This window comes from Silene latifolia, chromosome 10 (assembly GCF_048544455.1).
Source record: "Silene latifolia isolate original U9 population chromosome 10, ASM4854445v1, whole genome shotgun sequence".
Taxonomy (NCBI): Eukaryota; Viridiplantae; Streptophyta; class Magnoliopsida; order Caryophyllales; family Caryophyllaceae; genus Silene; species Silene latifolia.
In genome coordinates, this window is record NC_133535.1 from 4,077,930 (window position 1) to 4,142,569 (window position 64,640).

Sequence of the window (64,640 nt, forward strand, 5' to 3'; positions counted from 1 at the left end):
TTTCCCAAAATACCCTTAGCAGACTTTCCGTCATAACACCGTTAGTTTATCTCTTCTAAACCCTTTACCTTTTGCTTAAGTTGATTTTACCAATAACACACCTTCTAATCTAATCTTTAATCTTCATCTTCTTGCTTTACATCTTCAAGACTAATCTCACTCATCCCCTCTACCACCACCCCCAACACTACCACCACACCACCACCACCAGACTCCGACAACCACCACTCGTCATAAGCTATTTATGGATTATCCAAATTAACATTAACATGCAAGAATTTTTGTTCACAGATCTGCAACAGCTTAGGATCAGACTTAGGCAACCCAATTTGTCCCACAGTTAAACACCTAAAAAAATTACCCAACAAGGCAACTTCAGGAACATGTAATAACCATGACAAACTATCCAAGCAACAAGCCCACCTATTTCCGGAGAATTACAAAGACGCGTCGTCCGCATCGTCGCTAGATGTTGCGCCGTTGAGGAAACCCTAATTTCGATCCCCAGTGCAATTGTTCATTTGATTGAAAGAAAAGAAGTATAGTGTTGAACTTGCGATTGGGGAAGTTTCTATTATTCAGCTTCGTCATGGGGATAATATCGTTGCTTTTATGGCGCGCGTTTCGGATGAGTTGCAATGGCCGTTGGTTAAGGAGGAGACGATTGTGAAGGCCGATGATTCGCATTACTTTTTCTCGATTTCGGACCCGAGTTGTGCGGGGAAGGAAGTGAATGAGGATGATGGGTTGAAAGATGTGACCTTGAAATTGATTGTTTATGGGTTTGAAATTGTTCAATTCTTCTACCGCGAAATTAATTGCTTCTGGGATTCATTAAGGGGATTTTGTGGTGTGGGGATGTGACATAATAGTTAGGGCATACGAATCATCTGACTACACATGACTTTCACCTTATTTTTTTTAATTATATCCACAAGTAGTTGTTAGATAGTTGTTTGCAGGGAAGGAGGAAGAGAAATGGTGGTTAGGGTTCTGGGTAAATGTCAAGAAATTTGGGGTTTTTTTTTAGGAAGATGAAGATGAGGAGTGATTAGGATTAGAAGAGGTCAACTAACGGCGTTATAACGAAAGGTAGGTTAAGGGTATTTTGGGAAAGAAAATAGTAAACACATGGGTACCATATGCAGAAACTTAAAGTAAGGGGTACCATGTGTAATCTGTCAAAGTTCGAGGGTACCATGAGAAATTTCCGTTTTTTTATTATTTTGAGGCCCAAAGTTTGATTTCTCCCCGAAGTAAAATATTTAAGTTTTTCTTTTGTTTTTTTATTAACCCTCAATAAAAGTCAGTATTTTTTTCCTTTTTTTTTAAAACACTTATACTTCAAATAAGCAAAAGGGTTTTTCTAACCTATGCCCACTAGGCATAGGATAAGAAACCTTAAATGGAAAGAATTAAATGCTATTTTTATGGAAAATTGTAATATTCTATCACTTTTTACTAAACAATTAACATACATAGTCTCAAAAATCTACTTTATTTAGAGCAAGTACAATGGTAAGCTAGTTGATACTAGCTTAACTTTGTCATATCATATTTTAAGATACAACAAATATAAACTAATAAAGTACTTCAATTGTTTAGCTTGTTTTTTTTTTTTTTTTTGTAGCTGGAGAAGTAGAAAGAAAAAAAAATCAAGACTATTTTCCTATTGGTTGCTTCGATGTTGTGGGTCCACTTAAGCTAGTAGCTTAATGGAGCTACTAGCTTTGTTTAAACAAGTCTACCTAAACAATTCCAATGGTCAAATTACTAACTTGTAATTTTAAGAAATTGCAAATAAGTGTTCAAACTTAACCATTGAATTTGCTCTTATAGAATACTATTCGACCAGAAAACCATTATATCTGTAACACTCAATATTAAGGATCACACATTCACACCCAATTATAGGCACAAACCTATCTTCCTCTGTTAATCAAAGTTGCTAAAATCACTTATTGAAAATTCATTAATGCTTCATTGATCATTGTGATAAAAGCAACTGGGCAAGTTTCCCATGATGTTACATGTCAGAGCATCTACAATGTTACAACTAGCTTATCTTTGCCACAAAAGATTTTCAAGCTAAAATATTTGTAAGCTACAAACTAATACAATGGTAAGCTACTAGCTTAGTGTTGTGGCTTAAATGAACCCATATATCAACTACCTTTCACAATACTCTTTTAATTAATACATTTACTTATTTTACCTAGAAAATAAAAATTAAATATTCAAGTGTGTTGTTTTAGTTGGTAGATTTTTTTCTTGTAGGCCCATTTGAGCTATTAGCTTCATGAAGCTACTAGCTCAATTTAAGCTAGTACATGTAGAATGCTTCAATGGTTAAACAAGTAGCTTGAAAACGTTTTTATTTGCATGCAAGTCCTTTTACTTAACCATTGGAGATGCTCTCACTTTCAAATGGAAACAAACCTACTCGTTTATACTTCCTCCATTCAACTCCACTCTACCACTTTACTTTATCACGTTTGTCAACGCGTGTTTTACGCGGTAAATATCGTTAGCTACTTATTTGCAAAAATTATAAAAGTTAGATATTTTTAATGTACTCGTAAAGACGAATCAAACAAGATCCCGCATGCATATATTTTCACTTATATATTAAGAGAAAATTGAAATAGAATGTTTATTTGTGAATAGTGTAGAAAATTGAAAGCGATAGAGTGGAGTTAAACGGAGGAAGTGTAAGTTTGTTTATAATTACATCACTATAACATTGAGATACATCACATCAATAACAAACTCGATATTAAAAACCCACTTTTATAAGGGTTATTTAATGGGAATACTATGAACTATGGGTACCCTTCTCAAAATACTATGACCTATTAATTAACTACGATTACTAGCAACTATTAACTCCCTATTCTCCTATTACACTAGGTAACCTACTACCTGTTTAGCAAGTAAAGTCTTCTTACTTTCTATACAAACCCACTCATAAACCCACCCTACCTTTATCATCAGATTCATCACCACATTACCTACACCATCCGCAACATCACACCGCACCATCAGCCACTAGCCCAACACCACCAACCGCCAAATGTCGATCCATCACTACTACAACCTTCAGCTACCCATCCCAATTTTACATCCAGTTCATTTATTTTCTCCCTTCTGGATTTCATTTATAACTGGTTTTTAGTGTGGGTAAATGTAAATGGAGTGTTTTATTTGTGCAATTATCATGTGTAAATCTAGTACTTTTTTTTTTACTTATTTCTATTATTGCTGGGTTGTTTCTCCAATTGGCCTTTTGTAGATTTGGGTTCTTCTTCAATTGGGTGGTTGTTAAATTAATTGAAATTAGCAAAGGGTATGGCGGGATCAGGGGTAACAATGGAGCTTTCAAGTTGTTGAAGAATGATAAGAGGAGGGCTGGAATTTGATTTGTGTTGATAAAGATAACGGCGGTATGATAAGAGGAGAGTTGGGGATTTGATTTGTGAGAAACATAAAACAATGGAGCCTTACTCGTTGCCGCAATAACCGACATCGGTTCAAACCCATTTGATTCGTACCATTCCAACATCCACTAGTCACTATGGCTATATCCCAAATCTGCCACACTAATTGATGAGGGTTAGTAGGTGGGATGTGGAACGACATGGTCAAAACTGTTGAAAGAAATATCAGACTTGAATTGGTGTTGTCGATTACAAATTGAAGTGTAACTATGAGGAAGGAGGCGAGGGTTATGTGGTTTTATGGGCAGAAGATGGAGACGAGTTGCGGCTGACCACAGTGGTTGGGAGGGTGTTGTAGTGGTGGTGTTAAAGGAAAAAAGTGGGTCCCTTATAATTTTTAACCTGCTCCATCCGGTCAAAAAATGACCTATTCTGTTCTATGAAAGGGAGTGCAATAGTTGCTAGTAATCGTAGTTAATTAATAGGTCGTAGTATTTTGAGAAGGGCACCCATAGTTCATAGTATTTCCATTAAATAACCCCTTTTATAATGGTATAAAAGTTATAACAATATTATGAAGTTGCCATTGACTCTTTATTATCACGATAACAATTATACGAGTAAAAATTCTCTTCATTTCCTAAAAAGAAATGGAGAGTTTATTTCCGATCAACGGAAGAGATTGAATTCTATCAACATCGAACGGTTCACGATTTATGTATAGAAATAAATGATTAATAGAGTATGAAGAAGAAAATATTATTAAATGAGTTTGTGAGAGGAAATGGAGAGAAAGAAAATGGAGAGGATCATAATTACAATTATACATGTATGATAAAGAATGGGTACAGAATGAAGTATTTGTAATTTGTAGTATATTGCTAATTCCCGTTTCTCTGCTACGGAACATATTAGGAATAATTTAACTATTTAAGTATATGAATATTTTATTTTGCTTTTTATGTGAGGATTTACTAACCAACTAGTTTAGATCCCGCGCAATGAATGCGCGGTATTTATAGAGTTTTTACTTTTATATTACTTAATAATGCTAAATTAATATCTCATTAATTTTTCATATTTCATGTTATTATATTTTGATATGAGAAAAAAAATTGAACTGTAAAATTATTCAAGAAAACCGAGTAAAATTGAACTGCAAATCATTTTCTCATTATTGTATATTTTTCCGAGAAAAAAAATTAAAACTGAAAATTAGTCAAAGAGAATTGAGTAACGTACTGAAATGTATTTTTTAAAAATTATTTTTTATACCACAAAGCTAATGATTCCAATTTATTAATTCTCTCATTTGTTTTTGTCATGAAAGTAATCAAAACGATTTATTGTTTTGTTTATATATAGTATGAGTCAAGTCATGTTCAAATAATAACATCAATAAAAGATTTAATAAAGTAGTTTATAACTTTATATTATTTATATTTTAATTAAAATACTACAGTTTAGTGTTTAGTGAAAATTATAAAAGTTGATGAAAAAGTTAATATTTAATGAAAAAAATTATATAATGAAATACATTATAATTATTAGTTACCTTATTTAGTGAATACAATTAAATTAGCAATAGTTTCCTTATTTATAAAGATGCTTTTTGGAGGGAAAATTTTGGAGTTCACCTATTCATTTAGTAAATAGGGGATGAGAAATTATTAACTAAAACAATTGGGCTTTTGAATCGCACCGTACTTGTTGACCTTGTATAAATAGACTAGTGTAGAGCCCGTGTAAATGCACGGTATTTTAGATTGACATGTGTAGAGAACTTAACAATTAGAGCTAATAATAATATATAAATGAACTTTGAATTTTATTTTTAATTGTCTACAATTGTTAATGTGCAAAAATACTAAGAATAAAAATAGAGCGAATCTTTCATTTTTACTCGGAAAAAGTTTATGATTAAAAAAATAAGATTGTTAGTTTAATTACAAAAACATATGCTTATTTTTACGCATTTAAAGCATATAATTATTTTTTTTAAACAAAGTAAAAAATATAATGAAATCTAGATATGTAATATACTACGGAGTATATGCCAAAAATCTTATTTAATGAAATCTTATTGTGTAATATACTAGATACACCAAAATCTTATTTAATAAAATTTTACCGTGTAATACAATCTCTAATAGATTACGACAATCTAGGCATGCAATGAATTCATTATTTACCGTGATATATAATACTCCGTCTATTATTTACCCTAGACTACATATTTGCATCACCAAAGACAATAGAGATGGAGAAAGATTCATCATCATCTTCATCAAAAACAAAGAATGAAGGAACAAGATGTGGTGTGAGTTCCAAAATCAAGGCTCCAATTAAAAGTATGCTAAGCAAGAGCAAAAGCTTTAACAACAACTGTAAAAACAGCAGTGCAGTAGCAGTAAATATGTGTGTTACCCACCCAAAGAAGTCAAAAGTTGACGGTAATTTTGGGTATGACCCTTCAAGTTATGCCCAAAATTTTGATGATGGTATTAGTGCATGTCATGACCAACAAGATTATGCCCATCTTTTTACATCTAGATTTGCTGCTCGTCCAGGTTCTACATCCAAGGATCATAGTTCATCTAAGTAGTTATTGGGTACGACGGTTATATTGTGCCGCCGATAAAAAGTAATTACTTTATATTAAAAATTTCTACGTTGTTCCTCTTTTTCTTTCTGTCCAATTTCATTGTTGTTCACTCTTTCCTTTTTTGGACAAGTTTGTGTGGTCAAAAATCAACTATAATTTCGCTGCACAATATAACCACACAAACTTGTCCAATAAATATAAGAAATTGAATAAATCTAGGGTACCACGTAGAATTCGAAAAAACACAAGGACTACATAGAAAAATCCATAATAAAATGTAATTATTTTTTGGGTGAGTCTACCATACAACGGTCTTATAATATAATTTGTGTAGTTCATCAAGTAGATCAATAATTCCACTTAATACAACCTTTCTATATACAAAAACCATGTATTATGTAAAGTATTATCAATTATAACGCCGGTAAGTAAATTTATGAGCGGATACGGAAAAATTTACAAACGGTTTCCTACTTAAAAATCTATAAATCATGTCCTCAATCTCTCATTCTCTCTATGTACAAGTATGTGTCTATGTCATGTATATATGCATGAAAAAAAAAAAGGTAATATGACCTTATGCACCAATTCAAAATACATAGAACGAGTTTGAATCCTTGATGCGTAACGAGGAATCAAACTCGTCACAAGACAAATCTCTCGAACCAAATTCCAATTCAAAATAAAAAAACCGCAAAAATATATGAAGCTTGAAATAATTGAATTGATTTAAGAAGGTACTTAAGTACAGACACAAATTAATTAAAGGATACATCGAAATAATACTCACAAAATAAAATAAGGATTCCAGAGTCTCCGAAATGAGATCCATATAAATTAAACTAACCAACTTGTTACGATTCTATTCCTATATACTCCCTTTATTTCTTCGCGCATCCTCCTCATATTTCAAAATTCCCGTCACATATTACGAAAAATGAGAAGAACACGGTGAAATAAAAGTCGGTATTATATAAATAAGTTCAAACCCGCTATTGAAACACAGGACAATTATCAACAACAATACCCTTAGCAGTAGGGCAGATAGCTAGTCCACAGTATTCCTCTCCTGCACCACCCCACCAATTAAGGGTCTTACCTCCAATAGCCAAGTACAGAAGCACACTCATGAATGCCACTCCACCGTCCAAGGCGGCCGAGAGTACATAATTGTACTTCTGCCACCACTTCTTCCTATAGCGCAACACGAAGAAATTGAAGATAATCCCAACAAATATCCATGAGTTGTAGTTAAGAGACGAAGCAGGTGGAATCCACCCGGCTGCACCAAACATAACAGGCAAATTTATCAGCGCAATCCAACGCTGTCTCGGGAATGCTTTGTGTAAGAGCCATACTATGAAAGGACCCACAATGCCTACGAGGAAAAACCAGTTTAAGCTTCCGTAGTTGCCTTCTGATCCAAACATCCTTTTTGGTCCTAGTAAGCCCCATATCACTGATGCATCAAAGAATACTCGGTCATTCGGACATGTCCAGTCGCTGCCTGCCGGTAGGAGGTCCTTATGACAGATGTTTTTGACGGAATTTAGTAGCCACCATGCTGTAATTAAGTTGGTTGTTCCTGCTATTATAGTTCCAATGAACTATTGTTCATTTCAACAGACAAACTTTAGATATACAACAAATACTTAGTACTCACTAAAATGTAATGCTGAATTTGATCTAGTCATGCTTTTACCTAGACTTGGCAAACAGGTCAATGGGTCAGGTTCTGGTTGGGCCAATTCGGGTCGGGTCAGTTCGGGTCTCTCACTGATTTCGAGTTAATTCATTTCGGGGCGGGTCGAGTTATTTCGGATCGGGTCATTTTCGGGTTTATGAATAATAAAGAAATAACCATTTCAAGTCTTTTCGGTTCAGTTAAAGTTATATTTTGTTGGGCCATTTTCAGGCTTGGTGGTTTCGGATCGGGTCATTTTCGGGTCGGGTTATTTACGGTCAAGAAGCTCGAGTCATGTTCGGGTCGGGTCGGGTCGGGTCAATTCGGGTTACATTCGGGTGATGTTGATCGGGTCACTACGGGTCTCGGGTCAGTCGTTTCGGGTCGGGTTGATTTTCCCAGGTCTACTTTTACCCCCTTACATTAAGAAAAGGGTATTATAAGCATGTGACGACCATTTTATGATAAAATCTATTTGATAAAATAAGAATTTGTAGATGTTTTTATCATAAAATGGTCATATTTCCTACGTTAAAATTTGCGACCTGTCGCAAGGGAGACTTACTAGGGTAAATAATGAGGAAATTACCTGAACCAAGAACATGGAACGAGGAGGGATCTTCATGTAATGGCCGAGTTTGAAATCGTTGAGGAAGGAAACAGCCTGTGACATACTGATATAACCATATGTTTTGAAAACTACATTAGCGATTGGTCTCCCGGGTAAAATCAAACCCATCAAATACTCTGTGATGATATTTATTCCCGGTGTCTGCATTCATATAATATAACCAAAAAGTACAATCAGTTCTCAGTCATAAACAGCTGACACGGGTTTTGAACCCAGGTCATGAGTACCACTTCTTATGATTCTACCAACTAAACTAGGTGTCACGTTAATACATAGCAAAAATTCAAAGTGATTTAGTGAATAATCGATTTTACCAAATTCTTATTTGGCGACTGAAATCAGTCGCCCAAATTCCATTTGGCGACTAATGCCTGCGACTAGGTTTGGGCGACCATTTTCAGTCGCCCGAAACAGGAATTCTTGTAGTGATCAAAGTTAACATAGACAGTATATGTGTTTACCTGATTAGTTGTTGCAGTAATAATGCTGACAGGAAGAGTGAAGATGAAAGCGAGTCCAGAGGCAAAAATGAGACCCCACCACGGCATTTGGACTTCATCAACCATAAAGATACAGAGCAGCAAAGAAACAGCAAAAGATCCGACTAATAATGCTCCGAACCACCAAAATGGAACATCCTTGTATTTCTTCATCATTTTCGTGTGGATGTCCACTTTCCCTCTCGACGATGCTTTGTATTGCTGGTATATGTCCCTGTGCATTATTTCAACCCAGTTAGCATAATTTATTTATGTTTTCTAGTTTCTCTGTTTCATTTTATTTGTCGTTTTAGAAGATTTCACGGGAATTAAGGAATTATTGGAATTTGTAAAACGACAATAATAAAATGAAGGGATATTCTACGTGGTAATTCCGTATTTTTTTATTTTCTACATAGTAAGATAGTAACCTCATTTTTACAAAACAATGCCTTTGCCTTTGACTGACACCATGAGTTCCGAAAGCGACGACTTTTTTTTTCAAATCAAAGATATCATAAGAGCGGTCAATTTGAAAAAAAATGTCGCATTTGAAACACGCTGCAAAGAGTTACGGTCAGCAAAATTTAAAGTTTGACTGGCAGTAATTCTAGCCACGAGTTCAGAAACTGAAAGCTTTTTTTCCAGATCAAACATCTCGTAAACCCGGTCAATTTGAAAAAAAATCACCTCTTTCAGAATTTTTGAACGTGAGTTATGGCCAGTCAATCAAAGGCTAACAAAAACAAGGTTAGTAGAAAATAAAAAAACACGGGGTTACCACGTAGAATATACCTAAAATGAATGAGTGGTCATACCTGCCATTGAACAAGAGTACATGGGATAAAGTAGCGACGACAGCAGCAAAGCCAAGGCCGTAACTAAAAGCAAAAAACATGCTAAGATTAACGCGACCTTGCTTAGCATAAGCATCGACATCCAGTTGAAACTTGTTATTCACAATCGAAGTAATATCATATGACTGGCCACTAGGAGTGAAAAGGTCCGACGACAAGAAGGGAAAAGTCCTGGCATTAAAACTGTTCAACCCCCAGTACGCGATGGGTACTGCAACATACATCGTCAAAACATATCCAACCGCGACATTGACAATAGCAAAGAAAGGCGTAACTAATGGGCTTTGGAGGAACGCGGCTATAACGTTCCAGTTGAATGTAAATGATCCTATGCCTAAGCCTTGTAACCCGGATCCTATTATATGGTTTGTTACTGTTTTCGGGGCAAATAAGCATATTAGCGAAATGTTTCCGAGTGTTTGGAATAGGAAGCCGGGGAATATGTAATATGCAAAACTGCATATTAGTGCTATTATGAAGAACTTGCTCCTTGATATGCTCTTGTCTTTTGTTTTGTCTTCCTTTTCATGTAATGCCCTGTTTTCATGCACAAATTCACTCAGATTATTCCAATTTATAAAAACGCTTGTCCAAAGGGGTCAAGGATATACGATAAGAAGCTAATTATAGTATAATTCTTAAGAATTACCATCAGAAATTGATGTACAAGTAGGCAAGTAGCCTTGTAAATGTTTTAGTGATACATTTATACTCCCTCCGTTCGGGTCATTTATTGTCCTTTGGTTTTGGCACAAAGACCAATAAAAGGGGGAAGGGGCCAATTACTAAATGACAAGTGGAATAAATTGAGTGGGAATGATCAAATTACTCATCAAATTCATTCTTAAAATAGAAAGAACAACAAATGACTGAGACACCCCAAAATAGAAAAGGACAACAAATGACCGAGACAGAGGGAGTAATTATTAATAATTCTTAACAATTCTCCTATAGTACCGTCCTATAGCATAGAAATGGCTCAAAAGGAGAATAGCCCATAAATAACATGTAATTTTATGTATATTTGAACTTTATCTTGACAATTCGATATCTTATGATAAATATGCGACATATTCACTAATTTACTTGGACTTTGTGTTATTGGGCTGGTCTTATATATAAAATGGTCCTACACAACAACTTATGGTTAAGTTTTTGATAAAAAGGGAACGTGAGGGTGAGATATCACAAGTACTTTTTCGGCACAATAACGGTTAATATTTGTGTTAAATGAAAATAAAAATATACCTGAAAAGTGAAACTTGAACAAGACTGCTGGGCCACCACATTTCAGCTGGATCAACAACATACTTTCTCAGTATTCCAGCCCAACCATATCCAAGTACCTGCACAATTAGCCCATTACAATTTTACAACCTCGTCAATAATTAACTGAGTTGCACATAAACTAGCTCATGTTCGTCCATGATATTTTAGTAGACGTATTTGGTATGAGGTTCTTCCTCAAAACATTGTTTACGTTTCGAATTGTGATTTATATTCAATACTCTCCAAGAAAGGAAACACATTATGGTTCTCTAATCTCTATAATCTATAATTATCCGAGATTTACGTTACCGATTTACTTTATGACATATTTTTGATCTCCAATAGAAGTTAGAAAATAAATTAGAATTCTTAATTCTAAACTAATTAGAAAAAAATAATGAAATTAGCCAAATAATTGGAAATATAAGATTTATTAATTCTAAACTAATTATGAGAAAAATCATGAAATTAGGCAATTCTTAATCCTAAACTAATTAGAAAAAAATCATTAAATTCGGCAAATAATTGGAAATATAAGATTTATTAATTCTAAACTAATTAGGGGAAAATCATGAAAATAGGCCAATAATTGGAAATATAAGATTTATTAATTCTAAACTAATTAGGAGAAAAATCATGAAATTTTATTAGTTCTAAACTAATTAGGAGAAAGATTAAGAAATTAAGCGAATAATTGGAATTGTACAACAAGCCGTTTGTGACGGAAAATTATGTTTTTTTTTGTTCAAATTTAAGCCTCATAAGTTTCAAATTGCAAGGAGTGTCTTATTGACAGGTAGTATAGTGTTCGCTAAAAGTCACATTACTCGGAATAATTCTATGAGGCGTTTTACAATAAAAACATGCTTTCTAATACGACGGTATATATTATAAAATTTATAAAACGATTTTAAACAAGAATTTGTGAACGGACGTACCTGAGTCGTAATAATAAGGATAAAACTCGCAAAAAACGAGATCTTCCTAAAATAAAAAACCTTAATAATATCAACAATACCAACAGCATAAGCAGGACCACCACCAAACGAAGCACCAGCATTAGCAAACATAGATATCAACACATGTTCCTTAGTATTAAACGGACCGGAATTAAACGAAAACTCCCACGACCCAATTCGATAAACAGTCGTCGGAAGAACCCGTGCCATGAACCGGCCAATTGGCAATGTCGCCACTTGGACGGTAATCATGCTTATAATAAGCGGTTCAGACCGGTAATAAAAGAATGTATTTAAGAATGATAATAGTAAACATGACCCAATGCCTAGAAACCACATTCTAAACGTCCATACGGGTAATTTCGGATCATCGTCGTTTGAAACCGTTAAGCGTACTTGTTCTACGACGGATTCTTCTTGTTCGTCTTCGACTACGACTGCACCGTTGACGGGTTGAATTTCCGCCATGGTTTTATTATTAGGGTTTAATTTTATTTAATTTGTTTGGTTTGAAGTTGTTAGATTGTAATATTACTAAAATTTCAGAGAGACAGACTATATATATACATTGTATTATTTTAATATATATTAGGAGTAGGAGTTGTGTGTGAACAGGATTCTCACACAATGACACAATGTATGTTGATTCTTAATGGTACTAGGAATCTTTGTAAGACAAGAGATTCTAATTTTGAATAGGTAATTTATTATCCTAATTAATCACATTAATTTGGTAAAAAAAATTATTTTATTATGATTATGATACTATAAAAGAAAGGGAATATTATTACGTATGTGACATATATGGAAGTATTATGAATAATTATTTTCCATATCAGAATATTTCACATTAGAAAAACCGTAATTATTATTATAGGTATGATATATTATCATAATATTATCGAAATATCAAATTGCTCCTGGATTTTACAGCTCAACTACAGAGTAACAAACTGTGAAACTGTAAACTACCATAAGGAGCATGCTCCAGCATAAAATGATCCATATGATTTCCAGGAAATTAAATACTTCCTTCGACTCAACAAATTATTTATATTTTTATTATTTTATGAAAAGTATTTTAATTAAATATAAAGAACTAGTTTTAAACCCGTGCAAAATTGCACGGGTATGTATTTGGGCCAATATTAATGTTTTTGGATGTATATTTGTTTTTGCATTTCCATTGTACTTATCTAGTTGGTCTCAATCTACAATCTACATAAATTATGTTTAAATTTGTTACAAATACGTGTTCACATACACTGGTTTATAAGGAAATAACGTAATCTACTCTTGTAAATAAAAATTGCATACATAAAAAACTTTACATCCGGATAAAAGAAATATAATCTAATATAATCAACTTTAACATATGTATGTAATTCATTTGCGTTTTATGTTCGATCCCGTATATAAATGTTATTCCTTCTTGAAATTATGTAATTTTATTATTATGTAATTTTGTTTTAAAAATTATGTAATTCAATTTCATTTACTCGTATTTGTAATTCATTCTGCGTATATGTTACTAATTTTATTTACACGGAATGTATAAAAGTATTTCATAATATTAATTCATAGAATTTTTTCATAATATTATTTCATAGAATTTGTTGTAAGACGGAATTTATCGCATGTTTGAAAAGACGGAAATCTGAAGAAATAAATACATTGCACACTCACGGGTCCCACCATAACATGAATTTCCAAAAAAAAAAAAAACCTGCATTAATGACGTGGCGCGCTGAGGATTGAGTATTGTCTTTTGTATTAATATAGATAAGATTTGTTGAGTTGGAGAAGGTATGTAATATCCATAAAGTACAACATTTTAATTAAAATGTTATGGAATATGACAGTCGTACCGCACCACGTAAAACGGCTCTTTGATTGTTTAAACGTAACACCCATCTACAGAATTATCTATTATTATTAATATAAAAGAGATATTTAACTTCCAAAATAACTAGCTATTGGATGATGATTTTGTTTGTTTTTTTTGGTGAAGAAACTAGCTATTGGACGATCTTACCCTATCATTACTTCCTTTTTTTTTTTTGGTTCTGATGGGGCATATTCTGCACCCGCTGACCAAGTCAACATATTGAGCAAGGTCAAAGATACCCGCAGCAAGTCAACGGCTTAGACAGCCCTAACAAGACGAGGCCTGGCTCGGCTCTCTCTTGGTCCCGGCCGGGGCAACCAACCAGCCGGGGCACACATCCGCGAACTCATATCCAAGACCCCTCGGCGGCGAGTCAACAGGGCCCGCCGGCCTGCCATGGCCCCTCGGCCGAGGGTAGCTCAGTCTTTCCACCTGCTAAGCCACTTGGCCACTTGGCCACTACGTGACAAAAGGTGAAAGTCTATAAATACTCCTCAACTATCATTGAGGAAATGATCCACAATTTAACCTAAGAACCACTATTCATCTGGTAATATCTTCCTTATCTCTCTACAATATATACTTCGCCAAGCAACAACAACTTGCCTCTCCAAGTTACTGACTTGAGCGTCGGAGTGAGTTCGCTCGGCCCCAAGCCGAGCCCTCAGTTTGTTCACTGTTTCAGGAGACCGAAAGGAGAAGCCAAGCAAAGACGTCATTCTACAAGCGCGGGTGGTAACAAATAACTGCTCTGGAATTACACCCGGAACAATTGGCGCCGTCTGTGGGAGGCGAGTCTCTCCGGAGTTATGTGAAGAGGTTCGACGCCAAGGTTCAGCAGATTCGTGAGCTGAACAGTGAACTGGCGGCCTTCGCGCTAATGAAAGGCCTCCCGAGAGGAGACCTAAAAAACGAGCTCATCAAGTGCGGCGGCCTGAACTTAGACTCCGCCAGGAAGTTGGCCGATCAAGCCATAAAGGTGGAGGACTACCACAAAACCTGGGTGGGCCCCAGTGACGCCGAACACTCAGAGAGTAAGAGTCGCCGGGAGAATAACCCGGACGAAAGACGCCGTGACAATAATAGGTCACGGTCTGACAGATCCGCCAGGAAACAGGACTCGGCGGGCGCCGGGGGGAGTTCAGGACCGAACTACCAGAAACGTTTCAATGGCCATACCCCCTTGGTCGTATCTGCCGCCGAGGTCTTCGCCCTGAGCAAGAACGAGGGTCAGAAGTGGGAAAGGCCTCCCAGGCCGAGGAGTGACGGTGACACGAGCCAGTACTGCGAGTACCATGGCCACACCGGCCACTTGACTGACGACTGCCGGCATCTGAAGAATGCCATCGAAGAGCTGATCCGGAAGGGGAGCCTCGGCAAGTATGTCGCCAAAGGCCAAAAGATTGATGCCGGCGGCTCGAATAAAAAATCCGTCTTCGAACGGATAGGAGTGATCAATGTCGTCATCGGGGGCAACGAGAACGGTGGGTCCGCTCATGGGCACAAACGGCACCTGAACGAGCTGTATCAGGCCATCAACTTTGTGCCCAACACAGCGGCCACCGCTTCCAACATCCCCGATATAACTATTGGGAAGAAGGACTACGAGGGAGTCATCGCCCCTCACAGCGACCCACTTGTAATCCACTTGGACATATCCAACCACCTGGTCAAGAGGTGCCTGATTGACACAGGCGCCTACACAAACATTATGTTCAGGGAGTGCTTTCTGGGACTCGGCCTGAAGGTTGAGGACTTGAGCCCCTGCACCAATCCGCTGTACAGTTTCTCCGGGGCCGGCCTGGTACCCCTGGGGTCAATCAGATTGCCAGTGATGTTCGGCGAGGGGAACGCGGCTAGGAATGTCCTAGCTGAGTTCGTGGTCATTGACGGCTCGTCCTCCTACAACGTTCTCATAGGCAGAGTCACTCTGAGCGAGACCGACGCCGTGATGTCCGTCCGGGCCCTGACACTGATGTATGTCTCGGACCGGGGGGAAGCGTATAAGCTCGTCTTCAAGGACGAGAAGGACGAGGTGGTCAACGTCCAGGTAGCTGCCAGAGGATGCAACATGCAATCCCTCAAAGTGGCAAGGAAGTCAGAAAAGGGGAAGAGCTCATCCTTGCAACAGGGGGGCGACTTCATGGATTCAAATGTCGGCATGGTCGAGGGAGCCGAGACCGAAGAGGTGGAAATTGACCCAGGGCGCACCGTGACTATCGGTGTCAACCTGGAGCCAAAATTTAGGGCCGCCCTCCTAGACCTGCTAAGGGAGAACAAGGACGTCTTCGCCTACTCAGCGGCCGAGATGCCAGGCGTGAGCCGGGAGGTAATTGTTCACAAGCTGAACGTACTCCCCACCGCTCGCCCTGTCAAGCAAAGGATGAGGAACTCCTCAGCCGAAAAAGATGAAGCCATCAAAGCCGAGGTGGATAAATTACTGACGGCGGGCTTTATCATGCCCTGTACGTATCCTGAATGGTTAGCTAATGTTGTAATGGTGAAGAAGTCGTCGGGGGCGTGGAGGATGTGTGTAGATTTCACCAATCTTAATAAAGTGTGCCCCAAAGATTGCTATCCCTTGCCTCGGATAGATAGTCTAATCGACGCGACGGCAGGCTATACTATGTTGAGCTTGCTGGACGCCTTCTCAGGGTATCATCAGGTATTCATGGCCGAAGAAGACATGCCCAAATGCGCATTCATCACTGCTAACGGCACGTACATGTATAAAATGATGTCGTTTGGTCTAAAGAACGCCGGCGCAACTTACTCAAGACTGGTGGACAAAGTGTTCCAAAATAAAAAAGGGCGAAACATTGAGGCTTACGTCGACGATGCCATTGTAAAAAGCAAGTCCGACAGCGAGCACTTAGCCGATTTACACGAGACATTTTGTTCACAAAGAAAATACAAGATGAAGCTCAACCCGATGAAATGCAACTTCGGTGTCCGGGCAGTAAGTTCCTCGGCGTACTTGTCGGCGCCGGGGAATTGATGCCAATCCGGACAAAGTCCAAGCAATCCTGGATCTGCGCCGAGAGCCGAGGAATCGAAAAGAGGTTATGATGCTTGCGGGAGGATGGCGGCTCTAGCCCGTTTCATCTCTCGGTCGGCCGACAAGAGCACCCCATTCTTCAAAGTGTTGAAGGGGAATAAAGACTTTAGCTGGGGGAGGAACAGAGCACGGCTTTCAAGCAACTAAAAGCTCATCTCCGTACTCTCCCAACCCCGTCCCGGACCGATCTTTGGGGAGACGCTATATCTGTACATAGCGATTACCTCGGCCACGGTCGGTGTCGTGATCGTCGAGAGAAGAGGACAAACAAAGAAGACCCAATCTACTTTGTCGGCCATACGTTGTTGCCCGCCGAGAGAAACTACCCGCCGATTGAGAAAGCGACTTTTCTTTGTCGTCGTCGTTGCGCAAGGAAACCGAAACCCTACTTCGACGCACATCCCGTGACGGTCTTAACCGACCAACCATTGGAGAAAGCATTGGAAAAATTTGAGCAATCCGGCAGACTCATCAAATGGGCGATGAGTTATCCCGGCTTCCGGCATTCGGTACAAGCCGAGGCCCTCGATAAAGGAACAGACCTGGCGATTTCCTGGCCGAGTGCACATATCAAGAGGAGCAAAACCCCGGAGTATGGGAGGTATACACCGACGGGTCCTCCACGAAGAACAACTCGAGCCGATACTCATCATCGGCCCAAACGGGGACGAGTTTGAGTATGCCTTGAAATTTACCTTCTCGGCCTCAAACAACGAGTCCGAATACGAGGCGGTGATAACCGGAGTTGAGCTAGCTAGGGGCTGCCGGGGAGCACATCATTTTGAAAACATTCACTATTAGTGGCTAATCAAATCGAGGAGAGTACGAGACTCGGGACGACGGGATGATGAGATACCTGGAAAGGGTAAAAGCCGATACTTCGAAGTTGAAATCCTTCCGGATACAATGTATCTCCAGTCGTAGAACAACCGAGCCGACGCTCTCGAAAGCTTGCCGATTCAACCATCAAGAATATCGAATCGAACCGTCTTTGGTGGACATCGGAATGCCAAAAGCATTACTGAGACCGTCGGAATGGTGGGCGACATAGAGGCCGAGACGACGTGGAAGACTCCGATAATAAAGTACAAACTGATGAATGAGTTACCGGAGGACCGCAGTCTCTCACAGAAGCTAAAAAGGATCGCAGCAAGGTACTTGGTGTTTGAAGGAGAATTATACAGGAGGTCCGTGATGAGGCCACTCTTGAAGTGTGTCGGTCCGACCGACGCGGAGCTGATACTGACAGAAATTCACGAAGGCATCTGCGGCCATCACATGGGGACAAGAATACTAGCCCACAAAGCTCTCCGAGCCGGCTACTTCTGGCCCACCATGCTTGCGGATTCCAGAGCCAAGACCAAAAAGTGCAACAACTGCCAAATGCATGCTCCGGTGATACATGCGCCATCCCGAGACCTGCAGCCGGTACTTAGTCCCCTTCCTTTTGCACAGTGGGGGATGGATCTCCTAGGGCCATTTCCGACGGCATCCGGCGGAAGAAAGTTCTTGATTGTCGTCGTTGTGGACTACTTCACCAAATGGGTGGAAGCGGTAGCGATACTGCGAAGACGACGGCGGCCGTAAGAAAGGTAATCTGGGAAAATGTCATAACTCGTTTTGGGTTACCCAAGTCATGGTATTCGACCACGGCCGAGAGTTTTGGAGTGACACAATAATGAGCTGGGCCGGAGGAACTCGGTATCAAATTTGCATACTCCTCCGTCTGTCACCCACAGAGCAACGGACAAAGGAGGCGACCATAAAACAATCCTCAACGGTTTGAAGAAGACAGTTGAAGACCTAAAGGGAAGATGGGCCGATGAGCTACCCGGCGTCCTATGGTCCTTGCGAACCACGGAGAAAGAAGCAACGGGGTGCATCCATTCCACCTAGTCTATGGGTCCGGCGTCCTACCAATTGAAGCAACGGTGCCAACATACAGAACGGCCACCTTTAACCCAGTTGAAAATGAGGAAGGTTTAAGAACCTCCCTAGACCTGGTCGAAGAAAGCCGAAATACAGCACGCCTCAACTTGGCAGTATACCAGAGCCGAATGAAAAGAGCCTACAACCGAAGAGTCCACAAAAGGGACTTAAAAGTAGGAGACCTAGTCCTAAGAAAGTCGGCCGCCACCAACAAAGGAAACATCCATGGTAAACTTACGGCCAACTGGGAGGGCCCCTACAAAGTGGTTGAAGAAATGAGGCCAGGTACATACCGGCTGACCGACATGGAGGGTGTGCCTCTGATGAGCCATTGGAACACTGACAATCTCAGGAAATACTTTGTGTAGCGGCGGAGGTGTCCAAAACAATTGTTGGCACCCCAACGCATGTTTAAATCTAATGAAGAATCACCCAATTTTTCCATCAAAGTGTTCATCCCCTCCGCAGTCGCATCGAGGTAGACGCCACGGCCCAAGCCGTGCAGTCACCCCAAGAACGCTGTCGCGCCGTAACCCCTAGTCGCCTCGGTCCGCCGAAGGCCTGGCAGGGGACACAACGGTCGATACGCCAAAGAATGCTGTCGCGCCGTAACCCCTAGCCGCCTCGGTCCGCCGAAGGTCTGGAAGGGGACACAACGGTCGATACGCCAAAGAACGCTGTCGCGCCGTAACCCCTAGTCGCCTCGGTCACCCGAAGGCCCGGCAGGGGACACAACGGTCGACACGCTAACATGTTCACAACGGCGGTTGGGAAGCGCAAATCCGACGCCTCGGCTAGACCGAGAGTGAAAGAGGAAGCGACCAACACGCTAACATGTTCGAGAAAAAGACGTTAAACGCAGTTGAGATACGCATTCTAGCTGCCTCGGCTAAGCCGAAGGTAAAAATGAAAAAGCGCTCAATTAATAACGCAAGAAGACAAGAAAAGACCTTGGCCAAGCCAGAGGCAAAACAAGCAAACTTTCATTAATGACAACAGATTACAAACGAGAAGAATGCAGACGACGGCCGTCCCCATAAGGATAAGCCAAAACGCAACCTACCAAAGTTTTACATAAACAAGGAAAAGAAAAGCAAAAGGTTACAGACATGATCTCTGAAGCGCCAAAAGATGGCAGGGAGGAAAGGCTCAGTAGTTGGCCCCCGAACAGCTAAAGCTATCCGAGACGCCGGGTGAGTCTGGTGACGACCGCCCGTCTCCCTACGCTTGATGCTGCCCACCATCGGCAGCAGCAGTGTCAACTTCGTCGGCCGGCCCAGAGGAAAGCTTGTCATTTCCACATGCCTTCAGCCTTTCAGCCTCCTCTTCGGCCTCCTTCACCTTTGCATCATAGGCCGCCTTGGCCTCGGCTATCTGAGCCGCCTTCGCCGCCTCCTCCTTTTCCGCAACCGCTTTTTCCGCGGCATCAGCCATCTCATCCTGAAGCTGTTCAAATTTTTCCCACGGGAAGGAGTCTTCAGGAATGAGCCTCTTGATTGCCTCCCTGGTCGCTTCCTCGGCTTGATCCCGGAATTTAGCGCACAGGTCAGGGAGGATCTTATCTTGAAGCACCTCAATATCCTTCTCCCTTTGGGCAAGAACAGCCCTAGTGTCCGCGAGTGCCTCCGACTGAGCCTCATACATCCCCCTCCATTCTTCCCTTTTGGCGACAACGGCGTCGTAGCCACCCTTGTACCTGTCCCGCTCCTCCAGCAACTGGGCAGAGGTGGCATCAGCGGTCTCAACTTTGGCCCTCTCGGCCAGTAGCTGCTTCTCAGTTTCCTCCGCACGCTTCTGAGCAGCAAGGAGGTCAAGCTTAGCCTTCCCGGCTTCTCCCTTCGCAGCAGAAAGATCAAGCTTAAGCCGTTGGATCGGCGGCCTGCACAGGCCATAGCCTTCTTTGCTCCATAATGTAGGAGCCGGCCAGCTGAGTCCACTTCGCCAGCCTCTTGTGTATTCTTGTGCCCTCTGCCACAAGCTCGGCGGGAGAAACCTTCGGAATTACGGAGTCAACGGTGACATTCCCATCACCCGCCTTCTCAGGCTGCTTCTCTAATTGCCGCTCAGTAAGAACGGCGGCTGCCGACGACGGATCTACAAAAAATTTACACAGCGCATCCATGTCAACATTCATTGACACATCAGAGAGTCTGTCATCGGGAATGCATAACGAACCAGCTAAGTCTGAACCACAGGTTAAGTCCGTACCGATCCGGGCCCTCTTAGACGGAGAACCGGGTGAATCTTTCTTTTCACCGACAACGGTAGAAGCCGGCAGTGGCTTGTTTCTCTTCTTCGAAGGAGGAGGGCCCTTCGCAACGGTCACCACCTCCTCGAAGACATCGATGACCTCCACAGGCTCCTTCTGGGCCGACGGGGTTGAAGAAGGAAGTGGGACTGACGCCGTTGCCAACCTGGACGCCGCCTTTGGCTTTCTCTTCGGCACGCCTCCGAGAACCCGTGCTTGAGCCGCCGCCGGATCCAGTGCCTTCAGCTGCTTATCCATAAGTTCGTTGGGAGCAAGCCTACGATCACGTCCGTCAGCCTGAGGGTGCCGCTCAACGACGTTCCCGTCCTTATCAAGCCCTAACCTCTTCAAGGTCCCCTCAGACAGATCCTGGCCAAACCGGTCTGCAAGAAACCAGACAAGAGTTACATAAAAGAAGTAAAACAAAGCTCTAAAACAAGGAGCATAACAGACAAAGATGGGCCTCACACCGACCCTACTCACCCTGGTTGAGGGCCGGTATGAGGCCGACGCGGCAAAGCAGCTCATCCTGAAGAATAATCTGAGTCGGGGGCACCCATCCTTTCTCGATCAAACAACAGCACGCCCGCTCCTCATCCGCACAAAGAGGAACCTTACTGGCATCCATCTTAAGTTTACTCTGGGAGACCCATTTTTCACGCTCCCTCTTACTCTCGCACCGTAAGTTGACTTGGTGCTGGAAGGAACGGGGCAGCGGATAGTCACCCGGCACTTCGACATACACCCACCGCCCCTTCCAAATCCTTGCGGAAGAAAGCTTATCAACAGAGAGGACGCCGGCTCCATCTCGCACGCCGTACCACCCCACCTTAACGGGGGTCGATGCCCGAAGATGATGAAGCCGGCGGAATAAGTTAATCGTGGGTACCTCCCCTTAAAAAGACACAGCCACACGAAGCCAACTATCGTCCTAATGGCCAACGGATGCAGTTGAGCCACGGCGACGTTCATAGCTTTGATGATGGCCATGACGTGTTTATTCAAAGGAAACCGGAGCCCATACTCCAGGTGCCTGATATACACACCAATATGACCCGGAGGAGGGCAACAGACCGCCTGACCCTCCCCAGGGATAAAAATTTTGTACCCCTCACCGAAGTAGAAATGACCCTCGAAAAGAGTCCCACCGGAACAACTGGCGAATTTATTGGTCCAGGCACGGTCAGGACCGGTCATGCACGCCTCACCGTGATCCAGGATATGCGGCCTCTCCTTACCAGAAGGAATCTCTTCCTCACAGTCATCATCAACGTCAGGAGACGGAGATCTAGGGCCCCCAAACCTTATCGGGATGGCGTTTAGTATCTCCTCCTCATCAAGACGCGACGGGGAACCCCCCGGCGCAGGCTTACTAGGCCCTAAGACCAGCAGGAAGACATGTTTACAACAAAACTTACAAGTTAATAAGAGAGGATTTGTTTGTTTACCTTGAAGAGAAATGCTACGCCGGAGTAATGATTCTGAAAGCTAGAGAGAAGTTTCGTCAAAAAGGGCTAGAAAGAAGAAAATTTTTGAGAAAATGAAATTGGTGCCCAATTTCAGGGATTAACTGCCCTATTTATAGGGGAGAGCCCATGAAGAAGGACCAATCCGGGCTCAGCCCATGAAACGCCAGCCAATCAGCAAACGGACACGTGTCAGACATGCAACCACGGAATGTCAATCGTTGCAACAGTTGGACGTCAATCAATGCAACAGTGACCAAGCGTCTTCAACACGCCCTTTCAAATCTCTCTGCCTATTCACCTTCCTCAACAAACTCCTAAGTATCTACCATCCGCCGGCCACATGATCAACCAAGCTTGTCAGCACCGGCTGGGAGCAATCAAAAGCCCACGGCGCTCACAACCTCGGTCTCGGCCAGCACCACTTTCTTTTCCACATCGGATGTCCATCACACATCCATGTGGAGGGGCACTACTACAGATACAGGCTATAACAACGGTCAAAAACCGTTGTTATATAAAAAAGCGGACGTTGTTAAAGCGTCCGTTGTAGAAGGTTTTAACAACGGTTGGTTTACTTAAGGAAACCGTTGTTAAAAATATTAACCACGGTTTTATGTATAAAAACCCGTTGTGGAAAGTGTGACTCAATTTTGGGGGGAAAGTTATAACAACGGGTTGTAATATACAAAACTGTTTTTATAACTAAAGACAACGGGTTGTTTTAAAATAACCGTTGTTGTTTGTTCTTAAAAAAAAAAAAAAAAAAAATTAAATATTACTAGATGCATGCATAATTACGGCCTGTTAGAATTCCAATGCATGCATTATTACTGACATTCACTGTACATATGAACGGATAATATGGAATGAGAAGGGTTAGTAATAGGATTTGAAGCAGCATTATTGAGAGAGATGATGATGATTATGGCACAACTTCCTAACATATATATTAATTAAAAAGCAATTAACTCAACCCACACATTGCTTAGTATAAATACATTGCATATCTCAACTAACATTTCCATTATCTCATATATTCATCTCCAAACTCTAACTGTTAAAACAAACTCTACTTAATCTTTCAAATCAAACTCAAAAAACTCTAAGAAAATGAATGATTTCATCCTAAAGACTCTTACCATGATCGAGAACAACAACAACTTCATCCGTCGGTTCCTCCATATTGAGGAAAGTTTCAGGAGCTACCTTGCGGATGCTCGATCCGCACCGAAGCACGCCAAAGAAGATGGCTTGACGGAGCAAAGCGCGATTGCGGCTATATGACGATATAGCAATCTGCCGAACGGAACCTCCAAATAGCCAAGGAGGAGAGGATGGATACGATAGAGCACAATAAGATCCTCCATGAAAATATAAGAATTGCATTTTTACATATGTAATTTTTTTTTTTTAATTTATGTATTTATAAATATATATATATATATATATATTAATTATGTTTATCTTACTTCTTCATCTTGCTTCTTCATTGTTTTAGTAACTAATTATGCGAACAATACTTAAACAAATAACATAATGGTCGATAAAAACACATATATGCAAAAGAAATAAATAGAAAAAGAAAATAATGACGATGACAAAGGACGGCGAGATTTACCTGATAAATACAGAACGTAATAGACGATGAAATCACAATGACGGCGAGAAGATAAAGCGACGATGAGAAAGAGAGAAATAGAGAAAGAGAGAAAGAGAGTGTGTATGTGTTTTGTGTTTGTTTGTCTGCTGTTTTTGTGTTTGTGTTTGTGTATTAAGGGTTGTGTTTTGTGGTCAGCAGCAGACTTGTTTGTGTGGTTTATAGTATGGAAGGTATTGACAACGGTTATTAAACAACAACCGTTGTGAAATATGTTTTAACAACGGTTGTACAAAACACCCGTTGTTAAATAAGTTTTAACAACGGGTTTCAAAAGTAACCGTTGTGATTACTTTTCACTAACTTTGCGCCAATTTTGCGCCAAATTATTAACAACGGTTCCGCATGTGTGACCCGTTGTTAAAAATAATAACAACGGTTTTTATAACTATACCCGTTGTAATTGATTTTAGTAAAATTCGCGCCATACATTCTACAACGTCTATTGTGATTTTCGTGAATAATCGTTGTTAAAGGGGCGTTGTAGTTGCCTAAATTTGTAGTAGTGGGGGGATATGGTACGGCCTAAGCAGAGCCACGCCGAGGTAAAAGAAGCCGGGGCAGAAAGTGTTTGCCTTACGCAGAATATACGCTCAACATACATCGGAACCCATACCACGGCATAGACTACGCTGGGGGCAAATTGATGGGATATATTCTGCACCCGCTGACCAAGTCAACATATTGAGCAAGGTCAAAGATACCCGCAGCAAGTCAACGGCTTAGACGACCCTAACAAGGGCCTGTCGGCTGTCTCTTGGGTCCCGGCCGGGCAACCAACCAAATGGGCACACATCCGCGAACTCATATCCAAGACCCCTCGGCGGCGAGTCAACAGGGCCCGCCGGCCTGCCATGGCCCCTCGGCCGAGGGTAGCTCAGTCTTTCCACCTGCTAAGCCACTTGGCCACTTGGCCACTACGTGACAAAAGGTGAAAGTCTATAAATACTCCTCAACTATCATTGAGGAAATGATCCACAATTTAACCTAAGAACCACTATTCATCTGGTAATATCTTCCTTATCTCTCTACAATATATACTTCGCCAAGCAACAACAACTTGCCTCTCCAAGTTACTGACTTGAGCGTCGGAGTGAGTTCGCTCGGCCCCAAGCCGAGCCCTCAGTTTGTTCACTGTTTCCGGAGACCGAAAGGAGAAGCCAAGCAAAGACGTCATTCTACAAGCGCGGGTGGTAACAAATAACTGCTCTGGAATTACACCCGGAACAGGTTCAAATGAGTGCATTTATGTCGTAGGTGAGAATCGAACCCCAAACTTTATGGTTGGAAATTTGGAATAAGAGGAATCTTAGTTTATTACTTTAGGTAACTCTTTCTCACCCCATTATTACTTCCTAAAATGCACAAATTAATGTAAGAACCTCACCAAGACACTAACCAACCAATTTAAGTGCAGACTAAACCCTACATTACTACTACAAGTCTACAACATACACTTCTCTTTTAGTCGTGTGTCGGACACTTGAATTTTCTGATACAAGTCATACAATACTTCATTCTAAATCAACAAAATTAAAATTTTTACAATATGTAATCATATCTGAATTCCGACAAATAATGTCCAGTACTTCCAGCCGAGTTAGAGTAACATATGAGTATATGACTAATGAGTAATGACCAATTGACTTAGTGCACAATCAGATTGAAAAGGGAATGTCTCATTTATGATGGTATGTACTTAAGTAGATGAACTCTGGCTATGGAAATTATTCATTTGGTGATTACCTTGGCCAGCTGGATTCCAAACTTGTGTTCATTTCTGAATGATCATACCAATCACAAATAGTATTGGAATTGATATTCCAATCTTATCACACTAATGTGAGTTCACATACAACCACCATATCATTATGTAAATTAAATCAACAATTAGTCTTACTATAGACAAATATATTCGTCTAAAGTGAAAGACGGATCAAATATGCTTAAAGTGCTGATATTTTTGGGCCGTACCATGCAACTTGTTGCTTGTCTTATGCTTAAAGTAGGTGAATTTGACCCGTCTATAACTATCGACTGATCTCTCCCGTCTATAATGAAAATTTGTGTTAAATCAAATGTTACCTACAAGAATTTCCGTCTATAATGAAAATTTTTGTTAAATCAAATCTTACTTACAAGAATTTTGTAAAAAACCATTCTATATAATTGAACCCAGTGGCGAAGCTAGGAATTGATCTTGGATTAAATTTAGCGGGGGGCGAAAAATTCCAGCAAGGGTAAATTAGTAGAGCCGGCAAACGATGACACGACACGAAAACACGACACGAATTCGATACAAAATTAACGTGTTTGGGTTGATTCTTGATGACCCATTTATGTAAATGGGTCGACATAAACATGACACGATATTTAATTGGGCCGGGTTTGGATTGGAGGGTTTGCGACCCATTTACATGTGACATGAACACGAATACGACACGACCCGATCTGTTTGTCAAGTCTCCAAATTAGTACTATGATATAAGAAAAATTCGAAAGAAGTTAAAAAAAATTTAACTAAAAAGTTTCAAATTTCCTTCCATTAGAAAAAGACGAGCACCCCTACTAATACTCCCCTAATTTCACCACTAATTTGGACCTAACACCACACATGTGAAGCAGTGAAGGTCTAACATCAAATTATGCACAAATACAACTCGTGCGTATTATATAATGGTACCCTTTATCAGAAAAGTTTTTGAGTAATGGTCGGTGTGACTTACCTATAGGCCAATCATAAATTCTCGTTTAAGATGAAGATATCCGTCTTAAGTTTAAGACGAATCAAATATACTCATAGGAGTATGGGGTCCTAAGTAGTGAACCAAACGACCCCGGAATGGATTGGAATGAGAAATCATAGGAGTATGGGGTTCTAATTCCATACCTTCCAAAACATGTTTGGTTCATTAGAAAAATAAACATGAAGTAAGGGAGTTTGAATCCATGGGGAGGAGGTGGGTATGAGATTCCAAGGGGTTGGGGTGGAATGAAAATCCATCAGGATTCTAACTCCATTCCAAAACACCCCAACCAAACACTAGAATCCATTCTATTCCATTCCAAACCTCCCAACCAAACACTCCTAATACTCCCTCCGACTCAATAAATTATTTATATTTTTATTATTTTACGAGAAGTATTTAAATTAAATTAAATGTAAAGAATTTGTTGAGTTGGAATCTAACATCAATAAGGCAATAAGATACCCATGAGCACTTAAATCAGCTGACAATGAGTTGTTCTAACTTAACTAGAGGCCTCGTGTGCGAGCCCTATAAATGCAGCAGTGTTGAAACTCAGGAGAAAGAGCTTTACCGCTCTAGCAGTCCTACCCGACTCAAATCCGGATTAAACCGGATGGTTTACAACAATAGAAAATAAGGCAATAAGATACAAGTGTTTAATTAAAGTGTTATGGAATATGACAGTCGTCGTACCGCATCACGTAAAACGGCTCTTTGATTGTTTAAACTTAACACCCATCTACAGGATTATCTACTACGAGTATTATTAGCATAAAAGAGATGTTTAACGTACAAAATAACTAGCTATTGGACGATCTTACCCCATTATTACTTCCTCTTTTTTTTTTGGTTCAGATGAGCATATTTATGTCGTAGGTGAGAATCGAACCCCCAACTTTATAGTTGAAGTAAGAGGGTTCATAGACTTCTTACTACTCGAGGTAACTCTTTCTCACCCCCATTATGAGTTTAGTACTTCCTAAAATTCACAAATTAATGTAAGAACCTCACCGAGCCATACAACATATACTTTACATTTAGTCGGACACTTGAATTGTCCTATAAAGTCATACAACACTTCATTCTAAATCAACAAAATTAAAAACTTTGTGGAATATAATCATATACGAATTCCGACAAATAATGTCCAGTACTTCCAGCCAAGTTAGAGTAACATATGACCAAGTGACATAGTGCACAATCATATACTCAGATTCAAAAGGGAATGTCCAGTACTTCTAGCTATGGAAAGTATTCATTTGGTGATTACCTTGGCCAGCTGGATTCCAAACTTTTGTTCATTTCTGAATGATCACACAAATTACAAATAGTTTAGCAGCAAGTCTTGCTATAGACGGATCAAATACCCTTAAAGTGGTGACATTTTTGGGTCCCACCACGCAAGTTGTTGTTTGTCTTATGCGTAATGTGGTATGTTACTTGGCCCGTCTTTAGTTATAGACGGATAGTTGCCGTCTATAATGAGATTTTGTGATAGTTTAGTGGGGGGCGAAAAATTCCAGCAAGGACAAATTAGTAGAGCCACAAACGATGAGCCGACACGAAAACACGACACGAATCCGACACAAAATTAACGGGTTTGGGTTGAAGTTTAGTGACCCATTTATGTAAGTGGGTTGACACGAACACGACACGCTATTTAATTGGGTTGGGTTTGGGTTGAGCTCTCTAAACATGAACCCGATGCGAATAACTTGTTTACTAAATTAATCATAATTTTTCTTGATCCTCCATCACATAAATAATCTTAAAACTTTAATATGGACCTGACACGAAAACACGACATGAACCCGACACGAAATTAACGGGTTAGGGTTGAGGCTCGATGACCCATTTATGTAAGTGGGTCGACACGAAAACGGTACAATATTTAATTGGGTCGGGTTGGGGTTGGAGGGTTTGTGACCTGCTTACATGAACACGAACCCGACGTCCCGACACGACCCATTCTATTTACCAGGTCTACAAATTAGTACGGTATAAAGAAAATTCGAAAAAAGTTGAAATTTCTTTAAACTAAAACGTTCAAATTTCCCTCCGCTAGAAAAGACGAGCATCCTCACCTAGTTCCACCACTGATTTGGACCTAACACCAGACATGAGAGAAGCAGTGAAGGTTTAACATCAAATTATGCACAAATACAACTCGTGACTTCTTTAACGGGCCATATTGATCAGAAGAGTTTGTAATTGGCCGGTGTGACCGTCGTATAGGGCGATCACAAATTCTCATTTTAAGACGGAGATATCCGTCTTGACATTAAGATAGGTCAAGTATATCTATGTGAGATGAATAAGAGAAATGCATACTGCATAGGGAAAAATAAAATATTTGTCTCATCTATACAAGTGAATGATATGATGTATCACTTGACCTGTTTTATTTTTAAAATAGATATATCCGTCTTAAAAAGAGACCCACTAAAAGCCGATATTTAAACCATGGTCCATGCCATATTTATTTGAAGATTTTTAAAAGTATTGGCCGATATCTAAACCATGGTCCTTGACAAATACCGAACCAAGGGAGTGATTACATGGATCTTTCTTGCTATGTCAGTGTTAAAAATGGGGATCCTCTGTCTCATTTGGTGTCTCAATGTAAGTACCACTCCAATCATCTTCTAATACATCAATCAACAAATTAATATAATTATTGCAATATTTTATTTTGCAACAAGTGATGTGTCAAGAGGTGAGTTGACTGACACACATAATAGGACACAAAAGTGAGATAGAGAATTCCATTTGAACTTTTGCTCTGAAGATAGCCACAAGGGTAATTTTATGCTGACGAAACGTAAACTCAGGTCACAAGTAAAATTTTTTATGAATTTATCCGCTAAGCTAATTGACATTTACAAAATATAGTCAAACACTCAAACCTATATCGTACCAAGTGCCCTAGTGGCATGCACAAATACTATCTTACAACCAGTTGTATATTAGCATTGTACAACCGCCTCAAAGTTGTTGAGTTCTTTACACAAAGTTGTCGAGCTATTTTATAAGTTATTGAGCTAATTTAAAAAGTTATTGAGTTTAATAATTATTCCTCTTAAGCTCAATAACTTTGTATTGTAACTCGACAATTTTGTTAGTAAAGCTCGACAACTTTATAACAAAACTCGACAACATTGAAAAGGTTGTACATAAACTACATACAACCAGTTGTATAATCTACTAACAAATAACATTATACCTCCAGTGGTACAATAGCATCATACAACCAAGTTATATCTTATCGAGCTTATGTGTAATTTTATTGAGCTTTCTTAAAGTTAAGTTTTTTATGTTTAAGTGAGTGAATTCAGAAATTTTATGGTATAGCTCGACTTCTTTAAAACAAAACTCGAAAACTTTATTATATAGCTCGGATTCTAGAACATACAACTGGGTACAACTGGTTGTAGGATCTATTAACTGCGAAAGGAATACTTTGCTTGCATCGAAGTCCAAAGACTTTTATCTATTTGACATTTATGCCTCGCTATTCACTGCTTATCGTATATGAGTAACACAAAATTTCATTATAAACGGCACATATCCGTCTATAACTAAAGACGGGTCAAATACAATACCACATTCTTAATAGGACAAGCAACAAGTGGGGTGATGAGGGCAAAAATATCACCACTTTCAAGCTATTTAAGCCGTTTTTAACTATAAACGGATATATCCGTCTATATCAAGAGTAGTTGTATGAGTAATAATGCAATTAAAGTTAAACACATGGCTAGTTAATTATTCAAACTTGCAAGGCGCATCAGCTACAGGAGTCAAATTAAACCTCCACTGATTAATTTCATGATCAACAGCCACTGATGTAAAAAGGGATCCGATGTACACAGTCTTGCATGTACCTGTGTTAGCAACAAGGAAAGACTGTTTCTAAATGATCCACGATAATAAAACACTCCGTATGACAAATATCACAAATTCTTGTTTCAGACGGACAATTTTCGTCTTATTTTTCAGACGGGCATATGTGACCATTTTATAGTTAAATGTAACCATAATGGTATAGACAGTGTTACAGCTTATGGTAACTGGTTTTTCAATAGTGGTCACATTTAACTGTAAAATAGTTACAAAATCCCGTCTTATTATTTCAGACCAAAGAAGCCCGTCCGAAGCAAGACCTACTAGACAAATACGAGTATAAAATAGACATTTGACAGTACCAGGCTACCAGCCCTACTGAGCAATAATCTCAAAACAGTATGTTTCTCTTCTTATGCTTCATCCTTATAACCACCTGTCTAATCTTTCTTCTTTCTAAACACCGGAGGAAGACGTCGCCACAGTTTCGTCTTCCTCCAGGTCCGAAAGGGCTTCCTCTTATCGGAAACCTACACCAATATGACCCGTTAAAACCACACATATGCTTAGCCAAGCTAGGCAAGATTTACGGACCAATCTTGAGTTTGCGACTGGGAAATGTACCTTGTATTGCGGTTCAATCAGCAAAGATAGCAAAAGAGATTCTGCAAACACAAGACCTTAACTTTTGTAGTAGACCGTCCATGGTTGGTACGCGGAAACTAAGCTATAACGGCTTGGACATGGTTTGCAACCCATATAATGAGTATTCTAAGGAAATAAGAAAGTTATGTGTTGTTCATCTCTTTAGCTACAAGAAAGTTCGCTCTTTCTCGCCAATTCGTGAAGATGAAGTCTCGAAGATAATCCGCAAAATCTCCTCGCTTTCGCATGCTTCACAGGTCATTAACTTGAGTGAATTGATGATGAGCTATAGTTGCTCTAACATAAGCAGGATCGCTTTCGGCAAGAGGTAAGACTAAGTTTATCCAAAGACCGAATATGAGTCTTAATAATAGTAAAAAAGACCCACTTTACCATTAAGACTTAACTCAAACTCTCTTATTTATTCCACTTTATCCCTCAAACCTATCAAAAATCTCAACAATAATAAAAAGGACCCACTTTTACACAAACAAAACACTATTTACGGGTCTTAAAGTGAGTCTTGGAAATCCAAGACTCACTCTAAGACTTTGCTACAGTAAAGTTGCTTTTTCTTTACTTTTTGGCTGATACTGTTGCTCATATCCATTGCTCGTCCCCCGTTAAACATAGCCTAAGTCCTCATATTCAACAGATTCTTTACACCTACTTTTGGTGCGGATTTTTAGGACCTCACATGCATGGGAAAGGTCCTTCTGGTGTTTTAACCATGCATATAGACCCAAAAAGGAAACGTAAATAATCTGTTGAACTTGCAGAAAAAGGAAAATGTAAAGAATCTGATGAACGGGAGAGAGTACTTAATATGTTAGAGTAATCTCAGCTCAATCACCTTTGGCACTTCTCTTCATCAATAGCCATAGAAGAGATTTGTCTCATATACCTCTTGCTTTGCTAGTTCAACAGTCCAACTAGTAAAAATCCTAGGAGTATATATGACTTAAGGATCATTACAAGAATTAAGGACACGGGCGACTGCAAATGGCGCCTATTTCGATATTTAAGTCCAAGGATAGATTGTTCCGACCCAAACAGAACAATCAGAATCCCCAATCTGATCGCCAAATGACACGATTCAAAATGATAATAAAAAGATTATTTTCAAACAGAAACTATAACAGTTGATTTGATTAACCCGGCCTGAAACCGCTGACCTGAGAACGAAGAGACAAATACCAAAAAAAAAAAAAAAAAAAAAAAAAAAAAAAAAAAACTATAATACTTGCTGCAGTTAGTTCTACCCTCAATAATGTAAATGCTTGATCCTTCATTTTACAGCTATACAGACGATGAAGAGTCGGAAAGGAGGAAATTTAATCGGCTCTTAAATGAAGCTCAAGCCTTGTTCATAGATTTCTTCTTTTCCGATTATTTTCCGTCTATTGGCTGGCTAGACAAGCTAACTGGACAAGCCTCTAGGCTTGAGAAGACATTCAAGGAGTTGGACGGATTTTATGAAGAAATCATACAAGACCATCTTCACCCGAGCAAACCTAAATCACAGGAAGAGGAAGAGGACCTTGTTGATATTCTACTCCGTCTGATGAAAGAGCGTTCCTTCACATTTGATCTCACACTAGACAACATCAAAGCGGTGCTTATGGTAATCTCAAAAATATCCAACTTATTCTAGGATCGAATTTATCTTACTTCGTAATAGTTAAGAAAACTTCTCGATAACAGATGGAATGTTTTCCCTTGAGCACTCAGATCAACTGGTAAGGGTTGTTCTAGCTTAATGGGAATGCAGCGATATTAAAACTCATGGGGGAGAGCTATACCGCCCTAGTGATCCTGCCAGGATTCCAGCCGGAATAAACCGGATGGTATACACTATACAGCATGCACAAAAAAATAATGATTATTGTAGCATATACTAAAATTATTCTCTACTTTCCGTAGGATGTTATTGTAGCAGGGACAGACACAAGTGCAGCTTTGGTGGTTTGGGCGATGACAGAGCTTATAAAGAACCCAAATGTTATGAAGAAAGTACAAGAAGAGCTAAGGAATGCAGCAAGAAACAAAGGTTATATTACAGAAGACGATCTGACAAACCTCGAGTATTTCAAGGCAGTGGTGAAGGAAATCTTCAGAATCCACCCGGGAGCTCCACTCCTAGTTGTCCGAGAAACACAGCAAAAATGTACTATAGAAGGCTACGATATTTTACCTGGAACGCTAGTATTTGTCAATGTGTGGGCTATTGGACGAGACCCTGAGAGCTGGAGCGAACCAGATACGTTTAAGCCAGAGAGATTTCTGGGGAGTTCAATCGATTTCAAAGGGCAGGACTTTGAGCTTATTCCCTTCGGGGCTGGTAGAAGAATCTGCCCTGGCATGCTTCTCGGTTTGGCCAATTCCGAGCTTGCTTTAGCCAATTTATTGTTTTCTTTTGACTGGGAATTACCTGATGGAGTTACAAAGGAAGACATTGACACGGATACGCTCCCTGGCATCACTATGCATAAGAAAAATCCCCTCTGCCTACAAGCACGCAAATTCTCCGGAAGTATCTAAGCTAATCATTGTTTGGTTTGAGCTTTTTTATGCATGGAAATTACTGCTGAAATAAAAATGTCTACTTTTTACTAGATATACTGTCCAAGGATATCTTAGGTCATTCGGAAACAGCCTCTTTGTGTTGTTAACACAAGGGTAGCGCTCCCCCCTTACCCCACATTTTGGGTTTCAGGGTGATGACTTCTATAAACAATGCATATATCTGGCAAATCACTACTTGTCATATACGAGTATATACAATTAAAGTTAAGCACATGGCTAGTTAAATTATTGCGATTCGGAAAACTGGCATTTGATTAAATTATTGATTAATTTAGTAGGGAATAATATATTACTCTCATGATCACCAGCAACTGATGCTTCATATATTATTAACTAATCATAATAATTAACTACTCAGATCAACAGCGACATTTCCGGATCTGAGGCTCCCAAAATGTGAATCTAGAAGAGGGGTAGGAAGTATATAGTCTTGTATGTACTTGTATTAGCAACACAGAAAGACGGTTTCTCCATATGACGCTTAAATACTAGATAGCCCTACTAGGTGACCCATAATCACACCAGACGGTATGTTTCTCTTATTATGCTTCATTCTTATTACCATCTTTCTAATCTTCCGTCTTTCCAAATGCTGGAGGAAGTCGTCGCCACAATTTCGTCTTCCTCCAGGCCCAAAAGGGCTTCCTCTAATCGGAAACTTACATCAGTTTGACCCGTTAAAACCTCATATTTGCTTAGCCAAGCTAGGCAAGATCTACGGACCCATATCAAGTTTGCGACTAGGAAACGTACCTTTTATTGTGGTTCAATCAGCAAAGATAGCCAAAGAGATTCTGCAAACACAAGACCTTAACTTTTGTAGTCGACCATCTACGGCTGGTGCCCAAAGACTAAGCTACAATGGCTTAGACATGGCTTTCAACCCGTATAACGAGTATTCAAAGGAAATGAGAAAGTTATGTTCTGTTCATCTCTTTAGCTCCAAGCAAGTCCATTCTTTCTCTCCGATTCGTGAAGATGAAGTGTCGAAGATGATGCACAAAGTCTCCTCGCTTTCTCATGCTTCACAAATCATCAACTTGAGTGAACTGCTTATGAGCTATACCAGTTCAAACATAAGCCGAATCGCCTTCGGCAAGAGGTACTAACTTCATAAATCAGTGTTCCGAGAATTTGTAATAAAGCCGCTCATAGGATAGCTAAGCGTGCTATTAATATGTAAGTCTCGTTAACCCGATTGTCAAAAAAAAAAAAAAAAAAAAAAAAAAAAAAAACATCATAAATCAGTGTTGTCTCAATCACCTTTAACACTTATATTCATCAATAGGCGAGATCGGTGTCATATACCTTTCGAGTTAAATATAGTTCTACGCCTTTACAACTAAGTTAAAGGCGTAGAGTCCTAGGAGTACTTACTGCACTTAGTTCTACCACAATAATGTATATGCCTGATGCTTCTTCCTACAGCTATGGAGACGATGACGAGTCTGAAAGGAGGAGATTTAATCGGCTCTTAAATGAAGCTCAAGCCATGTTCGTAGCTTTCTTCTTTTCCGATTACTTTCCATCTATTGGCTGTCTAGATAAGCTAACTGGACAAGCCTCTAGACTCGAGAAGACATTCAAGGAGTTGGACGGATTTTATGAAGAAATCATAAAAGATCATCTTCATGCGACCAACCCTAAATCTCAGGAAGAGGACCTTGTTGATATTCTACTCCGACTGATGAAAGAGCGTTCCTTCACATTTGATCTCACACTAGACAACATCAAAGCGGTGCTTATGGTAATCTCAAAAATATCCAACTTATTCTAGGATCGAATTTCACTTAGATCAACTGGTAAAGGGTTGTTCTAGCTTAAATAGAGGTCTTAGGTGGACTTGGGAATGCAGCAGTGTTAAAACTCATGAGGGAGAGCTTTACCGCCCTACTGGTCCTGTCCGGCTTGAATCCGGAATAAACCGGATGGTATACAGTATGCACAAAAAAATAATGATTATTGTGAGGTTTTTGGCAAATTGGTGTTTATTGGCAAAATAATTAGGGAAATGGGGTTGGTTTGAAAATATTTAGACTTATGGTGTCCACGTCATCAGTTTTTATTTTTTTTTCCAATTTTTAGGCAAAGCCGCTAAGTTTCTTAGCGGCTTACTATTTTTTTTTTTTTTTTTTTTGAAAAAAAAAAAAAAAAAAAAAGTGAATAGTAAAGCCGCTAAGAATCTTAGCGGCTTTACTATTCATTTTTTTTTTCAAAAACTGTCACCTTCTAACACTGATGACAGCCTATTTTAAAAATGAATAACCACCAAAGCCGCTAAGAAAGTTAGCGGCTTCTTTATTTATCTATTTTTCATAAGCTTATGACATTTATTATCAAAAAAATGACAAAGAGACAAAGCCGCTAAGAAACTTAGCGGCTTTGCCTAAAAATTGAAAAAAAAATGAAACTGATGACGTGGACACCATAAGTCTAAATATTTTCAAACCAACCCCATTTCCCTAATTATTTTGCTAATAAACACCAATTTGCCAAAAAATTCGATTATTGTAGCATATACTAAAATTATTCTCTACTTTCCGTAGGATGTTATTGTAGCGGGGACAGACACAAGCGCAGCTTTGGTGGTTTGGGTGATGACAGAGCTTATAAAGAATCCAAATGTCATGAGGAAAGTACAAGAAGAACTGAGGAATGCAGCAAGAAATAAAGGTTATATCACAGAAAACGATCTGACAAACCTCGAGTATTTCAAGGCAGTGGTGAAGGAAACCTTCAGAATCCACCCGGGAACCCCACTCCTAGTTGTCCGAGAAACACAGAAAAAATGTACTATAGAAGGGTACGATATTTTACCTGGAACGCTAGTATTTGTCAATGTGTGGGCAATTGGACGAGACCCTGAGAGCTGGAGAGATCCAGAAATATTTAAGCCGGAGAGGTTTCTGGGGAGTTCAATCGACTTCAAAGGCCAGGACTTTGAGCTAATTCCTTTCGGGGCTGGTAGAAGAATCTGCCCCGGCATGCTTCTCGGTTTGGCCAATTCTGAGCTTGCTTTAGCCAATTTGTTGTTTTCTTTTGACTGGGAATTACCTGATGGAGTTACAAAGGAAGACATTGACACGGATACGCTCCCTGGCATCACTATGCATAAGAAAAATTCACTCTGCCTACAAGCACGCAAATTCTCCGGAAGTGTTTAAGCTAATTGTTGTTTGGTTTGTGCTTATTTATGCATGGAAGTTACTGCTGAAATAAAAATTATTTTTTTACTAGATATACTGTCCAAAGATATAGTCACTTAATTCAGATGCTTATCAGATAGTCAAGAACACATAAGCACAGTCGTACATATATAAATCCATGCAGAACTTCAAAGATCGGAACTTTAGGTTGATAAGTTTGAAGTAAAGCTAAATTACTCGATTCCAGAATATAAACAGGAAGGTACACTATTACTCCTCTAAAGAACAAGCATACATATGTGCAAAAAGCCAAATTAAAAACCCTTACGACTTTAACTCAGGTCACAAGTAAAAACCCGTATGACTTTATCAACTAAGTTAGCCGACATCTACAAGATGTAGTAAAACCTATATCGTGCCTAGTAGCAGTAAGAATGATCAACACCTATCAGAATAAGGTTCACTATAATAATAAAAAAAAAAAAAAAAAAAAAAAAAAAAAAACACATTTTGGGTTTCGGGCCCTTAGAGTAACGATAGCTAGTCTTACTTAGGACAACAATATTTATTTTGATGGGTAAGACACTAAAACGGATCCAAATACTACCTTTATCATATGATATCTATTTTAGCATTACAATGGATATTGTCGTCTTAAACATAAATTTCTGGGGTGATAATACTTTGCTTGCACAAAAGTCCAAATGGCAGTCAGATTTTTATGAACCATATAATATAATTATCTACTTGGCATTAATTAATTTATGCCTCGCTAATCATTGCTTGTCACATACGACTATACGAGTATACAATTAAAGTTAAAGACATGGCTAGTTAAATTATTGCAACTTGGAAAATTTTCGCATTTGATTAATTAAGCGCATCGGCCGAAAAAAGTCAAATTAAACCTCTACTAAGTACTGCTTAATTTAGTAGGGAGTAATATATTAACTGTAATGACCACCATCAACTGATGCTTCCTATATTATTAATTAACCAATAATAATAATAATAATAATAATAATAAATTACTCTTACAGCAACATTTTTCGGGTGTGAGGCTCCCAAAACGTGCGCTGTAATTAAAACGGGATCCGATATACATAGTCTTCTACCAGGAGAGCCATAATCACAAGACAGTATGTTTATCTTATTATGCTTCATACTTATTACCATTTATCTAATCTTTTTTCTTTCCAAATGCCGGAGGAAGACGTTGCCACCATTTCGGCTTCCTCCAGGCCCAAAAGGGCTTCCGCTAATCGGAAACTTACACCAATTTGATCCCTTTAAGCCTCACATATGCTTAGCCAAGCTAGGCAAGATCTATGGACCTATATCGAGTTTGCGACTAGGAAACGTACCTTTTATTGTGGTTCAATCAGCAAAGATAGCCAAAGAGATTCTGCAAACACAAGACCTTAACTTTTGTAGTAGACCATCTACGGCCGGTACCAAAAGACTAAGCTACAATGGCTTAGACATGGCTTGCAATCCATATAATGAGTATTCTAAGGAAATAAGAAAGTTATGTGCTGTTCATCTCTTTAGCTCCAAGAAAGTTCACTCTTTTTCTCCAATCCGTGAAGATGAAGTCTCGAAGATAATCCAAAAAATCTCCTCGCTTTCGCATGCTTCACAGGTCATCAACTTGAGTGAAGTGATGATGAACTATACCAGCTCTAACATAAGCAGGATCGCTTTCGGCAAGAGGTAATCCCTCTTATTCAACAAATTCTTTACACTTGCTTTTGGTGCCGATTTTTAGGACCTTACATGCATGTGACTTTTAAGTAGACTTGGCAAAAGGGTCAGCCGGGATGGGTTATTTCGGGTCGAGTCAATTTCAGGTTTGCAAGAATTCGGGGCAGGTCAAGTCAGGTCAGTTTCGAATCAGTTGTTATCAAATTATTTAGGGATAATGATTAGTGTGCAACAATAAACATTCGGGTCGGTCATATTGACTCGGGTCAATTCGGGTGTCGGATCGGGTCAATTTTGCCAGGTCTACTTTTAAGGTACTTATGGTGTTTTAACCCTACATATAGACCCAAAATAGGAAAATGTAAAGAAATCTGATGAACGGGAGGGAGTACTTCATAAGTTAGTGTAATCTCAACTCAATCACCTTTGGCACTTCTCTTCATCAATAGCAATAAAAGAGATTTGTTTCATATACCTCTTGCTTTGCTAGTTCAATAGTCAACTAGTAAAAATCCTAGGTGTATATTAGACTAAGGATCAAAGTCTCCTAGTCTCGATGCGCCTATTTCGTTAGTAAGTCCAAAGGGTAGATTGCAACCCAAATGATCCGACCCAAACGGAACAATCAGGATCCTAAAATCAATTTGATCGCCAAATGACACGATTCAAAATGACAATAAATAAGATTAATTTCAAACAGAAACTATAACAGTTGACTTGATTAATCCAGCCAGAAACCGATGAACCTAGAACAAAGAGACAAGTACAAAAAAAAAATAAAAAAAAATAGTGCAATCATAACGACCCGAACCTGTAATGACCGGGCCCAAACTCATCTTAACCGACCCTTTTGCCACGAATTTGTGCATAGCTATAATACTTGCTGCAGATAGTTCTACCCTCAATAATGTAAATGCTTGATCCTTCTTTTTACAGCTATACAGACGATGATGAGTTTGAAAGGAGGAAATTTAATCGGCTCTTAAATGAAGCTCAAGCCTTGTTCGTAGCTTTCTTCTTTGCCGATTATTTTCCGTCTATTGGCTGGCTAGACAAGCTAACTGGACAAGCCTCTAGACTTGAGAAAACATTCAAGGAGTTGGACGGATTTTATGAAGAAATCATAAAAGACCATCTTCACCCGAGCAAACCTAAATATGAGGAAGAGGAAGAGGACCTTGTTGATATTCTACTCCGTCTGATGAAAGAGCGTTCCTTCACATTTGATCTCACACTAGACAACATTAAAGCGGTGCTTATGGTAATCTCAAAAATATCCAACTTATTCTAGGATCAAATTTCACTTAGATCAACTAGTAGAGGGTTGTTCTAGCTTAACTAGAGGTCTCAGGTGGACTTGAGAATGCAGCAGTGTTAAAACTCTTGAGGGAGAGCTTTACCGCCCTACTGGTCCTGCCCGGCTTGAATCCGGAATAAACCGGATGGTATAGAGTATACACAATAGAAAAAAATGATTGTTGTAGGCTTGTAGCATATACTAAAACTATTCTCTACTTTCCGTAGGATGTTATTGTAGCAGGGACAGACACAAGTGCAGCTTTGGTGGTTTGGGCAATGACGGAGCTTATAAAGAACCCAAATATTATGAAGAAAGTACAAGAAGAGCTAAGGAATGCAGCAAGAAACAAAGGTTATATTACAGAAGACGATCTGACAAACCTCGAGTATTTCAAGGCAGTGGTGAAGGAAACCTTCAGAACCCACCCCGGAGCTCCACTCCTAATTGTCCGAGAAACACAGCAAAAATGTACTATAGAAGGGTATGATATTCTACCTGGAACGCAGGTATTTGTCAATGTGTGGGCTATTGGACGAGACCCTGAGAGCTGGAGCGAACCAGATACGTTTAAGCCAGAGAGGTTCCTGGGGAGTTCAATCGACTTCAAAGGGCAGGACTTTGAGCTTATTCCTTTCGGGGCTGGTAGAAGAATCTGTCCTGGCATGCTTCTCGGTTTGGCCAATTCTGAGCTTGCTTTAGCTAATATGTTGTTTTCTTTTGACTGGGAATTACCTAATGGAGTTAAGAAGGAAGACATTGACACGGATACGCTCCCTGGCGTCACTATGCATAAGAAAAATCCACTCTGCCTAGAAGCACGCAAATTCTCCGGAAGTGTTTAAGCTAATCGTTGTTTGGTTTGAGTTTTTTTATGCATGAAAATTACTGCTGAAATAAAAATGTCTAATACAGATGCTTATCAGATGCATAGTCGTACAAATATAAATCCATGCAGAGCTTAAAAGATCGGAATTTTAGGCTAATAAGTTTGAAGTGAAGCTAAATTACTCGATTCTAGATTATAAACAGGATAGATACACTACTACTCCTCTAAAGACGAAGGATACATATGTGCAAAAAGCTAAAATCTATCTTAACACGTGTTAGAGTCATACCTCCATGAGTAGAGAACCCTTTCGTCTTGTACAAAATGTTCCATCAGAAACGAACCAGCGTTATTTAGTCATCGTCAATAACAACAGGGTTATTGCGGGTGCCCACTTGTTTTTCCAGTAACACAGATGGAAAGTCGCTGCGAAGAATCTGAACCTTGAACTTGAGTAATGTATCTTCACATTCCATGAGCTCAAAAACACAAATATCTCCAACCTTAAGTTTGTTATCGACAACAAATAGTTTCCACTTAGTGTCCAATCGTCTGTTGGTGAGATGGTTTCCGTGATAACTCGTTTCCCAACTCCTGCCGCCACGAATAAGAATCACAGGGATTGTCTTATAAGGAAGCGTCCTCGTGAATTTTGCAGGAATCACCTGGTGTCAGACATTAAGTGACAGAAAAAGTCAATCAGAACACGATCTTGCTAAAACTTTCTCGACTTTGAGAGCTTCTAATCGGAAGAATTCTCTAATAGATATGGCCAAAAAGTTCACTAGTTCAGTTTCTATAAGAAGTTCCGCTGTATTCCGAGGAAAAAACTTGCCAGAATGTATTGCAATTTTTCAGGAATGCATAGATAAGGGCAAAAGTTTAGACTATTATAGTGTACCGTGAAGACCTAAACCGATTAAACACAAGAATAGAAAAGTAGAAATTCGTAGAATGCAATACCAGTTGATATTGACGAGTAACGTGTGATCTCAGCATACGGACATGAAAGAAGGGTTTTCCTGAAAGTGGCTCGATTTCAACATTGTCCATGGATTTAGTAGAAGATATTGGAATTGATACTTGATCTTCTAGTGGCTTCAGTTCACCACTCATCTGCAACAAACGGAAGCGTATGAGATCAAAAATGTAGAAATGTATACGTATACTGCAAAACTGTGATAGTTACTCTTACAAGCAGTTCAGCATTCAGCACAACAGGTATTTTCCTACTGCCATTCAATGTTTCAGACTTTCAGTTACCCTTACAATCTTACATTGAGAGGGTTTTCACATAAAAGCGAAATTGTAGCCCCTAAGAACGGAACACAGTTACCCTTGCAATCTTACTAGTTCCAGTCAATTTTTTTTTTTTTTGGTTGACCAGGAGTATCCCTACCGAACCCTGAAGGCAATTTAATGGGTTGACCCCTCCCAAGTTTGACATTTTCATTCGTAAGAGTCAAGAATCGAACTCTGACCACTTGTTTAAGAGATGATAGTCCTTAAAACTCACACCAGCCATCTTTGTTACGAGTTCCAGTCAATTGATCTTAAGCCACCTACACCTCTCAAATATCTAAGCTCAGTCGGTCAGAACAACAAACCTATTCAAAACTTAATGATCAGAATAATCAACCCTCGTACATATCAACAATATATTCCTAATCGAATTAACACAGATTCACTCTTATTCCTAGCGATTCAGAAATCGGTTCAAGCATTTTCTATAAGGAATCTTTCTTAAAAAAGAAAAAATTATACCCCCATAATCCCATATCAGATAGTAATGCTGATCAGATGTTTCATATTCATATCGAATCCGGAAACCTTGCTGAAGGGTACAGTTGTAAATTCAGGTCCCCACAAAGGAACTTCAGTTGTCGATGCAATTTTCATCTTAGGTCATTCGGAAACAAACCCTTTAGCGTTACCAACACAGGGCCACCTGGGTAAAACATTCGACCCCCTTACCCAGCAATTTACGGAAGTCTGTCATCTACTAGACTGAAATAAGATCAAAACACAAGGACAAGAAACCCTTTTAATACCTAGTTGCTTAAGATGGGTCAAATAATACAACACGCGGTAATAAAGACAATTTTTTGGCAATTCCTAGGCAACTTGTCATGTGATATATATTTGACTCGTCTTAAACTTGAGATGAATAGTGTCCGTCTTAAATGTATTTACTGTTTACTACCACATGCATAGTACTATTCAAATCAATTTCATCCTAAATTGATCATTTTATCAAATTTAGGTAATTTCTTCATTAATTACCTCAATCAAGAACATCACATAACTTTCGATCAAAAGGGGAAAATAATCTAGATCATAATAATGACAAATGTACACATTTCAATCAAAAACTACAAAAAACTATATGAAAACTGACACTTATCCCGAAAAAAAATGAAAATTTTGAAACTTTTAGAGAAAAATGTCACATGCATTGGTAATCCGTCCTCTAATTTCGACTCCGGGTTTTACCAATCCGGCAATTATTGTGTGAGATGGTCGCAATGTTGAAAAAAAAAAAAAAAAAACATTTATTACTAACACGTAATATCAATAAATGAATAGTTTTTTTTTTTTTATAAAAATGGACCGTCTCACAGGGTAAAACCGTCTTATTCTATAGTATTTTGGGCGCGTATGACAAAATACAATAAATCTCGCTTGTGACCGTCTTTTCAAAAAGACCTCTCACAATCCCTCCCTATTTGCAGCTTGTGAGAGGTCTTTTTGAATGACAAAAAGTGTCCGTCTTCACTGAAAATTTGTGCATGTAAAAAAGTCTAGAGAAGTTAAGAGGGTACCTGAATGAATGAATGTTGAAAAGCAAATTTTGGGGTTTGGACAAAACACAAATTCTTACTTAAGACCGGCAGTATCCGTCTTAAATTGTAGACGGATACCATTTTGTGAGACAAAATGCCCATTTGGAGGTTAGTGGGAGGCACATGGGGGTGTCCCCACCTTGTCCCCTCTATTTGTTTTGTGAGTGTAACTACCCGTTTCAATATTCGACCCGTCTTAAGCAAGACCAACTCTGGACAAAAATATGCAGCAAAAATTGGTAAAAGGAAATGTGGCAAACCAATATTTATGGTATGGCTGTACAATTAGTAGTCTAGCTCTAGGAGTGAGCAACTGAGCATGCAATTGACTGAAAGGTGGACAATCACGACAAAATCTATAAGAAGTGGTGTGACAAATGACAATACACTTTGCGTGAGGTGTTAGTCTACAGGCATCCGTCTTAATATTAAAACGGAGTCTTTTAAACGGTCTTATGTGACCAGTTTTAAGGTAAATTGTGACCATTTCATGAGAAAATGTTGTAACTAGTGTTTTAAGGTAAAATGTTGTTCAGGTAACTTTTTATCAAAAAGTGGTCACATTTAACTGTAAATGGGTCACATTAAAGCCTTCAGACAAAAATGAGCGTTTGAAGGGAGACCTTAAACCGGTTAACTATCATCCAACTTGAACATATTTTACTTTTGTCTCATCCATAATAATTGACCCGTCTTAAATTTAATACGGATACATCCGTTTTAAATTTAAAACGTATACCTCATCTTAAACATTCCCTCGTATTCACTCTTTTCTTCTTCTTTCCATTGTAGAGGTGATCATGGGCTGGGCTAATGCGGGCTTGGGCCAAGCCAGGATAATAAAAATGGCCCATATATGCGGGTCAGGCCTGGCCAAATGTGTGGGCCTATTTAGCGAACCCAAACTCGGCCCTTATGGGCTAAATTGGGCTTTCGTGCCTAAATGGCTTTTGAGGCCTTAAAATTTACGACTTACTAAATGAGTAAAGTAAAATAATACCTTCAACTAGTACTTTAATAACATACTTAGTTTATAAAATCGTACAAAATGTGATGAATTACAAATAAATTATCCTCTAAAAATAAAATTGATGGGGCATATTCTGCACCGCTGACCAAGTCAACATATTGAGCAAGGTCAAGGATATCCACAGCAAAGTCAACGACTTAGACAGTCTAGCCGATGCAACCCATCGGCTGTCACTGGGGTCTCGGCTTTGTCAACCAACCACCAATGGACATATATCCGCGTACTCATATCCAAGACCCTCGGCGGCCGCCATGGGTCCATCGGCCGAGGGTAGAACGGTCTTTCCACCTGCTAGCCACTTGGCCACTTGGTCACTACGTGACAAAAGGTGGCAAAGCTCATAAATACTCCTCAACCTTCATTGAGGAAAGGATCCACAATTTAGCCTAAGAATCACTATTCATCTAGTAACATCTTCCTTATCTCTCTACAACACATACTTAGCCAAGTAACATACAACTTAGTCCATTCGAGTTTGCGACTTGAGCGTCGGGTGAGTACGCTTGGCACAAAGCCAAGCCCTCGCCGCTCATTGTTGCAGGAGAGGCCGAGGAGAACAACCAAGGCGAGGAAGATTCAACCAATGACGTCATCTTACAAGCGCGGGTGGTAAACAAACTTGCTCTGGAATTACACCCGGAACAATTGGCGCCGTCTGTGGGGAGTAGATACTAGAAGCTAGTCACATTCATTCCAAAACAAAAAACCCACCCAAAAAGCTAAGAAGATGTCGAAACAACAAGAGGCATTCGTGACTGACGAAACCGAATTCTACCAAGATGATACCGTCCACAAATGCGAGTTGTGCAACCCTCCGCGGTCAAGTGATTCAACCGGAGTACGGATGCCAATAATACCGGACACTCACGCTGCCACCAGGTCACCATCATGGGGCATGTGGTTGACGACAAAAAATCGAAGATGCTCCTGGACCTAATGGGAGTACGCTCACATTGTCACGCCGACAAGAGCGGCGGAAACCGTCCCAGAGGCCAGGGCCCGAAACGTGACCCCAAGAAACTTGAACGGAGCATTAGGAGAAGGCGACCTGTCAAGACACCGAGGAGCCCAAAGTGGTCGTGGTAGACCCTAAGTCCTTCTCGCACTCGTGAGAAGATGCGTCGCCGCCGCGACGAACGAGGCACACCCGGAGGAGCGAAAGAAGCCCAACTCGTCAGAGTTGGAGAAGAAGCCCGACTCACCAGAGTCGGAGGAGAAGTCCTTCTCGTTACGAGGAGGGAAGCCGGACTAGGAATGCGAGGAGCCGATCGCCGCGTGTCGTCCGACATGTGGTCGACGGCCCCTCGGCGCCTACGTCCTAGATACCCCGGTCTTGACTAAGTCGGTTACCACCTACAAGATACAAAGGGGAAGGTGACCCGACCGACCACGTCGAGGCTTACGAGTCTCACATGTCGGTATGGGAGCAACCTGATGAGGTTTGGTGCCGAATCTTCCCAACAACATTGCATGGGATGGCACAGAGTTGGTACAAGGGGCTACCCGACGGGTCGGTATCTTTACGCCGACCTAAAGGACGCGTTCCTAGCCCATATTCCCGCAACAAGAGGAGGGCCGTGGAGACATCGGACCTCCCGACTATCGACAGGGGGAGGCGAGTCCCTCCGAAGTTATGTGAAGAGGTTCGACGCCAAGGTTCAACAAATTCGCGAGCCGAACAGAACGAACTAGCGACCTTGCGGCGATGAAAGGCCTCCCAAGGGGAGACCTAAAAAACGAGCTCATCAAAAGCGGCGGCCTGACCTTGGACGCCGCAAGGAAATTGGCTGATCAAGCCATTAAAGTGGAGGACTATCACAAAACCCGGGTAGGCCCTAGCGAGGCCAAACCCTCGAAAAAGAAGAGCGCGGGAGGACGACCGGATGAAGGGCGCCGTGACAATAATCGGTCACGGTGCGGCGAAAGACGCCGTGACAATAATAGGCCACGGTCTGATAAATCTGCCAGAAACAGGACTCGACGGGCGCCGGGTGGAGTTCGGGATCGTACCACCGGGGCGGTATAATGATAAAACCCCCTCGTCGTGTCGGCCGCCGAGGTCTTCGCCCGAGCAAGAACGAGGGCCGAGAAGTGGGAGAGGCCCCCAAGCCGAAGGGAGACGGTGACACGAGCGATCGTGAGTACCACGGCCACACCGGTCACCTTATCGACAACCGCCGGCATCCCCGAAGAATGCCATTGAAGAACTGATCCGGAAGGGTAGCCTCGGCAAGTACGTTGCCAAAGGCCAAAAGACTGACGCCGGCAGTTCAGATAAGAAATCCGTCTTCGAACGGATAGGAGTGATCCATGTTGTCATCGGGGGCAACGAGAACGGAGGGTCCGCTCATGGGCACAAACGGCACCTGAACGAGCTATATCAGGCCATCAACTTTGTGCCCAACACAGCGATCCCCGCTTCCAACATCCCCGATATGACTATTGGAAGGAAGGACTACGAAGGAGTCATCGCTCCTCACAAACCCCACTTGTAGTCAATTTGGACATATCCAACCACCTGGTCAAGAGGTGCCCGATTGACACAGCGCCTACACGAACATCATGTTCGGGAGTGCTTCCTCGGCCTCGATCGAGAGTCAAGGACTTAAGCCCCTGCACCAATCCACTATACAGCTTCTCTGGGGCCGGCCTGATACCACTGGGGTCAATCAGACTGCCTATAATGTTCGGCGAAGGGAAGGCGGCTAAGAATGTCCTAGCCGAGTTCGTGGTCATTGATGGCTCGTCCGCCTACAACGTTCTCATAGGCCGAGTCACTCTGAGCGAGGTCGACGCAGTGATGTCCATCCGGGCCCTAACACTGATTTACGTCTCGGACCGGGGGGAAGCGCATAAGCTCGTCTCCAAGGACGAGAAGGACGAGGTGGTCAACGTCCAGATAGCTGCCAGAGGATGCAACATGCAATCCCTCAAAGTGGCAAAGAAGTCAGAAAAAGGAAAAAGTCCATCCTTACAACAGGAGGGCGACCTCATGGATGCAACTAGCGGCTGGCTGAGAAGGTGTGCCTTTGATGAGCCATTAGGACGCTGGTAATCTAGGGAAAACTTTGTATAGCGACGGAGGTGTCCAAGATAGCTGTGGGCACCCCAACGCATGTTTATACCTAATGAAAAATCGTCCAAGCCTTCCATCAAAGTGTCCATTTTTTTCCCATCAGTCATTAACAGGAAGAAGATACCAGCTCACACTGTCACACCGACAAGAGCGGTAGTCTCCATAAAGAAGCAGGCACCGTCGCAGTCACCCCAAGTAGTAGACGCCACGGCAGTCACCCCAAGAGGTTTGACGCCGTCGCAGTCACTCCAAGTGGTAGACGCCACGGCCGTCATCAAGGAATAGACACCAGCTCACACTGTCACACCGACAAGAGCGGTAGTCTCCATAAAGAAGCAGGCACCGTCGCAGTCACCCCCAAGTAGTAGACGCCACTAGCGAGCCACCCCAAGAGGTTTGACGCCGTCGCAGTCACTCCAAGTGGTAGACGCCACGGCCGTCATCAAGGGATAGACACCAGCTCACACTGTCACACCGACAAGAGCGGCCGTCATTACCAATAAGCAGACGCTGGCTCACACTGTCACACCGACAAGAGCGGCAATCACCCTCAGGAAGCAGACGCCGCGGCAGTTACGGCCGGCGCAGTCGATACTCGCAGAAACGACCAAAAACGCCTTAAAAGCGTTTAAACACAGTTGGGATGCGCACTCTAGACTGCCTCGGCCAGGCCGAGGCGGAAACAAAAGGGCAACTCAGACGAAGACGAAAAAACACCTCGGCCAAGCCAGAGGCAAAGTGAAGACGCTAAGTACAGTTGATACGCTCAACTATTAGCGCAAGGAAACTCAAAGTGAGGTAAAGACCTCGGCCAAGCCGAAGACAAAAGAAACGAACTCTTATTAAAAATGATAAGTTACAAGTGAGGAGAATACAGACGACGACCGTCCCCATAAGGACAAGCCAGAACACAACCTACCAAAGTTGTACAAAATACAAGGAAAAGAAAAACAAAAGATTACAGGTATCATTTGAAGCGCCAAAAAAATGGCGGGGAGGGAAGGCTTAATAATTGGCTCCCGAACACCGAAGCTATCCGAGCCGCCGGATGAGCCTCGGTGACGACCGCCCCGTCTCCCTATGCTTGTTGCTTGCTTGCCATCGCGCGGTAGCAGATCTTCTTCGATGGGCGACCCAACATTCTTAGCGACCTCGGCCTTCAAAGAAATCGGCCTTAGCCTCGGCGACCTCGGTGCCCTTGCCCTCTCGGCTTCCTCCTTGGCCGCCTTAGCCTTCTCAGCAAGGGCTGCACTCTCCGCGGCCGCCTCTTTCTCTATCTTCACCCTCACCGCCTCCTTGGCCTTCTCCTCCACGGCTTTCTCCTTAGCTTCGAGCTTATCGTCAAACAAACTCGTCAAATTTGCCCCACTGGAAGGAACCAAGAAGAGGGAAGAGTTCCTCAATCACTTCCCCGGCGGCTTCTTCGGCCGATCCCGAATCGGTGCACATGTTAGGGAGCATGACGGTTTGGAGCATCTCAATGTCCTCCTCCTTTTGTCTAATAATGGCCTCCTTGCTCCGAATCACCTTCCCCGGATCCGAAATTTGCCCCTAAATTCATTCCTCTCGCTGGAAATAAAGGTCGGCGTGCCTCCGAACAAGGTCACACTTCTCCGGCGACTTGCAACTTCGACCGCAGCCCGGCCTCGGCCTTGGCCCTCTCGGCAAGGACCTCCTTTTCAGCGTCCTCCCTAAGTTTTCTCTCGGCCAAGAGCGCTTTCTCGGATCTCCCCTAAGCCTTCGCTCATTGAGGAGATCCAGCCTCGCCTTCGCGGCCACCTTCTTAGTGGCATCAAGCTCAAGAGCGGACTGAGCCACGGCCTTCTCCTGCTCTATAATGCGAGCACCGGTCAGCTCGTTCCACCTCGCCAGCTCCTCGACCAACCTCGCGCCTTCCGCTACGAGCCGGGAGGGGGAAGCCTTCTGGGATGAAGGGTCAGTGGTGACGTTTCGATCACCAGCCTGCAGCCGGGAGGGGGAAGCCTTCGGGATGAAGAGTCGGTGGTGACGTTTCGATCACCACTGCGATCGGGAGGGAAGCCTTCGGGATGAAGATTCAATGGTGACATTATGATCACCACCTGCGCGGTTTCTCCTCCACTCACGCTCATTAAGAGCGACGACGACGATGGGCGATCCGCAAAATTTAACGAAAGCATCGTATCAACATGCATAGACATGCCGAGAGCCCGTCATCGGCGGCGCCTAATGAACCGCCAAATCGAGCCACGAGAATAGGTCGATACCATGCTTGGCCTTCTTGGCGGAGGACGCGTTTCCTCGCCGGCAGGAAACAACGACAATGTAGAGAGGCGTCCCCTTTCTCTTACGGACAAGGGCAGACCCCTCCTCATCAGAGTCCTCCCCATTGGTGATATCAACGATCTCCACCGTTGCCTTCTGAACAAGGGGAATGGGAGGTGGAACTGGTGTCGACGCCATCGCCGCCGAAGACCTCGTTTTTCGCGTATGGCGCGGCATGTTACTAACAACCTTCGCCTGGGCCTCCACCACATTCAAGCTCTTCAGCTGCTGATCCATGAGATCATTCGGCGACGTCCTGCGGTCATGGGTTAGAGCCTTGGGATGCAAGTTAGCAACGGTTTTATCTTTGTGCAGCCCCATTCTCCGGAGGATATCCTCAGACAAGTCCGGTCCAAAGTGGTCTGCGAAGGAAACAAAGCAAGAGTTAAGTAGAAGAAATAAATTGAAGTTCGAAAACAGGAACATTGAGAGCAGTGATGGGCCTCACACCGACCCCACTCACCCTGTGCTAGGGCCGGTATGAGGCCGACATGGCAAAGCGGCTCATCCTGAAGAATGATCTGCGTTGGGGGAATCCATCTTTTCGGCACCCCACTCTTGTCCGCCTCAAAAAGCCTCATCGCGCTTTCATCCTCTTTAAGAAGGACCTTGCTGGCATCCATCTTGAGCTTTTTCCGGGTGACCCATCTATCATGCTCCGCCTTAGTCTCGCACCGCAAATTAACTTGTCTTTGAAAGGAGCGGGCGGCGGATAGTCATCCCAAGACCTTAACGTATACCCACCGATCTCTCCAGTCCTTGCAAGAAGTAAGTTTGTCAACGAGACATAACCCGCTCCATGTGCACACTGTACCATCCGACGCGGCCAGAGATTGATGGCCGGAGATGATGAAGCCGGCGGAATAAATTCACCGTTGGGGCCTCTCCCTTGAAGAGACAAAGCCAGACAAAGCCGACTATTGTCCTCATAGCCAACGGGTGCAGTTGGGCAACGACAACGTTCATGGCCCTAATGATGGCCATAACGTACTCATTCAGCGAAAAACCGAGCCCGTACTCCAAGTGCCGCATGTATACGCCGATGTGACCGGGGGAGGGCAACAGACGGCCTGACCCTCCTCAGGGATAACAATTTTGTACCCCCTGCCAAAGAAGAAATGGCCCTCGAAAAATTTCTCGCCGGAACAACTGGCGAACTTATGGGTCCAAGCACGGTCAAGGCGGACCTTACAGGCGTCACCGTGATCCATAACGTACTGCCTCCCCTCTTTAGGACGAGCCTTTTCAGCGTTATCACCAAAATCGTCTGCGTCATCATCGACATCATCGTCATCCTCCCATTCCTCCAAAATTTGAGGATCAACTTCAGGAGAAGGAGACCTAGGGCCCCCAGGCCTCATCAGGAGGGCATCTAGCTTCTCCTCCTCATCAAGACGCGACGGGGAACCCCCCGGCGCAGAAGTACTAGCCCCGGCGTCAGCAGAAGACATGATAGCAGTGACTACTTAACAAAATAAGAAGTGAGGAAATTTGTTTGTTTACCTTGAAGAAAAACACTCGCCGGAGTAACAACTCTGGAAATTAGAAGACAAAGAAGCCTTTGAAAGTGTAGAGAAGAAAATTTTTGTGAATGAAATTGGTGGCCAATTTCACGGAATAACTGCCCTATTTATAGGGAAAAGCCGATGAAGCGCCAGCCAATCAGCTAACAGACACGTGTCAGACATGCAACCATGGAAGGTCAATCGTCGCAACAGTCAAACGTCAATCAATGCAACAGTGATCAAGCGTCTTCAACACGCCCCGTCACCTCTCTTCGCCCATTCATCTTCCTCAACAAATCCCAAGTACCTGCACTCCGCCGGCCACATGATCAACCAAGCTAGGCAACACCGGCCTGGGGGCAATCAAAAACAACCGGCACTCCCAACCCTGGTCTCGGCCAGCGTCACTTCCTTTTCCACATCGGATGCCCTTTACACATCCATGTGGAGGGGGGATATGGTACGGCCTAAGAAGAACCAGGCCGAGATAGAAGAAGCCGATACAGAAAAAGTTTCAGAAATTACTTTCGCAGAATATACGCTCGATACATCGAGCCCATACCACGGCATAGACTACGCTGGGGGCAAATTGATGGGGCATATTCGCACCGTGACCAAGTCAACATATTGAGCAAGGTCAAGGATATCCACAAAGAAAAGTCAACGACTTAGACAGTCTAGCCGATGCAACCCATCGGCTTTGTCACTGGGTCTCGGCTCACAACCCCACCGGGACACATATCCGCGTACTCATATCCAAGACCCTCGGCCGGCCTGCCATGGGTCCATCGGCCGAGGGTAGAACGGTCTTTCCACCTGCTAGCCACTTGGCCACTTGGCCACTACGTGACAAAAGGTGAAAGCCTATAAATACTCCTCAACCTTCATTGAGGAAAGGATCCACAATTTTTAGCCTAAGAATCACTATTCATCTGGTAACATCTTCCTTATCTCTCTACAACACATACTTAGCCAAGTAACATACAACTTAGTCCATTCGAGTTTACTGACTTGAGCGTCGGAGTGAGTACGCTTGGTACAAAGCCAAGCCCTCAGTTCGCTCATTGTTGCAGGAGAGGCCGAGGAGAACAACCAAGGCGAGGAAGATTCAATCAAAGACGTCATCTTACAAGCGCGGGTGGTAAACAAACTTGCTCTGGAATTACACCCGGAACAAAAATAAAATAAAATAAAGACAACTATCGACACATTATAATGTTTAATCATGTCTAATAGATATTCCGTATGATATATGTTATATAAACATCACTTTTAAATCTCAATAAATATATACATGAGTTTGTAAATAGTTAATTTATAATTTTAATGTTACTTAAACAAACTTTATAGGAAAAAAATATTCTTTTATTTATTATTTAATATGGGCTGAACTGGGCCAAACACTTGGTCCAAACCCAGTCGAAAATCTTGGGTTTTTTTAGGCTGGTCCATGGGCTTTTTGGGCCAAATATAAGGCCCAAGACCTTCAAAAAGCGGTCCGGACCGGACCGAGCCAATGAACTTGGGCCATTTGATCATCTTTACTCCATTTTGTATAAGAAATACTTTAAGAAAGTGGATTTGTATCAACAAATCGCATTACTTCACTTGCAATTAAATTTAGACCACACGAAGGTTTCAAAAAAGAAAATCGGAAAGAAAAGATGAAGCAACCAAAACAGAAATAGGGAAGAAAATATTAAAGGGGAGGGAATAAGAATTTGTGATTTTATATTAAAAAAAATTGATCACTTTTGTTATTTAAAATGACCACTTTGTAAAAGTGGGCACATTTTAAAATAAAATGATCAATATTTATCATAACCTTGTTACTTTTTATCTCGCAATGTATACCAGTTGGAAAATAACTATACTCCCTTCATCCAATTTTATCATAATTTTGTGAGAAACAGTCTCTCACAAAACTTATTGTACTCATTATTTTTTTGAGAAAATACTCAAAGGGTATTACTCTAATAACGATAAATCATAGATTACAAAATTGTTCGCGATTGGAGGAAGGACATCCAACCAAATCGATCTTCCAACAATTCTAAGAGTAATATGAACAAGAGCATGCGCTACAAAATTATTAACTTTGGACGTATGAGACCACATAACAAAAATAATCTCTTTACATAACACAAGAATATCCTCAATAATTTGCGAGAAAATGCTCCTTCCTCGAGAGAAAATGCTCCTTCCTTGTCATCTTTCCTTCGGCACACCAACGACCTGCAAACTCTCACTATTATTTTCACATATACACATCTTTACGGATTAAGAAATCTTTAACTTGATTTTGTTTTTATCTAAAACTCTTCTGCATGCACTAAAAACATATTGTTCTGCATGCACTAAAAATCAATTCTCACGTAAGAAAACGTGAGAAACACCCTTCATGAACAAGGAAAACTCAAAAAAAAGCCCAAGACGAGTGCCCTCTTAGGAACCCCTAGGTAGATTAATACTTCGTGTTAATTATGGGGATGCGCCTATTTTTCATTTTTTAGCAAATTGAGTGAACCAAATCAGTGTCAATAATTATTGTCATGTCACATTAATTTGACGTTTTAATTAAATTGTATAGATACAATATGGAGAAAGTAACAAATTACTCCCAAATATTTACTATTATGTGCAAATCACTCCTATAACTTTTAATAAGTCCAAATTAAACACATAACTCACCCGGTTTTTGTGCAATTCAATTCTATCATTAAACTTTTGAAATTTATAAGGCATAAAAATTGAATTAACATAATTAATGCAATATTAAACTTTCTCATACATTATTACTCCATTTGTGTAAACTATTGTTGTTTAACTCTCGAACCAGATCGTAGGATCATACGATTCTACGATCCGAAAAATGGTGATCGATTCCGATCCTAGGTAGGATCTTAATTTTGTAGGATCTTTCAATTCAACTTGTGTCAAATTTGTTTAAAGTAGAATCTTAACCCGATCCTACGATTATACGACTCGATACTAAATTATTAACATATCAATTTTTTCAGTTACCAGAATTTTATATATGACTCTTACGATAGAATAGAAATCTACTATAAACGGGAATAATTTATGGGCATATGCTAAGATAATGGTGTATTTTTTGAGATTTAAACACGAGATTTTAACATATTTTGATAACACAATTATGTATTTTAGTTAGGTTGTAGGATCTTACGATTCTAGATTCCGATCCCACCGATTCGATCCTATTAGGCTCATCGATTCAAAGTAGGATCCCGATCCTAACAACATTGGTGTTAATCCAAATCTACCCTCTTACCTCTAAATTTTGTTTATTGGTATAGAAATTTTGATCAAGCTCGGATGAGGGAAAGCTGATCCTTCCAAATCTTTTTCCCTTCATTTCCCTCTATCCTCGTTTGCTATCAAAACAAGAAATTTTAAATCTCCACTCTTTCTCCCTTTCTTTTCCTCTAAATCACTCAATTCAAATATATCTTAAGGTGTAATCGTGTATGGTGTTTTACCTTAAGGTGTAACCGTGCATGGTGTTTTACTCTACAGCTAGTCTTGCTATAGACGGATATATCCGTCTATAGCTTAAGACGGGTCAAATGGCTTGAAAGTGGTGACATTTTTGGCCCACCCCCACTTGTTGCTTGTCTCATTAGGAATGTGGTCTTGTATTTGGTCCGTCTTTAGTTATAGACGGATATGTACCGCCTATAATGAGATTTTGTGTTTACTCAATATCTATATCGTACGAGACAGTGACACACTGACTTACTGACCATGTTAAATTGGCTAGTAGTGTTTGACGTCGGTTCAATAATGCAATTCATTTGCCAACTTGTTCCTCTAGCCAAAAAATATCTATAGTAGTAAGAACTAACGTCCATTTCTCATTAAGGATCGATAATGATCATAAAAATGCTTATCTATTGACTATTCTCATGTGTATATAGACCTCTTATTACAACTATTACCTCAATTTGCTCATATTGAAGCATAATAATTAATAATAAATTAAATAAGCATCTATATATACTAACTTAAAGTCATATTAATTCATATACTCATTATAAGATACGAAATATGATATACCTCATCCTCTTCGTTATTGCTTCACTTATTTGTACACTTAATATTTTCTCAAAAAACACAAAAAATAAGGCATTAATACTTCGTCCACCTCCTGGTCCTAAAGGTCTTCCCTTCATAGGGAACTTACACCAATACGACTTCTCTAGACCTCATGAGTACTTGGCCAAGCTAGCCAAGACGTATGGGCCAATTGTGTCGTTACAACTAGGGTGTGCACCCATGGTCGTGGTTCAATCAGCTAGGCTAGCTAAGGAGGTCATGAAAACACAAGACCTCAATTTCTGTAGTAGACCACCTACAACCGGGATCAGAAAACTAAGTTATAATGGATTGGATATAGCATTTTGTCCATATAATGATTATTTCAGGGAAGTAAAAAAGATTTGTGTTGTTCATCTTTTTAACTCGATAAGAGTCCGATCTTTTGCTCCTATCCTACAAGATGAAATCATAAGGCTTATGGATAAAATCACTTCCCTTTCTTCTACTTCATCTACTATCGACTTGAGCATTTTGGTGCCTGATTTTGCATTTGCTAACATATGTAGGATTGCGTTTGGTAAGAGGTATGCATGGTTATATACTTGTATGAAATTTAATTTGCTATTCCTTATACCAGTATGGATCCGGCCCATGCAAGCACGGTATTCATAGATGCTTTAATTTATAATAAAGTATTATTTATAGATTTTAAATTGACATATTATTAATTTTTCATATTTTAATATGAGGATAAAAAAAATAAAATGGAAAACTAATCAAAAGAATTGAATAAAATCATAAAATGTGTATTTTAATGAATTTTTTTTACCATAAAACTGATGATGTCAGTTTATAAATTTTCTCAAATAATTTAAAGATTATTTTTGTCACAAAATCATAATTTTTTTATAAATATGTGGTAAGTTTTTTTATACGAAACTAACAATATCAATTTACCGGGTTTCCATATACGAATTTAGTTTTGTACCAGTTTTATTTTATTTTAATTAAAAATTTATAATTTAGTTAAAAAATGATAATAATGGTTAAAGATTATATCTTCATTAAAAGATAACCATTTATTAAAAATAGTGTATGGCTTCCTTTTAGCTAGATTTCTTTTGGAGGGAAAACCAATGTGAAGTTTTATTCTCTTAGTAGTAGGGGGCGTGCATGCATGCGCGGTATTTATAGATGCATTTGTATATAATAAAGTATTATTTATAGATATAAAATTGACATATTATTAATTTTTCATATTTTAATATGAGGATAAAAAATTGAAATGGAAAACTAATCAAAAGAATTGAATAAAGTCATAAAATGTGTGTTTTAATGAAATTTCTTACCACAAAACTAATGATGTCAATTTATAAATTTCTCAACTAATTTTTTTTTTGGTCACAAAATCATAATTTTTTTATACGAATTAAGTATGTGGTAAGTTTTTTTATACGAAACTAATAATATCAATTTATCGAGTTTCCATATACGAATTTTTAGTTTTGTACCAGTTTTATTTTATTTTAATTAAAAGATTATAATTAGTTAAAAAATGATAATAATGGTTAAAGATTATATCTTAATTAAAAGATAATCATTTATTAAAAATAGTGTCTGACTTCCTTATTTAGCTAGATTTCTTTTGAGGGAAAACTATTGAGAAGTTTTATTTTCTTAGTAGTAGGGACGTGCATGCATGTGCGGTATTTATAGATGCTTTAGTTTATAATAAAGTATTATCTATAGATTTAAAATTGACTTATTATTAATTTTTCATATTTTAATATGAGGATAAAAAAATAAAATGGAAAATTAATCAAAAGAATTGAGTAAAGTCATAAAATGTATGTTTTTAATTTATAAATTTTCTCAAATAATTTAAAAAAAATTGTCACAAAATCATAATTTTTTTATACGAGTTAAATATGTGGTAAGTTTTTTATATACGAAACTAATAATATCAATTTATCGGGTTTTCATATACGAATTTTTAGTTTTGTACCAGTTTTATTTTATTTGAATTAAAAGTATAATTTAGTTAAAAACTGATAATATGGTTAAAGCTTATAAGTTACTCCCTCCTATTCAAGATAAACCTCCCTATTTCCATTTCCGTCTATTCACAATAACTTCCCTATTTCGTTTTTTGGTAAGTGTTTGTGTGGTCCAAATTTAATTATATGGTGGGGTAGTGTATTTGTGTGGTTCAAATTTATTTATATGGTGGGGTAGTGTGTTTTCTTAATTTTTGTGTCAAAATGAAATGGGAGGTTTATTGTGAATAGGAGGGAGTATATCTTAATTAAAAGAGAATTATTTATTACAAATAGTGTCTTGTTTCCTTATTTAGCTAGATTTCTTTTAGAGGGAAAATTAATGAGAAGTTTTATTCGGTGATTGAATTAAAGTATTTTATTATTTCAATTTGTCATGATATTATCATAGAACTTTTCATTTAAGTCTCCTTAACACGTTCCTACTAACAAATGCAAGTGATGATTAAACAGTTATGAAGAAGATGAAGGGTGTGGGTTCGAGTTCCAAAAAATTTTAAATGAAGCAGAGTTGATGTTCATAGACATGGCGTATGCAGATTATTTCCCATCATTTGGGTGGCTTGATAAGCTTACGGGGAAATCAGCTAGGCTTGAGAAGACCTTTCGTGACTTGGATGCCTTTAATCAAAAAATCATTGATGACCATCTTAACCCTAACAAGTCTCACGATAATCATCGTGAGGACATTGTTGATGTTCTACTCCAACTGCGTAAAGAACGTTCTTTTGCATTTGACCTCACTATGGATCATGTCAAAGCAATCTTGATGGTAATACTCGATCATTTATATATATATATATATATATATATTTTTTTGGAGCAACGGAATTTAAAAGGGAAGTTTAATAATATTGAGATTTAAATTTAGGTTATGAATAGAGCCCGTCATGTTTTGGATAGACTTAAAGCCTTGCAGAGGTTGGCACACATTACCGTGCAATTAGTCTCATTGTAGACAGGTATATCCGTTTAAAAAGGTAGACGGGTCAAATATGTCTTCACTTTCATAATAAGACAACTTCCACCATCTCAATTGTTGTTTGTCTTATTATGAAAGTAGTGACATATTTGACCCATTTACAACATTAGACGGATATTCTCTGTTTAAAGTGAGATTTTGTGTTACCCGTGAACCAACATATGGGGAGGGTGGGCCAAGTCAGGCCGGGCCAGGCTGGCTCAACCATGAAAAAGCTCGTGGTTGGATTTTTTTTTTTCCTGCTTTTTGGGAGGCCGAGAGTGTTTCCAGCCAATTAAACTGGTTAAGTTAGATGCTCACGGGATATAATTGTTCATATTTTGTTAATAATATTGTTAAAATTAATAAGGTGACATAGTTATTGACTTGGATTTTATATATGTCCAGGATGTATTTATAGGAGGAACGGATACAAGTTCAGGTATGATAATTTGGTCAATGACGGAGCTCATCAAGAACCCTAACGCCATGAAAAAAGTACAAGATGAGCTTAGAAAAAATGTTCCACCAAAAGCGAGTTACATATATGAGCATGATCTTGAAACGCTAGAATATTTCAAAGCAGTAGTGAAAGAAACATTCAGGCTACACCCAATATCTCCTTTACTTGTGGCACATCAAGCAATCCGACAAACTAAGATAGACGGGTACAATATTGAACCCGGAACCATAGTACAAGTGAATGGTTGGGCTATTGGAAGGGACCCGGTATCATGGACCGACCCGGATAAATTTATGCCCGAAAGATTTTTAGGGAGTTCAATTGAGTTTAAGGGACAAGATTTTGAGCTTATTCCTTTTGGAGCTGGAAGAAGACGTTGCCCGGCTATACATCTTGGTATTGTTAACTTTGAGCTAACACTTGCCAATTTGTTGCATTTTTTTGATTGGAAATTGCCTATTGGTATGAACAAAGAAGATGTTGATACAGACACACTTCCTGGTATTGTCATGCATAAAAGAAACCATCTTTGTCTTATGGCAAACAAATTCTCTTATTAAAGAGAAAAGTATCTTTGTCTTATTGCAAACAAACATGTAGCTTCCCAATTTAAGGTTGTATAGACTACAAATGTAATTCATGTGCACAATAAGTAATTATAAAAAGTTTCTTATAAAATTGGGAACTGTTCCGAATATGTATTGTACATTGAATTATAATTTTTAAATTTGCGCATCTTACATCATTTCGGAGGTTAAATTTGTGCACACTTTACGGTTTAGGACACTTTCGATATACCTTGACACTTAATATAGTTGGTCACTTGTTTTGTTTTACCTTATATAATGTTATTCCATGTGTTTAGTCATTATTAATAATGTAATGGATATACACCGATACTTTGAATTAAGTAAACACCTATAAAATATATACTCCGTAGTATAGTATTTAGCCAAATATTGAAATACATAAATAGTTATCGGTCATTTGGGTAATTATAATTTGAATTCTAATGCTTACTTAAGAGTCAACTATTTGTAAAGTATGAGTCCATCTATAAATTTTGGAATGTCCCTCGTACTTCCTTACTTCATTTACAATGTATTTTTAACCACAAACACTTATGTGTCTAAGAAATTTAGACAGAGATATATAAAGCGATGTTTGATGTAGCCATATTTAATTTGAGCTTAATTTTCAATAAAATATACTCTCTCCTTCCATTTGAGTATCTTCTCTTCTCACAAAATTTACCTTAAAAGTATTATATTAACCCTTTTTCTTACTGTAAAAAAAAAAGTATGAGATGAAAAGAGTATTATATATTATTTTTTATTTTTTTAGGGAAATATTTTGAATATTTTTAATAAACACGAGATGGGTGCAGCTACTTACCGGTGGAGGGAGAAGTCAACTCATGGCCCAAATCTTTTTATCTCCCAAAACCAATTGGCAATGGGAGAAACACCCCTAGGCTTTATAAGATAGACAATCTCTCTCTTTTTCACCGATGTGGGACTCACAAGTGGATTTTATACTCCAACACACCCCCTCACTTGTGAGCCCACTTAAAGATCGGCCTGAGAGGACTGGACATCCTCACAAATCACGGTGCTCACTCGACCCGAGGACTGGACTTCCTCATCTTTGAAACCGGAGGGATCGGACATCCTCACGGCGGGTCGGTGCACATAAAGGCTCGATTTTTAAACACGAGACCCAGTCTTTTTTTTTTTTGCCTTGGGCTCGATACCATAATAAACACGAGATGGGTGCGCCTTACCGCGGTGGAGGAGAGAAGTCTAACTCATGGCCCAAGAATGCTCTTATCTCCCAAAACCAATTGGCGATGGGAGAAACACCCCTAGGCCTTATAAGATAGACAATCTCTCTCTTTTTCACCGATGTGGGACTCACAAGTGGATTTATACTCCAACAATTTTAGACCAACAACTAAATCTTTATAATCTTTTATAACATTTTTTGAACCATACAAGTTGAAAAATTTCTACATTTTAGGGAGTGAATAATTGGGGAAAAAAAGGGGATGAATAAGATGATTCATTGAAGTAGAGAAGTAATTTTTTAGAAAATATAGTGATTAACTACCGAAAAAGGTCAAAATTTGTGGAGAATTCAAAGGGTAATTGAATACACACTTCTCCTAGCTTTATCGTATTTAAAATGAAATTTTTTAGCTTTACGTGTTCAATTTTGATTTATTTTATTTTATTTTATATAAGATTCCACAAATTCTTGTTTAAAATGACATTATTTATTTTAAGCTTTAGGCCGGTCAAATATCATACCACTTATAAACACAACTTACACAAGTATTATGTACTTGACCCGTCTTAAATTTAAGACGGACATTTGATAGAATTCGGGCAATCGGGCCTTCTATAGTAGAGACCTCATACCATCATTCCTCTTGTACCACAAGCTATTTAGATGCCCTTGCTACTTAGACTGAACCAAATTTTATAAATTGTATGAACTAGAAACAATCTGGCCCAACAAAGAAAACAAAAATGTACCTCCAAAAAAAAAAAAAAGATTCCCTTTTCTCTCACTTTCAAACGCATGGAGGCAAAATTATTTAAATAAATAATTATAACGTACGGAGTAGCATTCATCACTAGAGTTGGCCATCAGTTTGGTAGCACCGACATGGACACGGATACGGACACGTGATACAACATCTCATGAAATTTAGGATACGGGATATGTCATTTAAATTTAATAAAATGTACTCCCTCCTATTCGGAATAATTATCCCATTTGGACAATGGCACTAAAATTAAGGAATGAAGTTAAATAATGAAAAGTATTGTATAGGAGTACGAATATAAGAGAGTTAAATAATGAAAAGTTTACTAATAGGATGGGTTATGGGTGGTTGGAGTCGTAAATAAAGAAAAGAGCCAAGGGTAGGAAAGTCATTCAACCTGTCCAAATATGGCAAATGAGACAGTTATGTGAATAGACGGAAATGACAAATGAGACAGTTATTCCGAATAGGAGGGAGTTATTTTTATATTTATTTATGTGCGATTTTATTTTTGAAAAAGTATTTGAATATTAAATTTAAATAAGTGAAGGTAAAACTTGACGTTAATTATAACTCATTCTCATTTCCAAAACCAAAAACTAACTTATAATCAACTATTTCGACATCTCATTACTAGTCTAAAGAACATCATTTATCGCTAATTCAACTTATTTCCCCACAAAATTCAACCATATAACAATTCACACCATTTACCTTAAATTCAACTTGATTCCGTTTGAAGGTGTCCAAATACCATCACTACAAGAAAAACGCGCTTCATCGACGGCCCTACCGAAAGCGGAAAAAGAGGCCGTCGAAAAACACGGTTCTCGACGGATGTGTGACGAAATTCCGTCGGAAAGTTTCCCGACGGATATCCCGTCGATATCTATTGGCGCGTTGACCAAGTCAAAGGCGCCAAAAGAACTGTGACGGAAATTCCGTCAGGAATCTTTTAATACTGACGGAAAATCCGTCAATGCTTTTTGCGCGTTAAATTGGATGACAGCTGGTAATCACTTTACCCTACTGACGGAATATCCGTCAGTGTTTTCAAAAAACTGACGGAATATCCGTCACTTGGTCAATTATTAGTGGGTGGTAGTGTGTGACAGGCTGTCACAATAATTGACCTAGTGACGGATATTCCGTCAGTTTTTTGAAAAAACTGACGGATATTCCGTCAGGAATTTTACTTTAACTGACGTGTACAGTCCTTGCATTATTTTTCTGATAAAGTGAGCAGTGACGGATATTCCGTCAGGAATTTTACTTTAACTGACGGAATTTCCGTCAGTGGTTTCTATTAACTGCAACACGCGAAAATTTCCTCCTTCACTTTACTAAAATTCCCCCAAATCAATTAAAATCGCCTCAACCCCTTACCTCCATAAAACCCGACACCACCACCACCCTCCTCCACTTCCGGCGCCACCACCACCACCACCAACACCACCACGCCGTCGCCATCACTATAAGGTAATTAACTTTATCTTTTTTTTCTATTTTCTTTATCTTTTTCCTTCTCCTTCATCCTTTTCCTTCTCCTTTTCTTATTTATCTTTTTTTTTTGTTAATAGTAGGCCGCCGCCGTCAGCCGCCGCCGCCCCCAGCCGCCGCCCCCAGCCGCCGCCCCCAGCCGCCGCCGCCAGCCGCCGCAGCCGCCACCACTGCACTTCCTTTTTCATTTTTTTTGGTCAAGTTAATTAGGTATTACTCCTTTTAATTAGTTTAATTAATTTAGATTATTAGTTATTGTTTTAATCCGTCGGGTTTCTCTTGACGGATATTCCGTCAGTTGTGAAAAACGACGGATATTACTCTTTTTAATTTTTTTAATTAGTTTAATTAATTTAGATTATTAGTTATTGTTTTAATTGTTGTTGAAAAAGGGTTGGTGTTGATGCATGTTGACTTAGGATAGAAGCCAATGTTGTGACGGATGTATGTTGTTAATGTATGTTGTTAATTTAGATTATTAGTTATAATTTTTTTTTTATTTAATGTATGCATGTTGAGTTAAGATAGATATTTAATTTTATTATTAAAAATTAGATTATTGTTAAATGTTAATTAGAATATATATGAATTAGACTAGATATGTAAAATGAAAAGTAAATCATGTTAGTTTTTGTTAATTGAAAAAGTAGTCATTGTTGTATGTTTTGTTTTTAATATTGTTAAAATTATTGTTCATATTGACCTAGTACCCGTTCAAAAATTTCTCACTAGGAGTAATTTTTGAATAGTCCCCGTTTTGGGACTGTCTTTGTACGTTTTAAGTCACTTAGGAGATAAGGCAGCCATTGCCACCTGGACAGTCTCCCGACGAGATTCAGGCCTACTACAAGGCTGTAGGAGGATTTGATGAGAAGAACCGGATGTTTGGGACATGACCTACAGGGGCCCAAATATGGTATGATCTTCCTCCTAACAAAGCTGGCCGACGGTCTTTATCTTATGCTCCTAGCATAATTTCACAGCTTTCCACCCAAATGAATGATGAGCGATCCGCTCGAGTTGCTCTTGAAAGACAGGTTCGTGAACAGGCTGAAGAAATGGCGGCAATGAGAAAGGCTTGGGCTGATTTGCAAGCATCTCAACCCCCAAACACGTGTTCACAATTTACTCCACATAGACGGGATGACTTTGGGGGTGGTAATGACGGGTTTGGAGGTATTGGTGGTAGTTTTATTGACCCTATAAACACTTAGAGCCTTTAGGTTAGAGCCTTTAGGTTAGAACTTTAGTTTAGTTAGTATTGTCGTCTAGTAAGTATGAAAGACATGGTAAAACAATTCTCTGTTTAATTTGTAAG

General features: G+C 40.0%; 6 protein-coding genes across 6 annotated transcripts; 4 read left to right on the plus strand and 2 right to left on the minus strand.

Moving 5' to 3' along the window:
- Positions 1-6,749: 6,749 nt before the first annotated feature.
- On the minus strand, positions 6,750-12,457 carry LOC141604758 (oligopeptide transporter 2-like). The gene is made up of 6 exons (XM_074423249.1): positions 11,901-12,457; positions 10,942-11,039; positions 9,655-10,230; positions 8,819-9,071; positions 8,316-8,498; positions 6,750-7,649 (listed from the first exon to the last, which is right to left on the minus strand). The coding sequence occupies exons 1-6, from the start codon at positions 12,387-12,389 to the stop codon at positions 7,035-7,037; spliced, it is 2,214 nt and encodes a 737-aa protein (XP_074279350.1). The 5' UTR covers positions 12,390-12,457; the 3' UTR covers positions 6,750-7,034.
- An 18,678-nt stretch (positions 12,458-31,135) lies between these two features.
- On the plus strand, positions 31,136-34,023 carry LOC141604760 (cytochrome P450 83B1-like). Its single transcript, XM_074423250.1, has 3 exons — positions 31,136-31,736; positions 32,708-33,032; positions 33,332-34,023. The coding sequence occupies exons 1-3, from the start codon at positions 31,165-31,167 to the stop codon at positions 33,947-33,949; spliced, it is 1,515 nt and encodes a 504-aa protein (XP_074279351.1). The 5' UTR covers positions 31,136-31,164; the 3' UTR covers positions 33,950-34,023.
- A 373-nt stretch (positions 34,024-34,396) lies between these two features.
- Positions 34,397-37,187, plus strand: LOC141607035 (cytochrome P450 83B1-like). Its single transcript, XM_074426409.1, has 3 exons — positions 34,397-35,096; positions 35,423-35,741; positions 36,541-37,187. Exons 1-3 carry the CDS (start codon positions 34,525-34,527, stop codon positions 37,156-37,158), a joined length of 1,509 nt encoding a protein of 502 aa, XP_074282510.1. The 5' UTR covers positions 34,397-34,524; the 3' UTR covers positions 37,159-37,187.
- Positions 37,188-38,212: 1,025 nt separating this feature from the next.
- LOC141604761 (cytochrome P450 83B1-like) lies at positions 38,213-41,028 on the plus strand. Its single transcript, XM_074423251.1, has 3 exons — positions 38,213-38,853; positions 39,781-40,105; positions 40,369-41,028. The coding sequence occupies exons 1-3, from the start codon at positions 38,282-38,284 to the stop codon at positions 40,984-40,986; spliced, it is 1,515 nt and encodes a 504-aa protein (XP_074279352.1). The 5' UTR covers positions 38,213-38,281; the 3' UTR covers positions 40,987-41,028.
- Positions 41,029-41,089: 61 nt separating this feature from the next.
- On the minus strand, positions 41,090-44,043 carry LOC141604762 (B3 domain-containing protein Os06g0112300-like). Its single transcript, XM_074423252.1, has 3 exons — positions 43,793-44,043; positions 41,934-42,086; positions 41,090-41,635 (listed from the first exon to the last, which is right to left on the minus strand). Exons 1-3 carry the CDS (start codon positions 43,913-43,915, stop codon positions 41,324-41,326), a joined length of 588 nt encoding a protein of 195 aa, XP_074279353.1. The 5' UTR covers positions 43,916-44,043; the 3' UTR covers positions 41,090-41,323.
- Positions 44,044-55,705: 11,662 nt separating this feature from the next.
- On the plus strand, positions 55,706-60,011 carry LOC141604763 (cytochrome P450 83B1-like). Its single transcript, XM_074423254.1, has 3 exons — positions 55,706-56,374; positions 58,301-58,619; positions 59,217-60,011. The coding sequence occupies exons 1-3, from the start codon at positions 55,800-55,802 to the stop codon at positions 59,829-59,831; spliced, it is 1,509 nt and encodes a 502-aa protein (XP_074279355.1). The 5' UTR covers positions 55,706-55,799; the 3' UTR covers positions 59,832-60,011.
- The last annotated feature ends 4,629 nt before the right edge of the window (positions 60,012-64,640 follow it).

What these genes read in the sequence shown, in the direction of transcription:
- LOC141604762 (XM_074423252.1), bottom strand. Translation starts at nt 43,915, where the DNA reads ATGGGCATTTTGTCTCACAAAATGGTATCCGTCTACAATTTAAGACGG. An exon ending in TTCAACATTCATTCATTCAG is followed by an intron (nt 42,087 to 43,792) that starts GTACCCTCTTAA and finishes CGTTTGTTGCAG; the next exon opens with ATGAGTGGTGAACTGAAGCC. An exon ending in TTACTCGTCAATATCAACTG is followed by an intron (nt 41,636 to 41,933) that starts GTATTGCATTCT and finishes GTCTGACACCAG; the next exon opens with GTGATTCCTGCAAAATTCAC.
- LOC141607035 (XM_074426409.1), top strand. Translation starts at nt 34,525, where the DNA reads ATGTTTCTCTTATTATGCTTCATTCTTATTACCATCTTTCTAATCTTC. An exon ending in CGAATCGCCTTCGGCAAGAG is followed by an intron (nt 35,097 to 35,422) that starts GTACTAACTTCA and finishes TTCTTCCTACAG; the next exon opens with CTATGGAGACGATGACGAGT. An exon ending in ACATCAAAGCGGTGCTTATG is followed by an intron (nt 35,742 to 36,540) that starts GTAATCTCAAAA and finishes TACTTTCCGTAG; the next exon opens with GATGTTATTGTAGCGGGGAC.
- LOC141604758 (XM_074423249.1), bottom strand. Translation starts at nt 12,389, where the DNA reads ATGGCGGAAATTCAACCCGTCAACGGTGCAGTCGTAGTCGAAGACGAA. An exon ending in GTACTCTTGTTCAATGGCAG is followed by an intron (nt 9,072 to 9,654) that starts GTATGACCACTC and finishes AATAATGCACAG; the next exon opens with GGACATATACCAGCAATACA. An exon ending in GTTCCATGTTCTTGGTTCAG is followed by an intron (nt 7,650 to 8,315) that starts GTAATTTCCTCA and finishes AATGAACAATAG; the next exon opens with TTCATTGGAACTATAATAGC.
- LOC141604761 (XM_074423251.1), top strand. Translation starts at nt 38,282, where the DNA reads ATGTTTATCTTATTATGCTTCATACTTATTACCATTTATCTAATCTTT. An exon ending in AGGATCGCTTTCGGCAAGAG is followed by an intron (nt 38,854 to 39,780) that starts GTAATCCCTCTT and finishes TTCTTTTTACAG; the next exon opens with CTATACAGACGATGATGAGT. An exon ending in ACATTAAAGCGGTGCTTATG is followed by an intron (nt 40,106 to 40,368) that starts GTAATCTCAAAA and finishes TACTTTCCGTAG; the next exon opens with GATGTTATTGTAGCAGGGAC.
- LOC141604763 (XM_074423254.1), top strand. Translation starts at nt 55,800, where the DNA reads ATGATATACCTCATCCTCTTCGTTATTGCTTCACTTATTTGTACACTT. An exon ending in AGGATTGCGTTTGGTAAGAG is followed by an intron (nt 56,375 to 58,300) that starts GTATGCATGGTT and finishes ATGATTAAACAG; the next exon opens with TTATGAAGAAGATGAAGGGT. An exon ending in ATGTCAAAGCAATCTTGATG is followed by an intron (nt 58,620 to 59,216) that starts GTAATACTCGAT and finishes ATATATGTCCAG; the next exon opens with GATGTATTTATAGGAGGAAC.
- LOC141604760 (XM_074423250.1), top strand. Translation starts at nt 31,165, where the DNA reads ATGTTTCTCTTCTTATGCTTCATCCTTATAACCACCTGTCTAATCTTT. An exon ending in AGGATCGCTTTCGGCAAGAG is followed by an intron (nt 31,737 to 32,707) that starts GTAAGACTAAGT and finishes TTCATTTTACAG; the next exon opens with CTATACAGACGATGAAGAGT. An exon ending in ACATCAAAGCGGTGCTTATG is followed by an intron (nt 33,033 to 33,331) that starts GTAATCTCAAAA and finishes TACTTTCCGTAG; the next exon opens with GATGTTATTGTAGCAGGGAC.